The 72,089-nt window shown below is 28.5% G+C and overlaps 4 protein-coding genes and 1 long non-coding RNA gene across 7 annotated transcripts; 1 reads left to right on the plus strand and 4 right to left on the minus strand.

Annotated features, from left to right (window-relative positions):
* Window positions 1-2,465: 2,465 nt before the first annotated feature.
* LOC129292900 (S-adenosylmethionine decarboxylase proenzyme-like) lies at window positions 2,466-3,966 on the minus strand. The gene has a single exon (XM_054930592.1). It carries the CDS (start codon window positions 3,788-3,790, stop codon window positions 2,705-2,707), a length of 1,086 nt encoding a protein of 361 aa, XP_054786567.1. The 5' UTR covers window positions 3,791-3,966; the 3' UTR covers window positions 2,466-2,704.
* A 27,785-nt stretch (window positions 3,967-31,751) lies between these two features.
* LOC129307008 (uncharacterized) lies at window positions 31,752-32,900 on the minus strand. Of its 2 annotated transcripts, XR_008592288.1 has the most exons (3): window positions 32,764-32,900; window positions 32,360-32,522; window positions 31,752-32,087 (listed from the first exon to the last, which is right to left on the minus strand). It is a non-coding gene; the product is annotated as an uncharacterized LOC129307008 (long non-coding RNA). The 2 variants fall into 2 exon arrangements; XR_008592286.1 differs by having other exon boundaries at window positions 31,752-32,522.
* A 6,940-nt stretch (window positions 32,901-39,840) lies between these two features.
* Window positions 39,841-41,845, minus strand: LOC129305760 (uncharacterized). Of its 2 annotated transcripts, none has more exons than XM_054945817.1 (4): window positions 41,707-41,845; window positions 41,465-41,559; window positions 40,460-40,616; window positions 39,841-40,175 (listed from the first exon to the last, which is right to left on the minus strand). In XM_054945817.1, exons 1-4 carry the CDS (start codon window positions 41,791-41,793, stop codon window positions 40,059-40,061), a joined length of 456 nt encoding a protein of 151 aa, XP_054801792.1. In that variant the 5' UTR covers window positions 41,794-41,845; the 3' UTR covers window positions 39,841-40,058. The 2 variants fall into 2 exon arrangements, with proteins under 2 accessions (XP_054801792.1, XP_054801802.1); XM_054945827.1 differs by having other exon boundaries at window positions 39,841-40,189.
* A 4,357-nt stretch (window positions 41,846-46,202) lies between these two features.
* On the plus strand, window positions 46,203-52,331 carry LOC129287758 (probable inactive ATP-dependent zinc metalloprotease FTSHI 3, chloroplastic). The gene is given in 5 exon segments (XM_054923992.1): window positions 46,203-47,586; window positions 50,571-50,894; window positions 51,084-51,281; window positions 51,283-51,385; window positions 51,942-52,331. Coding segments are annotated over 5 exon segments (1,932 nt in total). The 5' UTR covers window positions 46,203-46,482; the 3' UTR covers window positions 52,145-52,331.
* A 7,374-nt stretch (window positions 52,332-59,705) lies between these two features.
* Window positions 59,706-61,632, minus strand: LOC129290354 (40S ribosomal protein S29). Its single transcript, XM_054927104.1, has 3 exons — window positions 61,473-61,632; window positions 60,572-60,671; window positions 59,706-59,940 (listed from the first exon to the last, which is right to left on the minus strand). Exons 1-3 carry the CDS (start codon window positions 61,532-61,534, stop codon window positions 59,932-59,934), a joined length of 171 nt encoding a protein of 56 aa, XP_054783079.1. The 5' UTR covers window positions 61,535-61,632; the 3' UTR covers window positions 59,706-59,931.
* Window positions 61,633-72,089: the final 10,457 nt, after the last annotated feature.

Here is a 72,089-nt window from a genome sequence, read left to right on the forward strand (position 1 = left end):
AAAATCATATATATATATATATATATATATAGATAAAATTTGAATCCAATTTTACTGTTAAAAATCTCTTATTTTACCGTGTATTTATACAATACATTTTATTCATTCTTTTTATTATGTCTATAATCTAAATTCATAAATAATATTTTTTAAGAAAAATACATGCCATGAACCTTTTAAATAAAACACACGAGTGTTAATATAAGGGCTATGAAAAAATAACATTGTTTATGAGTTATGAATGTGACGACTTAACTCAAACTTTACACCATTATAAGTCATGAATGTCACTAGATAGACTCAAGGAATTATGGAAAGAATATTTGACAGATGTGGTGCTACCTAACTATAAGTGCAGTTCTTCACACAAGAATGCCAAGATCGTCCAATAGTAGAAGCTATTTCAATTTTTGAAATGTCTCGATGATTCCTAGCAGCATGAAGGACTCGAATCTTGCTTATGAGACCCTACCATCTGTCAACCAAGTATATTCCATGGCGTCTTAAGAAGAAGCCCAACAACATCTCACTTCTTCATCTACTCGAGCATCTTCACAATACTCTGCCATGGCAACCAAAGGTCAAGGGAGGTATGAAAAGGCTTGAGGAAATCCCCATGGTGAATGCCAGCACTATCATTGTAACATCCTAATTTTTACACAAGAATTTAATTGTGGTAATTGTGGATAATTGAGGAATAAATTGTGATTGAGATTTATTGAGGTTGATTAATCATATACAATTAATTATTATTAAAATTAGGCCTAAAATCATGCAGTACATTCAATGGGGGGCCCAAAATAGGTATTAGACCGAATTGAGTCCGAAGTGAGTAATCTCAAAGTTGTGATGCACGGCCAAAAATTTCAAATATTTCATTCTATCTCTTGACAAAACAAAAGAGGGAAAAAATTGAAGAGTGGGAGGCCAAAATAAGAAGGTTTGCTATGGTTTCCAAATTGAGCATTGGGCACATTTTACAGCATTAAATCCTTAAGATAAGCTCATTAATTACTCTCCTACCCTCTCATCTCTATTTCTAAGCGTTTTTGTTGGTTTTTAAGGGTATAACTCCAACCATTGGATTCAAATTTTAGGACTTATTTGATGTTAAATATGCTTTGTTTAGGAAGTTTTGATGATTATGGCAATGAGGTGATTAAATTTGAAAACCCTAGATTATTGAATGATTATTAATGATGATTAGGGTGATTAAGGTTTAAATTCGTGATTAGAAAGTGTAATGAGAATGAGTATGACTAAATTTTTTATTAAAGTGTATAGAAGTGCATTTGGGTTATGAGATTAATTAACCTAACAATAGAATTAGGGTGTGATTAATACTTAATTACAATGTTAATGATGTTTTGCACTTTCTTATGTGTAGATTGAATTGGTGAAGGTGATTGTGGTGGTGCACTACTTGTCTGTAGAAGTGTTTTGCTTGGTAAGAGCAAATGTAACATTTATTAATGTATTATTGTGCGTGTTTTGTGATTGATTATATGTGTTTTATTAAAAAGAAATATTATTTACAAAGTATATTGTTTGAAAATGCATATTATTTGTTTGGAAATTTATATTGCCAAGTTGGTAAAAATTGTACATGAATATGTTAGTATGAATATATCTGCTTGGAAGCATGATTCAATTTGTTCAAATTCATCATTGTTTGGAAATTTATCCGCATAACTTGTCTGGTTTGAAAAATAATGTTTGGGATTTTATTGTTCAAACTTTGTTCAGGTGCCATATGATATGGCCTTATTGTCATTGGGCCTAATGGGTGGCTTGTAATTTGGATTAACTTTCCTTTAGCTAGTTAAGTTGTTAGTCCATTAATGACAAATTATTCTCACCCAGTAGTCCATTAAACACTAATTAATATGACCCAATAAGTCAACTCTCAACATACCCATGTTCGATGTGTTGTTTTTTTTCCAATTCATTGTCTCATGTAAGGCTCAAGTTGAATGTCGTATCTTCAAGCTCAAGTTATATTAGCTAAGTTTTACTTTTTTATGCAATTATTTTTAGCTATAACATTTGGTCTTCATATATAAGAAAACAAACTGACTTTTTCCTCATAAAATTGAAATATAATAATTTTAATATTAATATATCAGTCTGTATATATCAGAACATTTCCAACTGTATTATTTATGCAAAAAATTGTCTCCGTCTATGAATATATTCTAATTCTTCTCTCTTTCTTATTATATTCTATCAATCTGTTGTGCATATATAAAATTTTATAAATCAATTAATTAATGTTTATTATATATTTTATAATTATTTTCAAACATGAATATTTTTATTTGTGACTTGCTTAACATCGAAATTTCTATAAGTGACTTTATTTGATTTTTAAATCCATTGTATTTCACTATAAAATCTAAATATCAAACAAACACTCATCAGGTATTATATCATATAGCAAAAAATATAAATAACCAAAACAATCGTGGAAAAATAAACACACTTTATTATTATTCATATAATACTTAACAGCATATGGGTCAGCCCCACACAGGGGGTACAGGCCCAGAATCAGTTAAGAAAGCCACACACTAGAAACAAAAAAAAAACTTTCAGTAATCATGAAAAGCTAAATAGCATATGTTGCCCCACACCAAACCATAACCCCAAACTAAATAAATCATTAAACATAAACACGCATAAAAACATTATTAAAATCCCCAAACTACATCTCGTCCCCTTCTTCCTTCTCGTCCTCACTACACCAGCAGCTTTTCAGAATGGACCTCGGAGATGCACAGCCATCAGCTCTGACAAAATCATAGAACAAAACAGCCCCACCAGCCCCAAGCACTTCCTTGTTCTTCTCTCCAAAGTCGTATCCTTCACTGGCGAGGGTGAATTTGCTGATGAGAGCTTCATCATGCACATCAGTGTGCAAAGCAACAGAAAACTCAGCTGGCTGGAAGCATGCCAAGACCCTTTCAACAAGACCTGTCAGAGATTTGTCATCAAAATCATATCCCACTGCTTCGAAGCTTGCATAGCTGAACCCATCTTCTGGGGTGACATGGATGGTAGAGATTGCATTGTCTTCTATGGCATTCATGGAATACCCACATGGGTCAAATTCATAATCACATATCTCAGATTCAGGAAGGATCTTGCGAATTCCGGAGTCTTCAGTCATTGACGCTGCAGAACTTGTGTTTGCTTTGAAGAACACAGAAGCATGTTTCTTATCTAAACCAGTCATGCACATCTCCAGGGTGTAGGTTGGTTCTGATCCACATTGCAGGTGGGCACTGGCAGAGTAGACATGCCATAATTGTGACTTTTCAGGGTTACCCATCATATATGCTTTGCTGCCAGAACCAAGGTTGCCAAAATAGCTATCAAGAACAGCAACTTCCTCAAAGAAACTACGATGCGGGAATGGTTGTGCCCCGGGAAAAATAAAGCTTCCACGAGTGTATCTCACAGATTTCACAGCAAGCATAAGAGCATCAGCCAACTTAAGAATGACAGGGATCGACAGAAGCAGCTTTGTAGTGCCGCAAGTTTTGATGATAACTTTGTAAGGGTAGACAAATAGGCTAGATTCTGAGAGAACATAGGAATCAACAAAGTCATTGCACAGGGAATCAACAATGGTGCACTCTGCCGGTTTCAGAATCTCATCCAATTGGTCTTTGGACAATGATCGGAGGCCCACACCTACAGGATCAGCAAACAGACCAGGCTCAAAGAATGATATCTCAAGCCTCTTTTCATAGCCTTCAAAACCAATAGCAGAGCCTGTCAAGGCCATCTTGACGATAAGGAGGAAAGTGTCGTTGCACAGACAGAGCACAATTGAAGAAGGAGGACAAGAAGGAGAATGACAAGGAGACAGAGAATGTGGAGGGTATACTACTATCACTGTATGCAAAAGCTCGGGGTTATGTCGCAAACAAGGAGGGAATCTCAGGATGGCTTTCGAACGCACTGCACAAGAAAAACATGATGTTAGACATAAGGAAATCATTCTAGCAATAATTCTCTCCAAATCAGAAGAGTTGAATTGGTGACTTACGTTGGAGTAAGCAGCTGATCTGAACTTCTTGATTCCACCGTTTGGTCGAAGGTCTTCAATGGTGTAGCCAAGAGGAGCTTCGTAGAATAAGGATTTACTACTACTAGACTTCTTTTTCCCACCTTTAGTCTCCATCAGTTCATTCACAATATCCTGCAAAAAATAATAAACCACAAACTTAGGTTATTAGTTTTAAAAAAGTTGAATTTGAAGTGGAAAATTATACTTTCAATCTCTACAGTTGCATTCAATTTTTGATTTGGTCATGATAAGTTAAGAATCTAAAAACCTCTTGGTTAACAATATACACAAGGCTTGATTGAGCATGATGGCATCATGCAATCCATGTAACTTATCTCACCTAGTGAGATAAGGCTTAACATTGTATATTTCATGAAAATTTTGATTTAGTCCCTATTATTGATATTGATTATTGAATTTCTGGGAATATTTGTTAGCTTTGTTGATATAATAAATTATATATATGATTCATGACAACAAATACAAAAAAAGAAGATTAACTCGCGTTGAGTCAAATATTGATTAAAACATATCAACCACGGGTAAATTAAAAGTGATTTGAATTACAGGCTTGACTATAATTTTTGAACTATAAGGAATACATTTAAAATTAAGAAAAAATTTAGAGACTAGAAGTCTGATGAGCAATAGATAAAAGGAAGGGTTACGAAATAGGAAAACAAATCTAGTACTTACTCAGAACATAATTCCAGTAAATCATCAAGATTTATTTCGCTTCTACATCGATATTTCAATAGTAATAGCCAGATAAAAACAAACAACCAAAGTTCATTCCCATACATGTTGAGAATCAAATCCTAAACCCTCATCCCTCCAACAGAGGAATGAGACTAACATCATACTTGGATAGAAGTATAAAATGTAAAACAAGAAACCAAACTACTAGCAACATGATAAATCATAAACAAGAGCCTTCAAGATTCCCTGAAACCATCACATTAAACGAAACCTCATATTCTCGATTGCTAATTAGATGGTTATATGTTAAAGATGAACGTAGAGCACGAAGACATGCAGCCGATCAGTTTATAATTGTGGCATAACACGCAAAATCACATACTTACTGTTATAGACGATCTTTAGAATAAATCAACTTCAATGGTATCGCGTTTCAGAAATCAGACTTGACTTCGGAATCCGAATGAATTAACCTAAAACAAAACAGAGAGCAGTCAACGACAAAATCGTCGCAAGAATTGAAAAAAGAACAAACAGGCAAATAACAATGCACTTACAGTGAATCAAAATTGGAGAGGCCGAGAACGATAATCAAACCGCGATCAGAACCTCAATCGCCAGGGGTCACAACACGTCAGAGAGAATATAAGATAAACGCGTAACGCAACGGCAGAGTCAGAATGGCGTGGAAGATGGGGAGGCCGAAGGAACTGTTTATATAGTGCGGCGGGTCATAATGAAAGTACCAACATGCCCTTAATCAATTTAATAATTTCTGATTCCCTCCCCGGTTTTCTGAGCCACGCAAACTTTGTGATCTCCAAAAAGGCGAAGAATCTGAAATTGGGTCCGAAAAAGTAGCGGAGAAGATTGAAAGAATACGGTAACGTTGGCTATAAATAATAATAATAAATATAAATATAACTAATATTTAAGATGGAAAAAGATAAGGCTGTTATGTAATTTAAATCTTGGATTATAGTTTTAAGAATGATTTAAATTTTAAATTTTTAAAAATTATATTATAAATTTTAAATAATTAAAGTTAAGGTAATTTCACTCGACTATTAAATTTAAACAAACACCCATCATTTTTTTAAATTGAGATTTGTGTGCAATTTTCACAATTCATCTCTTTCTTATGCTCATTTGAGAAAAATTACATATTAGATTTTAATTTTTAAAAAATTGATTGACGTTGGTTCAAATTTAACGATAGGGGCGAAATTATCTCGACTTTAATTATTTAGGATTAAGAATGTATCTTTTAAAAATTTATAATTCGAATTACCTCTGAACTTATAATTTAAAATTTAAGTTGCCTGTTAACCAGAAAAGATAATGTGATGAAAAAATATTTTTTATTTTTATACATGAATTGATTTTTAAGTGATAATGATAAGAATAATAAAAATTATCTCGATGGCAAAAAATATGAAAACTATCTCCTGCATTATGAAACACATCCTATTAGAATAAAGTTACAAAGCCTAATCAGATAATATTACTGAATAAAAAGAATAGATTTAGGGAAATCCCTGTTAATTATAGATATTAAGTTATTAATTCAACTATCAAGTATGAATCAAGCATTAAAAATAAAACACCAAGTGGATGTGGCACAATTTGTTGCCCTTTTAAGTATTATTCCAATTCAAAAGTTCAATTCTCGAAAATATGTATGAATCCAGTGAATTGTATTGAGTCAGAATTTATAAGTTACAACTTAGAATTATAACTGAATTATTAATAATTAAAATTTAGAGACTAATTATAATCAAATCAAAATTATAAATATAAAATGAAATTTTTCCTCCAAAAAAGATATCGCTACCCTTGTCCTACTAATAAGGTGTTTTACAAAAACAAAAGGCTGTTTTAGCTATTATGTCATATTATACGGCAAATAAAAAGAAAACGTTACTGTCCTTTTTAACAAATAACAAAACGATTCATTATCCACCTTTAATCAATGAAGGTATAATTAAAAACGTTACTCTGCTTTTTAACAAATAAAGCAACAAACTCTCTTCATTTAAAAATATAAAATATTTTTAATTAAATTTTATTCTCAATAAAATAGTTACATACTTTTCAATTAACTCTATCTTTTCATATTTATTCCTATTAAATACCCTATAATAAATATAAAATTATTATCAATAGAGATACTTAAAAAAAGATAATGATTACGAAAGATTAAAAATATTTTATATTTTTTAACATTTAATTTTTTAAAAAATATTATATATTTTTAAACAGAGGAAGTAATAAATAATAAAATAGTAAATTTTTTTTAAACCACGTGAAAATTGTCTCAATCACTTTATAAATTAGTTCTGAAAGAGTAATTAGCATTCCCCGCCCCCCCTTCTGTGTGTGTGTGTGTGTGTGTGTGTGTGTGTGGTGTTTTAAACAAAAGAGACCCAGCCAGCTTAAATTTGTGTGAGATTACTACAATCAGTTAAAAGCAAGGAAACAACAATGGAAAGGGGAGCAGAGGTCCGATGAAATCCAGGCTGGCGTATATTTTTTAAAAAACTTATTTTATTCTTAAATATAAAAGATATCATGATAATTTTAAATGGAGATAGAATTAAAAATTTATTATATTTTTAAACAAAATTAATAAATATCTCTCATTGGTTCTAATAAGATAGTTCGAAATAAGGATAGAAAAAATATATAATTAATAACTACAAAATTAAAAATACATTAAATTTTTAAATAAAATTATTGAATTTTTTACATTGTCTTAGGTTCTATAAAATATGTACTCATTCTGTTAAAAAATATAGAATATTTTTATTTTTTTAAGATGTAATTATTATTTTTTTAAAAATTATTTTTATTTTTTAGCAAATTTTTTATTAAATAAGTCATTTTATATTTATTTTAAAATAAAACATATTTTTAAACAAAAATAAATGTAAAAAGGTCGAATTAATTTAAAAATAAATAATATTTTATTAAAATAAATTTTAATTAAAATATTTTATATTTTTAAATAAAAAAACTTACAAATAAGGTCAAGATTTGCTAGGTGGTTGGCGCATTAGACGCACGTATGATTGGCAAGGAATAATAATTATTTAGTAAAAGGATTAGGAAGAATAAATTACGTAATTGACAAGGAAAGAACTTTGGGTCGGCAAGAATGAAATGATGAAGAGACAGGACCGCGAACTCGAGAAGAAACAAGACGAGCAACGTGTGAGCTGGGTCCTCGCAGTCATATCTAATTCATCATTAATCACCCTCCTCTCCACACGTTTCTCTAGCTTCGTCTGTGGATCCCACCCAATGTCCTCTTTTTACTTTTTAGTGCTTTGTTTAAAAATATAAATTATTTTTAATCAAATTTAATTTTTTAATTAATTATTTATTTTTTAACTAATTTAATTTTTTTATTTTTATTTTTATTAAACACCTATAATAAATATAAAGTTATAATTAATAGGATATTTAAAAAATAATAATAATTATATTTAAAAAAATTAAAAATATTTTATATTTTTTAACATTTAACTCCTTAAAAAATACCTTATATTTTTAAATGAAATGAGTATGAATTATACCTTTTTCATTACAAATGAAGAAACAATTTTAAATAAAACCTTACATATTAATAATTTCATTAAATATATTTAATAATTTTATTTTTAAAAATTAAAAATGTAAATTTTTAAAAATACTCATAATTTAATTATTAAAAAGAAAAAGGATAAAAATCAGTTATAAAAAAAACGATAATGTTAGAATAAACTTATTTAATAAAATTTTAATATTACCAAAATATTTTATGTAGACGTTGAATATCTTTTAAAAATATTTAATAATTTAAAATAAAGGAAATATTAAATTAGATTTTAGATTCCATGTAGTGCACAAGAACACTAGTTTGTACCATTTCTTTAGAGGAAAAATGCAAAAGTTAAATTTTATTTATTTTTTAAAGGGAATGATAAAAATGTTGGTAAAAAGAAGGAATGATAAAAATAAATAGATTTTTAAAAATTTTTAGTGACTGCAATAAATTATATTTTAAATTTCTGGTACACTATAAGAAGTTTTTTAGTTATTAAAATATAGAAATAAAAATAGATGTTTAAAAAACTATAAAAAAATTTTTTATTTTAAAATTTGTTATTCAATTATACTCAACTATATACAATAAATTCTGGCCAAAGAAATATATACAATAATTTATTTTAGTCTATACATTAGACCTAGGCAAATTAAAATTTTAAGACATATATTTTGTTTTAGAGTTCCACTCTTTCCCACTATATAAACCATTTGTTTTATTTTATCCATCACAAATATTTTACTTCATGCAAGTTAAAATACAAATAATAATTTGTTAAATTGTCTATACACTCTGTGTATTATAAGTTGTTTAAATATTAAAATTTAATGTAGAAAGTACATGACTAAAAATGTTAAATTGATTTCATAAAATCAATTCAAAAAATATGATTTATTTTATTAATTTTTTACCAGTGCATATTAAAATTTTAAACAAAACATTTTATTATGAAATTAATTACTCCACGCATATATGTTAAAAAAATTATAAGCAATAGTGTGTTCCATTTTAAATCTTTCTGTGCAATTTAAATTAAGAATAAATTATTTTATTTTGGAATTTTTACTTAGATTAACACTGAAAATATAAATAAATTTTTATTTTTAAGATTTAAAAATTAAATAGTGGTAATATTTGCACAAATTAAAAAAATTATGAAAAGGGCGAGGAACCCAACAGCAAAAAATTAAATTAAAAAAAAAAATCAAACAACAGTGTGCGGATCCCGCACAACGGCGCAAACGCTGCCCCATCTCAAGTCCAGCCGCAACCGGGGCAAAAAAAAAAAATTCAGAAATACTACCAATGGGTCCCACAAACTCATTCATTCGACCACAATAATTCTACAGTAACTTCTGATTTACAATGGAGGAGGATGGAGTGGGAAAATATTTAAATTATTAATATCATTTAAAAAAGAAAAAAATAAGACTTACATACTTAATTTTGTATTTTTAGAGAAAGTGGGTTGCCTCCTCTTCTTTTCCCATTTTTCCCACTTTTTTTCTCTTCTAACCAAAATCAAATTACTAAAAATTTAATTGGACAAGTTTTAAAATGCATTAAAAACCAAATAAAAAGATATATTTTTATAAAAGATGAAATCTAAATTACATGGTTCAAAATGTTAATGTTAACTGTTAGAAAATGACAAGGAGAAGAGGATTGTAAAGGAGGAGAGAAGAGATATCCTCTTCCAACCATACTTTTATCTAATTAAATTAAAACTAGTGAATTTTAATGTATTTATGATATTAATAATAAGAATTTATTATATAATAAATAAATAATATATAAAAAATTCTACCAATCTTGATTTAATTAGAAATAAGTACTTAAGATTACATATATAATTTTTTCTCTTAAAAATAAAAAATTAATTTATTTTATTTTATGTATTATCTTTAAAAATATTTTTTTATAGATAAAATGTTATTTTACTTAGTGAAAATTTTTAAAAGATAAAATTGAATTGAATAATGAATGATTTATCTTTTTTGCATAAAGTGACTTACAAAAATATTCTTCTATAGTCTTGAAAGATACCAACGAGGACAAAGAAGATGATACCATATAAAATATGCATTAAAATTTTAAAAAAATATAATTATTGTTCCTTATATTTTTAAGGTGTTTTGTATTAGTTTTAATACTTTTTTTATTGTTTTGAATTCCTTAAATTTTGTATGTTTGCAACGTTAATCTTTATCGTTATTCACAGCGTTAAATATGCTAATTTACATAATTTTTTTAATCATGATACTAAGTTGATAAAATTGTAATGTTTTGGGCATGTTGTATGAGCAAAATTGCCACCTATGATTCACAGATACTATACATACATAAGATATTTTTATTTTTTAAAAAATATAAGATATAATACATTTCTAGTCCATGTGTGTGCATATATAGTCATAAAAAATATTGAAAATATAATTTCAATTAAAAAAGTATCCAAATTGGCATACATATGTAACCGTTTATCATAATAGCAAGCAAATATAACTATTAATTTTATTTTTATTTTATCTATATATAATTGCCTACTACGTAGTTCTTATTAATAGGTATAATGTCAATATTATCTCCTCCTCAACTGTCATCTAAAAAAAGGATAGTTTACATATCAAGTTTATCAAGAAATAAGTTTGCAGCTCCCAAAATTCCAACACTATCAAAGTTATCTCATTCATCTCCATTAATATCCCATATTTTAGACTTGTCTTGTTTCTTTTTTTCACTTTTTCTAGTCAAGACTCACAAATTAGTTTGAATAAGTTTATGCCTTTTTAGAGTTCAACTTGTTTCTTTTAATTGAATGTGAGTAAGTATTTCAATTCCTTTCACAACATGATGAAAAGAAATGCTGCATAAGAAAGTTATTTTTTTAAAGTATCGACTTATAATTTAAAAATATCAAATGTGCATCAAAAATTAAAAAATTTTAAATTAAAAAATAATATTTTAATACTTTACATATATGTATTGGCGAGTATCAACATCCAATGCGGATTTGTGAGGGAATCTGAAGTGTCATTGCTTCATAAATTGCCACTTATATTTTTGCCTGTCTTCTTATCCGGTTTGTCTTATTCTTTTTGAAGCTTTATCTATTGCATGTTTAAGAATTCTAATTTAATATCCTTCCTTTTTTTTCTTTTTTTTTTTACTTGTTTTTATATAACTCATCATAATTTTAATAAGTTAGCATAAGAAGTAGTATAATTTATCTACATGTTAATCACTATTAAGTCCTTTTACTATAATTATATTTCAAAATATAGAGACTAACGTTTAAATAGATAAAACTTAAAGAACCTAAAGTAATTAAAAAAGTATAAAGCCTAATAAAAGAACACGCTAAAAATATAGGACCAACAATTATATTTTTGTTAAAACTTTCATTACAATTTTTTTTTGGGGATGAAAAGTTGTGATTTAAAAATTTGAATTACAATCAGATGTCAAATTCCACGCATAAATTAAACTGTCTAATATCTATCACGCGTACACGAACGCAAGAAACACGGACATGACCCAGTGGAGGACACTCACGTCATAGCTAATTCGGACAAAAACTATAAATTCAAGCAAGGAGAACCAATCAATATCAGAGAAACTTGCTAATAATAATCAATTATTATTATTATTATTATTATTATTATTATTATTATTATTATTTATTGATGGGTTGTTTTGCATTTATTTTGAGTCAATTTTGGCATATAGTTTCACTATCAACTGAATTGTTTAAAACTTCTAGTACTATTTCAATCCAAGTAACAAAGAGAGAACAAGCCTAACAAGCCAAAGCTGCAACTAGAGGTGTTCATGGTTCTTAATCCTGATTGGCCCGTCAACAATATATATGCATAATAATTTTATTTTTATTATTTTGTTTTATAGATAATAAATTTATTTTATTTTCTTTCTAAAATTAAATTTTCTAACATTTTATTAATTGTGATTTGTGATGTTTATTTGTGTTATTTTGAGTTTAAAGAAATTATGTAATTTGATGAATATTGTATTGAACTTATGTTTTTTTTTATCTATGATGGTTGTAGTTATGTCAATTTTATTACTCCCTTATAAAATTCATGTTTGCTATTCGTTCTCTACCAATTGTATTTTAAATTTTAATTTAAGATAATATATTGATTTTTGACTTTACAAGATAATATACTTTACATTAAATTTACAAGAATTCTCATTTTTATATATTTTAAGAAAATTGTTGAATGATGATGCTTCAAAATAAATTAATTTTTATTGAGAAAAAGTGAAAAACTGTGCTTAAAAATTACAAGTAAATATTAATATAAAAATTAATTAATCAATTCTTACTTTTTCATCTCTTCTCTTTCAGACTGGACATGGGATAGCAAAATCCCAATCCAGTCGCGTCCATGCACGCCCCTTGCTGCAAGAAGAGGAAAGCCTTGTCTATCAAACCCACATGGCAATGGTGTACTTTTCTTTTCCCTTTTAATATATTAACGTGGACTTAATTAATTTATTTATAACTCTTTTTTATTTTTTTGTTACAAGGGAAAAAAGATAGGAAATGTTAATTGTTAATGTTAATGTGCTTAAAAGTAATTAATTGCCTTGAGTAAAATCTTAAAGTAATTCTCCCAAAAAATAACACAAAGGAAACTAATTCCCAAGTCAGCTTCTCTCCCATGAGAAATCTCTCCTCTATGTCTCAAATGTAGTAGAAGAAAGTCTGGATCGTCCAGATTTAATCTGGACAGTTCAGATTTATTTTTTATTTTATATTTATTAAATAAAAAATATGTAAAAATTATAAAAAAATTAATTAATTTTGCTTATTAATTTGGACAATCAAAATATAATATGTATAAGTTAAATTTAATGTTACAAATTTTTAATAAGTTGATTGTACTGTCCAAAGTATATGTTTATTATCCAAAGTATATTTGGATAATCAATTTAAACTTTTAATATTAAATTTAAATTATCAGATTGGTAAGAAGATTTATTGAATTTCTTTTTATAATTTTTATATATTTTTATTCCATTAAATATAAAATAAAAAATATTTAATTTGAACTATCCAAATTGATAATATGAAGTGGGAGGAGGAGGGGAGGAGTAGGGAAGAGTGGGAGGATGGAAGCAAACCCCTCTGATTCCCGGTCGAAGTTATAACTCTTTAAATGTCCTGTATACATGCATATAATTTATTTATATAAACGCTATTTTGAAACAAAAAATTATCGTGTTCATATTTTTTATACATGAAAATATACTGTCAATAATATGATAGTAAGGAGACTAATTTTTCAAAAAATCTGAATATCATTTAAGAAGTTATCCTCTTTTAAGTAATGTTTTTTTTATACACACCTCCAAAAATCAAGCTTTGAAATAATGCTTAAAGAGCCCAAACTGTTACTACCTATGTCACATCCACTTGGTTCAACTAAATCATTTAGTTATTGCTATGTCATTTTCCAAAAGTTCTCGTATAAAAGTTTATATTTAATCTTGTAATTTTATGTAAATTTTTTATGTTGGTTCATTATTTATATCAAGTAGATCTCCAACTCTAATATTATTACTTTCATTAAAAAAAATCATTGACATTGAGCTTTTAAAATGCTAGCAAAACATTATCAAAATGTGGATATATTAATATTAACATTTTAAATTTTATAAAAGAAATATTAATTTTTTAAATAAGACTAATAGTATTAAGGTTAGAAGACTCAAAAGATACTTTATAAAGTTAAAAGATTAAATTAAAACCTTATACAAAATTATAGAACTAAAAATATATTATTACTTTCATAAATATTCTTATTTATCCATAAAAGTAGAGTAAGAGTAGATAATAGGTGATTAGAGTTGAAATAAATCATGAAGTTATTGCTATATCAGTTTTTTTAAAATACACGTTTTCTGGTACGGAAAAATGCATTTTTAAACAAGAAGGGCTGTCATCTAAATTGGTTCTTTTTTTTTTTTGGTATCCCAACCCACTTCATCTAATGAAATAATTGTGTTCCACCAAAAAAATGAAACATTGGGCGAGCCCAACGAGTTGTAGCCAAATTACTAGCCCTAATTTTCGAGGCTTCTAAAATCTATTATTTATTTTATATATATATATATATATATATATTTGATATAGATATTTGATCAGGTCAGGTTCGAGCATTTGTTGAGCCTAATTGAGAATGGCTCTTTCAAAGACATTTTCTACATCCATGTAGGGGTAGCTCTTTCAAAGACATTATTTGCATTCACATGGGCACAAACATGAAATCTTGTACTTAAACAACAATAACCACTTCCACTAAAACCAATGCTTATTATTTATTTATTCATTTATATAATATATTTATATATATAGAGTTTGGCTTAGAATAATTCTCACAATTTTAGTGTCTTGGATTCTTTATAGTTTGAAGTCAAGTTTAGTAGTTGATTTTAAGCATAATGGAACTTTCAATTTCTCAAATTTATCTTAATTATTGATTTAATCATCAAATTTAATTTTTACCAATTTGATCTTTTACGGTTTCTTGAATTATTATGTTAATCATTTAAGTTTTAAAATATAAACAAACTCTCAAAATAATCTAATATATAAAGTATATTAATAACTTGACATTTATATGTAATTGAGTGAGAATAAATTAGCTTAATTTTAATCAATATAATCTCTTATGCTACATTTTGTTATTCATGTCATCATACTGATAGTGTTACGCCTATTAAAATTGTAATATCCCAATTTTATTTAGAATGAGATTTCATGATAATTGGGATTTATTATGTAATAAGATATTGGTTTGAGTCAAATTTGAGCATTGTCGTGCTTAATTGGAAATAGTTATTCTAAAAATATTTTCTACATTCATATAAGAATAGTTCTTCCAAAGACATCCTTTACATTCACATGGGCTCAAACTTGAGACCTTGTACTTAGAGGACAATAGCCATTTTCACTAGAACCAATGCTGTTTTATTATTATTATTGTTATACATATATACATATAATATGTTATAATATAGAGCTTGGCTTAGAATAATTCTCACAATCATGTGTCTTGGATTCTTTGCAGTTTGGAAGTCAAGTTTAGTAGTTGATTTTAAGGATAATAGAACTTTTAACTTCTCAAATTTGTCTCAATTATCGATTTAGTTCTTTACATTTAATTTTTATCAATTTGGTTTCTTATGTTTTCTTGAATTATCATATTAATCATTTAAGTTTTAAAACACAAATAAACTCTCAACATAATCTAATATATAAAATATATTGATAACTGTACACTTATATGTAACTAAATGTAACACATTAGCCCTCAAATTAGCTTAATTTTAATCAATATAATCTCTTATGTTACATTTTGTTATTTATGTCATCAAGTTCTATCAATGTTACCTCTTATTTAAATAATATAGACCAAATCAATAATTGAGATAAACTTAAGAGACTAAATTAATAAAAGTTAAACTTGATAGACTAAATTGATAATTGGGATACACTTTGAAGGATTAAAAGTTTTATTGTTTCTTGATTTTAAATTGGTTTAGACTAATGATAACTAATTATTTCTAGAATCCAATTATTTTTTGAATTTCAAAATCTATTTGTTAATTATTTTAAAAAATATGATTTTTAAAATAAAAATAATGAGTAATATGTTTATTTATTCAATTTGACTATTTAATAGTTAAAGTACAAATATTAAATGCAAGAAATCCAAAAATGGTAACTTCCCAAGATACTGGGTACATTAGTATTGATATATTCTTCCTTGTTGCTTGCTAACACCAATCTACTAGCTACTATATGTCTTTGAAGATTGAAGCAGAGGGGTGGCACCCCAAAACACCATTAAAGACCTTGAAGAAGGAGCCACTGGTAGTTCTAAGAGACAATGGTACAGGGTAACCCAAAAAAAAAAAAAAAAAGAATGACACACCAGGTGCAGCCATGGAGTAGTAGAGAAAATGGAGAGACTCTGTGAAGCTCAACAAAAAGAAAAAGCATTTCTTCTCTTGTCACCAACTTCAAGGACGACCCCACATGCAATTATGGTCACATTCTTGTGCATGTGACATTGGAGCCACTCCATTCATTTCAAATATAAGTTTTTTAAATTATTTATACACATGTTTTTTTTTTTGGTTGGTCATGGGTATTCTCCTATTATTTGACACATGTTTAAAATGCAATTAAATATTGATTATAATGTATAACTTACCTCTAAAACTTAATAAATGTGGCTTTGATGTTGCCGGAATCAATATGAATCATATCAAATAACTCATAAAAAGCTAAAATTTAATCCCTTTTAGTATTCCAATGACATGATTTCAATTTAAAAAAAAAAACACAAACCCTTGTGAGAGCCACTAGTATTGCCACCTTCTTGGTCACAATTAGATTTCATGAGTGATTTCTTCCTAACACATAGGGTGAATAAAAATGTTGTAATAATCTATTTGCAAGTTTGTGTTTGAACACACAAGCTAATCAGTTTTATAAAAATGAATGAATCTAAAGGTGAAGAAAACAATGAATTATCAAAACATTATGCTATTTAAGTTTTGTCAAATAAATGACTCAAATTCATTGCAATGAATGGCTAATATTCATCCAGTCATCAATTGCATAAATAGACAAAACAATCATTTTAAAAATCTTGAAAAAAGTGCCTCAAACCTCGAGATGATGTTGCATATAAATATTTTCTAGGTTTCATGATGAACGGTTGAGATTAAACATTCTTATCTTACTATATTACAAAACACTTCAAAGTATTGTTGATTTATAATGTTTTGAACAGTGCTTTACAATATTGAAATATGATTTTTTTATTGTTATAAAGTTTTTTAATGATAATGTGGGACTCACATTGAAAGAAATGGGCGTGGGATTCATAGTAAAAAATTAGAGCATGATTATACAAGCCACTTGCTTCCACCTCTCTCACTTACAACTGTACTAGCACCACAAGTTCACTTTCCTAACCTGTTTGAAAACAAGAGAAAGTTTTTGTTCTTTGCTTGACCTATTCAAGATCATCAGATGACACTATCAACAGTCTCATATGTATCTTATGGAAGCTTACACAATGTCATCTCATTTTGTCTCTTCTGTTCCAGCCTGATCAGCAGCATCTTGCTTGCTACCTCCACACACATCATTTGCACCAGAAGATGAAGTTGGCCATCTGAGGACGTATGGCTGGTGTACGTTTGTGGCTGCGCATCAGCAATTGCAGCCAAGTACATGAAATCCTTTTGAAGTTGAGCTTGGTGCTGGGCACATTCAGCAAGTTTTCCAAGATTTTGATTGTCTAATATTCCCAGGACGATCCAAGGTAAAAAATGATAATAGAGACGAGGCTCAATGAAAATGCTCAATATGAAATTTGCAATGACATTACAATAGACGTGTACCCAAAAAACACCATTAGAGGCCTTGAAGGAGCCACGGGTAGTTCTAAAAGAGTATGATACACAACGTGCAGTCATGGAGTAGCCAAATAGCAGAGAAAATGGATGGATTTTGGGAGGCTAAACAAAGGGGAACAAATTTCTTCTCTTGTCACTTATAACTTCAAGGACCACCCCATATGCAAATATCGTCACATTCTTTTGCAGGTGACGTTGGATCTACTTCATTCATTTCAAATATAAATTTTTTAAAATTATTTGCACACATGTTAAAAATGCAATTAATGCAAAAAATATTGATCATATTGCCAAATTTACCTCTAAAACTTGATAAATGTGGCTTCAGTAGATGTTGCTGGAATATGAATCATATCAAATAATTCATAAAAGCTTAAATTTAATACCTTTTGGTACCCCGTTGATATGATTTCTGTTAAAAAATGGAAACCCTTGCAGGAGCTGCTAGTATCATCACTATTAGACTTGATGGGTAATTTCTTCATGAAACCCAAGGCAAATAAAATTTTGTAATGATCTGTTTGCAAGTTTGTGCCTGAGCATAGCTTAATCGTGCTTTATAGAAATAAATGAGTCTAAAGATGAAGAAAACAATGGGTCATCAAAATAATGTGCGCCAAAAGTTTTATCATACGTTAGGTTTATAATAGAAAAGACAATGGTTTTCCAAAACCATGTGCTGTTTAAGTTATTTCATCAAATGACTCATTCATTTTAGTGAATGGCTAAGATTCAGAAAGTCATCAATTGTATTAATAGATAAAACGTATCATTTTAAAAATCTTGAAAAGTGTGCTTTGAACCTCGAGATGAGATAACAAATAACTATTTTTTAGGTCTCATGAACGGTTGAGATTAAACAACTAAAGTGATATTACTTTGACAATAATAATAGTGTGCTCCTCACGTTATATGTAAAGAAACTGAAATAAGCATAAATGTAATTTATTATATAATTATACATTTTCTTTTATGTGAAAAAATGAGGTCTCTCTCTATTTTTTTTAAATAACTTAATTAACCATTTGATTTGGTGGTTTGAGCTCCATGACATGGACTTTAATTGAAACATTTTGACAATGGAATCTGGATTGACAGGATTGGAGCCTTCATGAAGCACCCATTGTTGTTGTGGCAAATTGTATGACTTTTAAGGAAAAAAATTTGAAGTACCCCATTTTCTGCAAGGTTTCTTCTTGGGTGATCCTAGGAAATTATTTCTGAATTGTTGAATTTGGGCTCATAAAAGTTTTCAAATGGTTCAACTTTTTTTCTAACTTTTGATATTTTTATTGTTGTAATGTTTAAAGATTTTTTAGGCCTAAAACCTTTGTTTCAAAATATAAAGTGTTTCATAATTAATTAATCTCCCAATAAGTGAATTTTAATCATCTAGCCTTGTTCTTATTGGTTGGATCACAACTATTTTATTGCCTTTTATCATTTCAATTCAATATGGATCGAATTAGTTTAATCCATTATAACACTATATATCAATATCATATGAGATTAATACTAATAACGCTTTTTTCTGCTTAATACTCTGTTAGATCATGTTTTTCATTGTTAACATGTCTTCATTCTATCTTATCTTTTATATTTTATGAAAACCCAAATGTATATTCTGAAAAAATTATAAACAAAAAGCTTTTGTTTCTTTAATTTTTATGAAAATGTAAATGAATATTATAAAGAATTTTTTTAATCAAAATACCATTGGATAATTTGAAAAAAAAAACAGGGGAAAAAAAAAGAAATCATATTCTTTATTTTCATTGAAATGTTGAAATTCTATACGGAAAAAAGTTTCATCCCATATAAGATAAAACTTAGGGAAAAAAAATTCTTGACAATGAATTGTCATATCAGTCTTGAAAAATGCACAACCTGACAATGAGACTTAGAAAATTTGGAATATTTTAAGATAATTGGCACTAATTTTTGGTATTTATATAATTGTATTAAAGGTACACTGAAATAATTGAGTTTACATTAATGAAGGGTATATAGACAACCCATGCCAAGATGGCTCTAAAAACTCAGCTGTACAAAAAGATACATACATAAATACAAGAATCCCAATCTTTTTTGCCTTCTTGGCTACTTTTCCAAACAAGTTCAATCCAGAACCACTGCAAAATACAAGATGTACATGAACATTTACACTTCCAATACATTTTCAAGAAGATAGCATGAAGGAGATACTTATATGAGACTCACAATATTTGAACTCCTTCTCTCATTGAAGCTTTCTGACACAAATTGACTCATTGTTGTGGAGTTTGTAACCCTGTGAGGGTCCAATCCTGCTTGAAATTTTCTTCAGCAGCTTCTTCATATGATCATTCCAATAGTATCCCTGAAAGCATTATTCCCACAAGGCCACAACCCATTACTCTTGCTCTCTAGTCTAATTGAATTCACTTTCCTATAAGAGTCATTGATAAGAGCCATCCAGACATTGAGTTGCGCAGGTACTTGAAAAGGTATATATAATGTTTACTAATGAATCATACTACCATTAACATTCAAAATATCAAAATTCACTAGATAATTGAATCGGAAATACAGTGAACAAGAAAATGAATATCCACAAAGGCTGTTTCAAAATAATCTCACCACCCAAACAAGCCCTTGAATGATGGGAACATGCTCCAAAAAAAAAAAAAGACCATCTATGAGCCCTTTTTCCCGTTGAAAAGAGAAGAGTATGTTTACCTGCACAGGACTGGTAGCAAGAAGACCATAAGGGCTTGCTAAAGAGACCACTCATTCCACCTGACCGGTTTCTTGTTCCTTGGTTGTAGGTTGGCATGAATGATCCAAACAGTGAGTCATAGGATCTCAAATCGGCCCTAGAAGAAAATTTTATGCTTTCAGAAATTGCAGCTACCTTAGCAAAATAAATTTTCTGGTGAGAGATTTTTGGGTAATTTTTCCTAAATTTTATAATCTATTTAAGATATGTATGTATGTATTTGATATGACTATTTGATTGAGCCTATCCAAACATTGTTAGGTTTAATTGGGAATAACTTTTTTTAAAGATATTTTTTGTATTCATACAGGTTCAAACTTAAAACCTTGTGCTCAAGCGATCAATTTTATTTTACTAAGTTTGTGTCTCATATTCTCTATACTTTGGAAGTCAGGTTTATTTATTGATTTTAAATTGGTTTAGACTAATGATAACTTGGAGAATCTGATAATTTTTTAATTTCAAAATATATTTGTCCATTATCTAAAAAATATAATTTAAAAATAAAAATAATTAGCAATATATATGTTTTTAATCAGTTTACTTATTCAATTTGATTGTCGAATAGTTAAAGCAAAAATATTAAAGTTAAAAGAAAATCCAAAAAATCGTAACTTTCCAAAATAGAGGGTACGTTAATATTGTTATCTTCTTCCTTGTTACTTGCTAACATCAATCTACTATATGTCTTTCAAGACTGCAATAGAGAGGATCTAAAAATACCATTACACCACCGGTAGTTCTAAGAGAGTATGATACAGCAGGTGCATCCATGGAATAACAGAGAAAATGGAGAGACTCTGTGAGGCTGAACAAGGGAAAAAGGCATTCTTCGCTTATCACTGACCTCAAGGACGACCTCATATGCAATCATCGTCACATTCTTTTCCATGTGACGCAGGAGCATCTCCATTGATTTCAAATATAGATTTGTTAAAATTATCTGCACACATGTTGAAAATGCAATTAATACATAAAAATATTGATTATACTGTATCATTTACTTCTAAAGACTTAATAAATGCAGTTTTGAAGTTGCTTGAACATGAATCATATCAAACAATTCAAATAAAAAAGCTTTAATTTAATACCTTTTGGTATTTCGTTGATATGATTTCTGTAAATAAAAAAGCGTAATTACTTGCAAGAGCCTCTGTTATCTTCGCCGCCTTCTTCATCTCTATTAGATTTCATGAGCAATTTTTCCTGATAGGGCAATTGAAAATTTTGTAATGATTTGTTTGCAAGTTGTGTTTGAACACACAAGCTAATTGCGCTTTATAAAAACAGAGATGAGTCTAAAAGTGAAGAAAATAATGGGTTATTAAAACAACGTGCGTCGACAGTTTTATCAAACGTTAAATTTATAATAGAAAATGCAATGGTTTTCTAAAACCAAATGTTCTATTTAAGTTTCATCAAATGATTCAAATTTATTACGATAAATGGTTGAGATTCACAGAGTCGTCAATTGCTTGAGTAGAAAAAAAACACATCATTTTTAAATATTGAAAAGTGTACTTTGAACTTCAAGATAATGTGACATATAACTATTTTCTATGTGTCTCATGAATAGTTGAGATTAAACAATTAAAATAATATCATTTTAAAATTGATACTAGCGTGCTCCTTATGTAAAGAAACATAAATTGGCAAATAATATTATTGCTTGTGTAAAAAAAACACACCACTTTTAAAATATTGAAAAGTGTTCTTCGAACCTCAAAATGATGTGACATATAACTATTTTCTATGTGTCTCATGAATAGTTGAGATTAAACAATTAAAATAATATCATTTTAAAATTGATACTAGTGTGCTCCTTATGTAAAGAAACATAAATGAGCATAAATATTATTGATTTATTGTATAGTTATACATTTCCTGTCATATGAAAAAATATTTCATGTCTTTAGTCATGAAAATCAATTTTGTCTCATGAACCATTGCGATTGAAAGGAAAATGCAATTATCGATCCCTATAGATTCATCAAGTTTTGTTTTTAGTCCCTATAGTTGTTTTAATATTTTTTTTATCCCTATAGTTTCATCAAAATTAAGTGACGTTTGTTACTTAAATTTCTATAATTTCAGTATTTTTAGTCCTCATAGGACAGGGACTAAAAGTAAAATCCTATGAAACTATTAAGACCAATGATTATGTTTTCCCGACATTAAACAACTAAAGTAACATCACTTTAAAATTAATACTAACTTGTTCCTTACGCTAGATGCTAGATGTAAAGAAACATAAACAAGCATAAATATTATCAATTTATTGTACAATTATACAATAAAATAGAGATGAGTCTAAAGGTGAAGAAAATAATGGGTTATCAGAACAACATGCACTGATAGTTTTATCAAACGTTAAGTTTATAATATAAGATACAATGGTTTTCCAAAACCAAATGTGCTATTTAAGTTTCATTAAATGATTAAAATTTGTTATGATGAATGGTTGAGATGCACGGAATCATCAATTGCTTGAGTAGAAAAAACGCACCATTTTTAAGATATTGAAAAGTGTGCTTTGAACCTTGAGATAATGTGACATATAACTATTTTTTATGTCTCTCATGAACTGTTGAGATTAAACAACTAAAATAATATCATTTTAAAATTAGTACTAGCGCGCTCCTTACATAAAGAAGCATAAATGAGCATAAATATTATTGATTTATTGTATAATTATTCATTTCCTTTCATATGAAAAAATGTTTCATGTCTTTAGTCATGAAAAACAATTTTGTCTCATGAACCATTGTGATTGAAAGGAAAATGCAATTATCAGTCCCTATAGTTTTATTTGATTTTGCTTTTAATCTTTGTGATTATTTTAATATTTTTAATTTCTATAGTTTCAATAAAACTAAGTGATATTTGTTACTCAAATTCCTATAATTTTAATATTTTCAGTCCCTATAAGATAGGGATTAAAAGAAAAATCTTATAAAACTATTGAGGCCAACGATTATGTTTTCCCCACGTTAAACAACTAAAGTAAAATCACTTTAAAAGTAATACTAAGTTGCTCCCTACGTTAGATGTAAAGAAACTTAAATGAACATAAATATTATCAATTTATTGTATAATTATACATTTCCTTTCATATGAAAAAATGTTTCATGTCTTTAGTGACAAAAATCAATTTTGTTTCTCTATTTTTTTTAAAAAATAAATTAAACTATTTAATTTGGAGGTTTGGAAGTCAAGATATATATGAACTTTTAGAAATTTAAAAGATTTTGACAATAAAATCTTGCTTGAGAAGATTGGTTCCCTCATTAAGGACCAAATTATTAATTTTTCTTAAAGTACATAATATTTGTTGTGTGTGTGTATTGATTTTTAAAATCAATTTAATATTTACAACTCATGCACACCTATGTTAATACATGATTCAAACCTTAAACCTCATGCCTGTGTAGGAAGATGGTGTTGCCACTAAAATAACTTATCTTCGATGACATCATATATTTCTTACTATTGTTTATCATTTTCTATCCAAATTATATATATGTTATTTGGAGAATGACATATAAGTTTCAGAACATTAAATTAGTGACAATTAGGTCCTTAAGAAAATTTTATGAAAAATAAATTGGAAATATCAATTCAAATAATTGTAAATTCAAGAGTTTTAATTGTAAATATAAATTTAAAATATTAAATGTAACTCTTAACTTGTAAAAGAAATTTTTCTTTATAACTATTTGAATTAATATTCACAATTTATTTTTTCAGCAAATTTTATCGAGGACATAACTGTTCTTAATTTAAACTTTTTGGGATCTAGCTGTTTTTCTCCCAATATTATTTTATCAATAAAATGATTATTTTTTCAATTCTTAAAAAAAACTAAAAAGGAATCACTTTATTCTTTGTTTCATTGGATAAATTGGCTCATTGGCAAAAAAAAAAAAAAATCTTGTACCTAGAAAATATGGATCATAATTTTCAAAACTTAGGAGTATGGCCAATTTTCATTGATATATAATAAATTTATTATTAAAAATTTAAAAATTTATAAGAAGTTTATCATTGATATATAATGATATATCATTAACAAATATAATAAATCATCTATAATATAAAATATAATAACTAATGGGCTATTTTCTTGATTTAATTTTATAATATGGGCTATTTCTGTAAGAGTCTCTTATTTTTTAAATTTTTATGAAAGCACAAATAAATATTTTGAAAATATTCTCATTTTCATGAAATGTCAATGAACATTTTGAAAAATCATAAACAAAAACGAATCATACCCTTTGCTTTTTCAATTTTAATGAAATGTTGAAGTTCTATATGGAAAAAGTGATTCATCCATAGAAGATAAACATTGGAAAAAAAATTTTCTTGGCAATGAATTGTCATATTTGTCGTTAAAATGTAGAACTTGACAACAAGACTTAGAAAAAATTTGGAATATTTAAAGATAATTGGCACTGATTTTTGGTATTTATATAATGGTATTAATGGTACACTGAAATAATTGAGTTTACATTAATGAAGGGTATATAGACAACCCATGCCAAGATGGCTCTAAAAATTCAGCTGTACAAAAAGATATATACATAAATACGAGAATCCTAATCTTTTTTGCCTTCTTGGCTACTTTTCCAGACAAGTTCAAACCAAAACCACTGCAAAATACAAGATGTACATGAACATTTACATTTCCAAGAAGATGACATGGAAGTTAATATATATGAATTATAATATCTGAACTCCTTCTCTTTTTAAAGCTTTTTGACACAAACAGACTCATTGTTGTGGACTTTATTACCATGTGGGCGTCCAATCCTGCTTGAAATTTTTTTCTGCAGCATCTCCTTCAAATGGGCATTCCAATAGTCCCTGAAAGCGCTAACTTAAATAAAAAAATATCAAAATTCACATAGATAATTGAGAGATACAACACATGCATACACTATGCATAAAATTAAATCAAGAACCAAATAGGATAACAATTCAAGAAACTAAAGAATATCCATAGTTGATGCAGTACTGATATGGGCTACGTGTTTGCATGGCAAATGCAGTGAACTAGAGAATGAATCCATATGGCCGTTTTAAATAATCTCACCACCCAAACATTTTTCCAATTAAATGATACAAACATGCTTAAAATAACCTTACCTGCATAGGACAAGTAACGATAAGAAGACCAGCAATTCCACCACCTTCAACACGACCATCAAGGCTTGCTAAGGAGACACTCATATAGCCTGACCAACTTCTTTGTTCCTTGGTTGTCAATTGGCATGAATGGCCCAGACAATGATAGTATCTCAAAACGGCCCTAGAAAAAAATTTTATGCTTTTAGAAATTGCAAGTACCTTGGCAGAATAAATTTTCTGGTGTTTTCTTAAAATTTACAATTTATTTAACATGTGTGCGAGACTGTCTAATTGGGCCGATTCAAATATTGTCGGGCTAATTAGGAATGATTCTTTTAAAGTTGTTTTCTGCATCCATATGAGCTCAAATTTAAACCTTGTACTCCCTGAAGAATCCAAGGCAACTTATTGGGGACCAAGATGAAAAAGTTCTTGGAAGTGAGAGGTCAAAATTCAATTTTTTTTAATTTTTGTTCCAAGCTAAAAGTAAGAAAATTTAACAAAAAAAAGTTTCACACGTGTTTCCATATTATAAATAGAGTTTGGCTTAGAATAATTCTCGCAATTTTATGTCTCGGATTCTCTATACCTTGGAAATCAAGTTTATTTGATTTTAAATTGGTTTAGACTAATGATATAATTATTGGAGAATCTAATAATTTTTTAATTTTAAAATCTATTTTGTTAATTATTTTAAAAAATATAATTTTAAAAGAAAAAATAATTCGTAATATGTTTTTAATTAGTTTCTTTATTTAATTTGATTATTGAATAGTTAAAAAAATTAAATTTAAAGAAATCCAAAAAAGCGTAGCTTTCCAAAACGCAAGGTACATTAATATTGTTATCTTCTTCTTTGTTGCTTGCTAATATCAATCTACTATTTGCCATATGTTTTTGAAGATTGCAATAGAGGGGTACCCAAAAAAACCATTAGAGACCATTAGAATAGCAAAGAAAATGGAGAGATTTTGAGTGAGGCTGAACAAACGGAAAAGGCATTTTTTCTGTTGTCACTGACCTCAAGGACGACCCCAAATGCAATCATCGCCACACTCTTATACATGTGACGGGGGAGCATCTCCATACATTTCAAATATAGATTTTTTAAAATTATCTGCATACATGTGAAAAGATGCAATTAATACATACAAATAATGATTATATTGTATAATTTACCTCTAGCTAAGACTTAATAAATGCAATTTTGAAGTTGCTGGAATATGAATCACATCAAACGACTCATTACAAAAGCATAAACTTAATACCTTTTGGTATTCTGTTGATATGATTTATATAAAAGAAAGGCAAACCCTTTCAAGAGTCACTAGTATCATCGTCTTTTTCTTTATCACTATTTGATCTCATGAGTGATTTCTTTCTACCAGGAAAATATAAATTTTGTAATGCTCTAATTGCAAGTTTGTATATGAACACACAAGAAAATCATGCTTTATAGAAACAGATGAGTTTAAAGGTGAAAAAAACAATGGGCTATCAAAACAGTGTGCGCTAGCAGTTTTACCAAACGTTAGATTTATGATAGAAAATACCATGGTTTTTCAAAATAGTGTGCCGCTTAAGTTTCATCAAATAATTCAAATTCATTGCAATGAATGGTGGATATTCATGGAGTCATTAATTGCATGAGTAAGCAAAACACACCATTTTAAAAATCTTGAAAATTATGCTTTGAACTTCAAAATGATGTGACACATACCTATATATTTTTTATGTCTCATGAACATGAGATTAAATAACTGAAATAATATCATTTTAAAAGTAATACTAACTTGCTTCTTATGCTAAATGTAAAGAAAATGAAATGAGCTAAATATTATTGATTTATTGTATAATTATACATTTCCTTTCATATGAAGAAATGTTTCATGTCCTTAGTCATGAAAACCAATTTGATCTCTCTATTTTTTAAAAAAAAATTAAATTAAACTATTTGATTTAGAGGTTTGGAATTCATGATATGAACTCTAGAAATTGAAAAATTTTGATAGTAAAATCTAGCTTGAGAAGATTGGTGCCTTCATAAAGGACCAAATTATTAATTTTTCTTAAAGTACATAATATTTGTTATATATTTTTGTTTTTAAAAATCAATTTAATATTTACAACTCATGCACATACATGTTAATGCATGTTCAAACATTAAACTTCATGCCAGCAGAGGTGGTGTTACCACTAAGATAATTTACCATTGACATTATATACTTGTTGCTATTGTTTAACATTTTTTTATCCAAATTAAAAATATTATTGAGAGAATGATGGTTAAGTCTTAAAGCATTAAATTAATGATGGTCAGGTCCCTGCCAAGGTTTTTTGAAAAATAAGATAAAAATATCAGTTTAGATAATTCTTAGCTCATAATAGGAATATCTATTTGTAACTATTTGGATTGATATTTACAATTCATTTTTTAGAAAGTTTTGTCGAGGACATAAATGCCATTAATTCAAACTTTTGGGGACCTAATTGACATTCTCCTGATATTATTTTATTAATAAAATGATTATTTTTTCAATTTTGAAAAAATATAAACAAAAAGGAATCATAGCATTTTGTTTTCTTCAATTTTCTGAAAGTACAAATTGATATTTTGAAAATTTTTTATTTTCATGAAACAGCAATGGATATTTTTTAAAGGTATAAACAAAAAAGGAGTCATACCCTTTGTTCTTTTTTTTTTAAATTTTCTTGAATTGTTGTATATGAAAAAAAATGGTTCATCCATAGAAGATAAAAACTTGGAAAAAAATTTCTCAACAATGAATTGTCATATTTTTCCTGAAAATGCATAACGATTTAGAAAAATTTGGAATAACTTGAAATAAGTGGCTTTGAGTTTAAATTAATTAATGAAAGACATATAGACAAAAATGCAAGTGGTTATAAAACTCAACTGTACAAAAAGATATATACTTAAATACAAGAATCCTAATCTTTTTTGCCTTCTTGGCTACTTTCCCAGACAATTTTAAACCAGAACCACTGCAAAATACAAGGTGTACATGAACATTTATATTTCCAATACATTTCAAAGAAGATGGAGTGTGGATACTTATATGAGACTTATAACATCTGAACTCCTTCTCTCATTGAAGCTTTTTGACACAAACTGACTAACTGCTGTGGAGTTTGTTACCATGTGGAGGGTCCAATCCTGCTTGAAATTAATGTTCTTTAGCAGCTTTCTTTCTTCATATGGGCACTCCAACAGTCCCTGAAAGCATTATTCCTATAGCCCATCACTCTTGCCCGCTAGTCTAATTGAATTCACTTTCCTATAAGAGTCATTGATAAGAGCCTTCTAGAGATTGAGTTGTAGGTACTTAAAAAAGCTTAAATTTAATACCTTTTGGTATTCCGTTGATATCATTTTTGAAAATAAAAAAGCATAATTCCTTGCAAGAGCCTCTATTATTGTTGCCGCCTTCTTCATCACTATTAGATTTCAAGAGTGATTTTTCCCTGTAGGGAAAATGAAAATTTTGTTTGCAAGTTGTGTTTGAACACACAAGCTAAATGCACTTTACAGAAATAGAGATGAATCTAAAGGTGAAGAAAACAATGGGTTTTCAAAACAATGTGCGCTAATAGTTTTATCAAACGTTAAGTTTATAGCAAAAAATATAATGGTTTTCCAAAACAGAATGTGCTATTTAAGTTTCATCAAATGATTCAAATTCATCGTAATGAATGGTTGAGATTCACGAAGTCATCAATTACTTGAATAGACAAAATGCAGCATTTTTAAAATCTTGAAAAATATGCTTTGAACCTCGAGATGATGTGACATATAACTACTTATTCCGTCTCAAATTATAAGATACTTTTTTAGACAAAATTTTACATACCAATAAACCTCATTAAATACACTTAACAACCTTATCTTTCTAAAATAAAAATATAAACTTTCAAAAATACCTATCATTTAATATATTGAAAAGAGAAAGAATATAAATTAATTATAGAGAGAAAGGATAATATTGGAATTGATGCACTTAATGAAACCTTAATCTATCAATAGTGTCTTATACTTTAGGATAAAAAAACTTCTTCAAAAGTGCCCTATAATTTGAGATAGATGGAGTATTTTCTATTTTTTATATCTCTCATGAACGGTTGAGATTAAAGAACTAAAATAATATCATTTTAAAATTGATACCAGTATGCTCCTTAGAAATATAAATGAGCATAAATATTATTGATTTATTGTATGATTATACATTTCCTTTCATATGAAAAAATGTTTCATGTCTTTAGTCATGACAACCAATTTTGTCTCATGAACCATTGCGATTGAAAGGAAAACACAATCATCGATCCCTATAATTTCATCAGGTTTTACTTTTAGTTTCTATAGTTGTGTTAATATTTTTAGTCCCTATAGTTTCAACAAAACTAAGTGATATTTATTACTCAGATTTATATAATTTTTATATTTTTATTCCCTATAAGATAAGGATTAAAAGTAAAATTTTATAAAACTATTAAGACCAATGATTATGTTTTCCCAACATTAAACAACTAAAGTAACATCATTTGAAAAGTAATACTAACTTGCTCCTTACGCTAGATGTAAAGAAACTTAAATGAGCACAAATACTATCAATTTATTGTATAATTATACATTTCCTTTCATATGGAAAAATGTTTCATGTCTTTAGTGATAAAAACCAATTTTGTTTCTCTATTTTTTTAAAAAAAATAAATTAAACTATTTGATTTGGAGGTTTGGAAGTCAAGATATGAACTTTAAAAATTTAAAAGATTTTGATAATAAAATCTGGCTTGAGAAGATTGGTTCCCTCGTAAAGGACCAAATAATTAATTTTTCTTAAAGTACGTAATATTTGTTTATATATATATTGATTTTTAAAAATTAATTTAATGCTTATAACTCATGCACACACATGTTAATACATGATTCAAACCTTAAATCTCATGCCTGTGCAGAGAGATGATGTTGCCTCTAAGATAACTTATCTTAAATGACATTATATATTTGTTATTATTGTTTAACATTTTCTATCCAAATTATATATATGTTATTTTGAGAATAACAGTTAGGTCTCAGAATATTAAATTAGTGACAATTAGGTTGTCAACAAAATTTTATGAAAATAAGTTGGAAATATCAATTTAAATAATTGTAAATTCAAGAGTTTTAATTGTAAATACGCATTTAAGTATTGAATGTAAAAAAATTTCTATTTGTAACCATTTGAATTGATATTCATAATTCATTTTTTAGAAAATTTTATAGGAGATATAATTGTTATTAATTTAAACTTTTAGGATGTAGTCATTATTCTCCCAATCTTATTTTATTAATAAAATGATAATTTTTTTCAATTCTTAAAAAAATAACTCAAAAGGAATCATATTCTTTGTTTTGTTGGATAAATTGGCTCACTGGCGAAAAAAAAAAATTGTACCTAGAAAGTATGGATCAAAATTTTTCAAATTTAGGTGTATGGCAAGTTCTCATTGATATACAATGGATTTATTATTAAAAATTTATAAGAAGTTTATTATTAATATATAACAGTATATCATTAATAAATATAATAAATCAACTATAATTTAAAATATAATAAATGTTGGGCTATTTGCTTGATTTGGTTTTATAATATGGGCTATATCTACAAGAGTCCTTTGTTTTTTTTTTAATTTTCATGAAAGAGAAAATAGATATTTTGAAAATATTCTTATTTTCATGAAACATCAATGAACATTTTGAAAAATCATAAACAAAAGGAATCTTACCCTTTGTTTTTTCAATGTTTATGAAATGCTGAAATTCTATATGGAAAAAGTGATTCATCCATAGAAGATAAAAATTGGAAAAAAAAAATTCTTGACAATGAATTGTCATATTTGTTGTTAAAATGTAGAACTTGACAGCAAGACTTAGAAAAATTTGGAATAATTTGAGATAATTGGCATTGAATTTTGGTATTATATAATGGTATAAAGGAACACTGAAATTGAGTTTAAATCAATGAAGGGCATATAAATAAAACATGTCAAGTTGGCTATAAAAATTCATCTGTACAAAAAGATAGATACATAAATATAAGAATCCTAATTTTTTTTCCTTCTTGGCTTCTTTCCTAGATGAAATTAAACCAGAACCACTGCAAAATACAAGAGGTACATGAACATTTTCATTTCCAAGAAGGTGACATGGAAGTGGATGCTTATATGAGTTATAATATCTGAACTCCTTCTCTCGTTAAAGCTTTTTGATACAAAAAGACTCGTTGTTGTGGACTTTGTTACCATGTGGGGGTCTAATCCTGCTTGAAATTTTCTTTTATAGCATCTCCTTCATATGGGCATTCCCATAGTCCCTGAAAGCATTAACTTAAATCAAAAATATCAAAATTCACATCGATAATTGAGAGATACAACACATGCATAAACTTAAATCAAGAACCAAATAGGATAACAATTCAAGAAACTGAAGAATATCCATAGTTGACACAGTACTGATATGGGCTAGGCTTTCGCATGGTAAATGCAATGAACCAAGGAATGAATCCACAAAGGCTGTTTCAAATAATCTCACCATGCAACCATGAAGCCCATTTGAATGATAAAAACATGCTTAAAATAACCTTACCTGCATAGGATAGGTAGCGATAAGAAGACCAGCAATTCCACTGCCTCCAACATGACCATCAGGGCTTGTTAAGGAGACACTCCTGCATCCTGACTAGCTTCTTTGTTTCTTGGTTGTCAGTTGGCATGAATGGTCCAAACAATGATAGAGTCTCGAAGCGGCCCTGGAAGAAAATTCTATGCTTTCAGAAATTGCCATGTACCTCGGAAAAATAAATTTTCTGATGTTTTCTTAAAATTTATATTTATAATCTATTTAAGATGTGTGTGAGTTATTACTGTTTAATTAGGTAGATTCAAGCATTGTCAGGCTTAACTAGAAATAAGACTGAATAAATGCAATTTTAAAGTTATTGGAATATGAATCACATCAAACAACTCATTAAAAAAGCATAAACTTAATACCTTTTGGTATTCCGTTGATATGATTTCTTAAAAAAAGTGCAAACCCTTCCAAGAGCTGCTAGTATCATCGCCTTCTTCTTCATCACCATTCGATCTCATGAGTGATTTCTTCCTACCAGGAAAATAGAAATTTTGTATTGATTTTTTTGCAAGTTTGTGTCTGAACGCACAAGCTAATCATGCTTTATAGAAACAGATAAGTCTAAAGGTGAAGAAAACAATGGGTTATCAAAACCATGTGCGCCAATAGTTTCATCAAACATTAGGATTATGATAGAAAAGATAATAGTTTTTCAAAACAGTGTGCTGCTTAAATTTCATCAAATGACTCAAATTAATTGCAATGAATGTGGTTGAGATTCACGAAGTCATCAATTGCACGAGTAAAGCAAAACGTACTATTTTAAAAATCTTGAAAAGTGTGCTTGGAACCTCGAGATGATGTGACACATATCCATATATTTTCTATGTCTAAATGACAGTTGAGATTAAACAAATAAAATAATATCATTTTAAAAATACTATATACTAGCTTGCTCCTTACGCTAAATGTAAAGAAAATGAAATGAGCATAAACGTTATTCATTTATTGTATAATTATACATTTCCTTTCATATGAAGAAATGTTTCATGTCCTTAGTCATGAAAACCAATTTTGTCTCTAACTTTTTTAAAAAAAAATTAAATTAACCTATTTGATTTGGAGGTTTGGAATTCATGATATGAACTCTAGAAATTGAAAGATTTTAACACTAAAATCTAGCTTGAGAAGATTGGTTCCTTCATAAAGGACCAATTATTAATTTTTCTTAAAGTACATAATATTTGTTATATATTTTTGTTTTTTATTTTTAAGAATCAATTTAATATTTACAACTCATGCACACACATGTTAATGCATGTTCAAACCTTAAACTTCATGCCCACAGAGGTGGTGTTGCTATTAAGATAATTTACCATTGACATTATGTACTTGTTATTGTTTAACATTTTTTATGCAAATTATAAATATTATTGAGAGAATGATGGTTAAATCTTAGAACATTAAATTAATGATAGTAGAGCTTGTAAAAAGGGCCGGCCCTTGAAGGGCTTGGGCTTAAAAGAGCCAGCCCTTTTAAGCCCGAGTTTCCTTTAGGACCTTGATATTTGAAGCCAGCCCTTGACATAGTGGGCTCAGGGCCGGCCCTGCGGGCTTTAGGCCCTTTTAATTATTTTTATTTTTTTTAAATTTTTTAATCAAATAAAAAATTACTTCATTTTAATATAATACTCAATCAAGAAAGGTACAAAAAAAACTAACTAAATAACATCTAAATGAACTAAAAACACTAATAAAATAATAGCAATGTAATAAGCAATGGATCGGCTAAGCCGACAAACACCCAATCAAAATTAGAAGAGTAAATGTTAAATTGAATGAATCATTATCATGGATCTAGATGAATTAGGAGATTTAAGGTTGTATTTTTTTTTAGAAAATAGTAGCCAAGGATTTCTATATGAAATTTATATCAATTAAGAATCAATTGTTGTCAAAACCTGAATAAAAAACAAGCTACAATGAACTATTGTTAATTTAAAATGAGTTATTATTAAAATCTAAATGAATACTTATTGATAAAGGCTAACTCGAATTCACAAGTATCTACTCAAATTTTGACAACAAGTGATCCTTAATTGATATAATTTTTTATCAGTGATTCTTCATTGCTATTTTTCCTTCTTTTTTTTGCCTTCCATCCTCAGTAAATATGGGCTAATATGTGATATGGAGTAAGATTTAGTTTAATTTTTTTTAAATCTAAAAAGAGTGAAAATTATGAGAATTAATTAAAAAAATGCATATGCGGGCTTAAATGGGCTGGCCCTCGGCCCTGCAGGGCCGGCCCTTTTAAGCTATAGATTAAACGAGCTTAAACGGGCCGGCCCGTTTAAGCCTGATTTACCATTTTATAGTTCTATTTACAAGCCTGGCCCTACTCTTATACGGGCTTAAACGGGCTAGCCCGACGCGCTCGGCCCGTTTTCCTGACTCTAAATGATAGTTAGGTCCCTGCCAAATTTTTTTGAAAAATAAGTTTAAATTATCAATCAAGATAATTCTTAGATTGTAACAGGAATATCTATTTGTAACTATTTGGATTGACATTTACAATTCATTTTTTAGAAAAGTTTTGTTGAAGATATAATTGTTATTAATTCAAACTTTTGAGACTTAATTGACATTCTCCCAATATTATTTTATTAATAAAATGAATGTTTTTTTCAATTCTAAAAAAACATAAACAAAAAGGAATCATAACATCTTGTTTCTTCAATTTTCATAAAAATGCAAATTGATATTCTAAAATTTTTCTTATTTTCATGAAACAGCAATGGATATTTTTTAAAACATAAGCAAAAAATGAGTCATACTCTTTTTTTTAATTTTCTTAAATTGTTGAAATTCTATATGAAAAAAATGGTTCATCCATAGAAGATAAAACTTGGAAAAAAATTCTTGACAATGAATTGTCATATTTGTCCTAAAAATGCATAACCTGACCGATTTAGAAAAATTTGGAATGACTTGAAATAATTGGCACTGATTTTAGTATTATATAATGGTATAAAGGAACAGTTTAATTTTTTTTATCAAGAAATAGAGTTTAAGTTAATGAAAGACATAGAGACAAAACATGTCAAGTGGTTACAAAAACTCAGCTGTCTGAAAAGATATATACATGAATACAAGAATCCTAATCTTTTTTGCCTTCTTGGCTACTTTCCCGGACAAGTTTAAACCAGAACCACTGCAAAATACAAGGTGTACATGAACATTTATATTTCCAATACATTTCAAAGAAGATGGAATGTGGATGCTTATATGAGACTCATAACATCTGAACTCCTCTCATTGAAGCTTTTTGACACAAACTGACTCGCTACTGTGGAGTTTGTTATCATGTGAAGGGTCCAATCCTGCTTGAAATTAATTTTCTTCAGCAACTTGTTTTCTTCATATGGGCATTCTCCAATAGTCCCTGAAAGCATTATTCCCATAGCCTATCACTCTTGCTCTCTAGTCTAATTAAATTCACTTTCCTATAAGAGTCATTGATAAGAGCCTTCTAAAGATTGAGTTGCAGGTACTTAGAAAGAGAAGAGTTTGTTTACCTGTGTGAGAAGAGCAGCAACTCCACCACCTGCAGCACGACCATCAGGGCTTGCTAGAGAGACACTCATTCCACCATCTGACCTGCTTCTTGTTCCTTGCTTGTCGATAGGCATGAATAGTCTAGATAGTAATTGGATCTCAAAGTGGCCCTATAAAAAAATTTTACGCTTTCAGAAATTGCAGCTACCTTGGCAAAATAAATTTTCTAGGGAGGGATTTTTGGTAATTTTTCCTAAAATTTATAACCTGTTTAATGTAATATATATGCATGTAAGAAAATGGAGCGACTTTGTGAGGTTGAACAAAAGGAAAAATCTTTTTTTTTCCTTGTCATTAACCTCAGGGACGAACCCATATGCAAATATCATCACATTCTTATACATGTGCTGTTGGAGCCCTCCGTTCATTTTAAATACAGATTTTTCAAAGTTATCTATAGTTGTACAACATGTTAAAAATTCAATTAATACATAAAAATATTGATTATTAATTATATCATTTACCTCTAAGACTTAATAAATGTGCTTTCAAAGTTGCAAGAATATGAATCATAGCAAACAACTCAAATTAAAAAGCTTAAATATAATACCTTTTGGTATTTCATTGATATGATTTCTATAAATAAAAAAGCATAATTTCTTGGAAGAGCCTCTATTATTGTTGTCGCCTTCTTCATCACTATTAGATTTCCTGAGTGATTTTTCCCTGTATGGCAAATGAAAATTTTGTTTGCAAGTTGTGTTTGAACACACAAGCTAATTGCGCTTTATAGAACAATGTGTGCAACAGTTTTATCAAACGTTAATTTATAACATAAAATACAATGGTTTTCCAAAACAAAATGTGTAATTTTAGTTTCATCAAATGATTCAAATTCACTACGATGAATGGCTAAGATTCACGGAGTCATCAATTGCTTGAGTAGACAAAATGCACCATTTTTAAAATCTTGAATAGTGTGCTTTGAATCTCAAGATGATGTGACATATAACTATTTTTTATTTTCTATGTCTCTCATGAATGGTTGAGATTAAAGAACTAAAATAATATCATTTTAAAATTGATACTAGCATGCTCCTTATGTAAAGAAACATAAATGAGCATAAATATTATTTATTTGTTATATAATTATACATTTTCTTTCATATGAAAAAATGTTCTATGTCTTCAGTCATGAAAACCAATTTTGTCTCATGAACCATTGCGATTGAAAGGAAAACACAATCATTGATCCCTATAATTTTATCAAGTTTTGCTTTTAGTTCTTGTAGCTATTTTAATATTTTTAGCCCGTATAGTTCAACAAAACTAAGTGACATTTGTTACTCAGATTCATATAATTTTTGTATTTTCAATCCCTATAAGATAGGGACTAAAAGTAAAATCTTATAAAATTACTAAGACCAATGATTATGTTTTCCCGACATCAAACAACTAAAGTAACATCACTTTAAAAGTAATACTAACTTGCTCTTTATGCTAGATGTAAAGAGACTTAAATGAGCATAAATATTATCAATTTATTGTATAATTATACACTAAAATAGAGATGAGTCTAAAGGTGAAAAAAAAATGGGTTATTAGAACAATGTGCACCGACAGTTTTATCAAATGTTAAGTTCATAACAGAAAATACAATGGTTTTAAAAAACAAAATGTACTATTTAAGTTTCATCAAATGATTCAAATTTATTATGATGAATGGTTGAGATTCACGGAGTCATCAATGGCTTGAGTAAGCAAAATGCACCATTTTTAAAATCTTGAAAAATGTGCTTTGAATCTCGAGATGATGTGACATATAACTATTTTCTATTTTCTACATCTCTCATGAACGGTTGAGATTAAATAACTAAAATAATATCATTTTAAAATTGATACTAGCATGCTCTTTATGTAAAGAAATATAAATGAGCATAAATATTATTGATTTATTGTATAATTATACATTTCCTTTCATTTGAAAAAATGTTTCATGTCTTTAGTCATGACAACCAATTTTGTCTCATGAAACATTGTGATTGAAACAAAAAATGCAATCGTCAGTCCTTATAATTTCATTAAGTTTTACTTTTAATCCCTATAGTTGTTTACTCATATTAATATAATTTCAATATTTTTGGTCCCTATCAGGCAGGGATTAAAAGCAAAATCCTAAAATTATTAAGACCAATGATTATGTTTTCCCGACATTAAACAACTAAAGTAACATCACTTGAAAAGTAATACTAACTTGCTCCTTATGCTAGATGTAAAGAAACTTAAATGAGCATTAAATATTATCAATTTATTGTATAATTATACATTTCCTTTCATATGAAAAAATGTTTCATGTCTTTAGGGATAAAAACCAATTTTGTTTCTCTATTTTTTTCAAAAAAATTAAACTATTTGATTTGGAGGTTTGGAAGTCATGAACTTTAGAAATTTAAAAGATTTTGATAATAAAACCTGGCTTGAGAAGATTGGTGCCCTCATAAAGGACCAAATTATTAATTTGTCTTAAAGTACATAATATTTGTTATATATATATATATATATATATTGATTTTTAAAAATCAATTTAATATTTATAACTCATGCACACACATGTTAATGCATGATTGAAACCTTAAACCTCATGCCTATGCAAAGAGATGATATTGCCACTAAGATAACTTATCTTCAGTGACATTATATATTTGTTATTATTGTTTATTATTTTCTATTCAAATTATATACTCCCTTCGTTAAAAAAATATAAGGTATTTTTAATTAAATTTTACCTCCAAGAAAATAGTTACCTACTTTAAAACTAACCCTATTTTTTTATATTTATTACTACTAAACACCCTACAATAAATATAAAATTATTCATTAATAGGGGCACTTTTAAAAAAAGATAATAATTACACCTCAAAAAATTAAAAATACTTTACATTTTTAAACATTTAAATTTTTAAAAAATATCTTATATTTTTTAACGAAAAGAGTATATGTTATTTGGAGAATGATAACAAAGTTTTATGAAAATAAGTTGAAAATATTAATTCAAATAATTACAAATTTAAGAGTTTCAATTGTAAATACGTATTTATGTATTAATGTAAAGAAAATTTTATTTGTAACTATTTAAATTGATATTCACAATTCAATTTTAAGAAAACTTTTTTGGGGACATAACTTTTATTAATTCAAACTTTTGGGATCTAGATGTTACTCTCCCAATATTATTTTATTAATAAAATGATAATTATTTTCAATTCTTAAAAAAATAAATAAAAATGAATTATATTCTTTGTTTTGTTGGATAAATTGGCTCACTGGCAAAAAAAAAAAAACTCTTGTATCCAGAAAGTATGAAAATTTTTAAAATTTAGGTGTATCGCCAGTTCTCATTGATATACAATGGGTTTATTATTAAAAATTTAAAAATTTACAAAGAGTTTATTATTAATATACAACAGTATATCATTTATGAATATAATAAATCAACTATAATGTAAAATATAATAAATGTTAAACTATTTACTTGATTTGGTTTTATAATATAATCTATATCTGCAAGAGTCCCTTGTTCTTTTAATTTTCATGAAAATGAAAATAGATATTTTGAAAATATTCTCATTATCATGAAACATCAATGAACATTTTCAAAAATCATAAACAAAAAGGAATCATACCCTTTGTTTTTTCAATTTTCATGAAATGTTGAAATTCTATATGGAAAAAGTGATTCATCCACGGAAGATAAAAATTGGGAAACAAATTTTCTTGACAATGAATTGTCATATTTATCATTAAAATGTAGACCTTGACAACAAGACTTAGAAAAATTTGGAATAATTGGCACTGAATTTTGGTATTATATAATAGTACGAAGAAAATCTGAAATTGAGTTTAAATTAAAGAAGGGCATATAAATCAAACATGTCAAGTTGGCTATAAAAATTCAACTGTACAAAAAGATAGATACATAAATATAAGAATCTAATCTTTTTTGCCTTCTTGGCTACTTTCCTAGATGAATTTAAACCAGAACCACTACAAAATACAAGACATACACATGAACATTTACATTTACATTTACATTTCCAAGAAGATGACATGAAAGTGGATGCTTATATGAGTTATAATATTTGACCTCCTTCTCTCATTAAAGCTTTTTGACACAAATGGACTTGTTGTTGTGGACTTTGTTACCATGTAGGGGTCCAAGCTTACTTGAAATTTTCTTCAGCAGCTTCTTCTTCATATGGGCATTCCAATAGTCCTTGAAAGCATTAACTTAAATCAAAAATATCAAAATTCACATAGATAATTGAGAGATACAACACATGCATACACTATGCATAAACTTAAATCAAGAACCAAATAGGATGACAACTCAAGAAGCCAAAGAATATCCATAGTTGACACAGTACTGATATGGGCTAGGCGTTTGCATGGCAAATGCAGTGAACCAGAGAATGAATCCACAGAGGCTATTTCAAATAGTCTTACCACGCAAACATGAAGCCCATTTGAATGATAAAAACATGCTTAAAAAAACCTTACCTGCATAGGACAGGTAGCAATAAGAAGACCAGCAATTCCACCGCCTCTAACACGACCATTAGGGCTTGCTAAGGAGACACTCAAGCAGCCTGACCAGCTTCTTTGTTCCTTGTTGTTAGTCGGCATGAATGGCCCAGACAATGACAGTATCTCAAAGCTACCCTAGAAGAAAATTTTATGCTTTCAAAACTTGCAAGTACCTTGGTAAAATAAATTTTTTGGTGTTTTCTTAAAATTTACAATCTAGTTAAGATGTGTGTGAGAGGTGACTATTTAATTGGGCCGACTCAAATATTGTCAGGCTAATTAGGAATAACTCTTTTAAAGATGTTTTCTACATCCATATGGGCTCAAATTTAAGACCTTGTACTCCCTGAAAAATCCAGGGCAACTTATGGGGGGCCAAGATGAAAAAGATCTTGGAAGTGGGGGTCAAAATTTGATTTTTTTATCTTTTTTCCAAGCTAAAAGTAAGAAAATTTAACAAAATAAAGTTTCACACGTGTTTCCGTATTATAAATAGAGTTTGGCTTAGAATAATTCTTGCAATTTTATGTCTCAGATTCTCTATACCTTGGAAATCAAGTTTATTTGATTTTAAATTGGTTTAGACTAATGATATCATTATTGAAGAATCCAATAATTTTTTAAATTTCAAATCTATTTTTTAATTATTTTAAAAAATATAATTTTAAAATAAAAATAATTAGTAATATGCTTTTAATCAATTTATTTATTTAATTTGATTATCAAATAGTTAAAAAAATATTAAATTTAAAAGAAAATCCAAAAAGGCGTAACTTTCCAAAATGCAGGGTACATTAATATTGTTATCTTCTTCCTTGTTGCTTGCTAGTATCAATCTACTATTTGCCATATGTCTTTGAAGATTGCAATAGAGAGTTACCCAAAAATACCATTAGAGACCATTGGAATAGTAGAGAAAATGGAGGGACTTTGTGAGGCTGAACAAGGGGAAAAGGCATTTTTTCTGTTGTCACTCACCTCAAGGAAACCCCATATGCAATCATCGCCACACTCTTATACATGTGACTGAGGAGCATCTCCATACATTTCAAATATAGATTTTTTAAAACTATCTGCATACATGTAAAAAGATGCAATAAATACATAAAAACATTGATTATATTGTATAATTTACCTCTAAGACTTAATAAATGCAATTTTGAAATTGCTAGAATATGAATCACATCAAACGACTCATTAGAAAAGCATAAACTTAATACCTTTTGGTATTCCGTTGATATGATTTCAATAAAAAAAGTGCAAACCCTCCCAAGAGCTGCTAGTATCATTGTCTTCTTCATCACCATTCAATCTCACAAGTGATTTCTTCCTATCAAAAAAAAATAGAAATTTTGTAATGATCTATTTGCAAGTTTGTGTCTAAACACACAAGCTAATCATGCTTTATAGAAACAGATGAGTCTAAAGGTGAAGAAAACAATGGGCTATCAAAACAATGTGCGCCAATAGTTTTATCAAACATTAGGATTATGATAGAAAAGACAATAGTTTTTCAAAATAGTGTGCCAAATGACTGAAATTCATTGCAATGAATGTGGTTGAAATTCATGAAGTCATCAATTGCATGAGTAAAGCAAAATGCACTATTTTAAAAATCTTGAAAAGTGTGCTTCCAACCTCGAGATAATGTGACACATACCTATATATTTTCTATGTCTCGATGACGGTTGAGATTAAACAATTAAAATAATATCATTTTAAAAATAATATATACTAGCTTGCTCCTTACGCTAAATGTAAAGAAAATGAAATGAGCATAAATGTTATTAATTTATTGTATAATTATACATTTCCTTTCATATGAAAAAATGTTTCATGTCCTTAGTCATGAAAACCAATTTTGTCTCTCTATTTTTTATTAAAAAAATTAAATTAACCTATTTGATTTGGAGGTTTGGAATTCATGATATGAACTCTAGAAATTGAAAGATTTTAACAGTAAAATTAGCTTGAGAAGATTGGTGCCTTCATAAAGGACCAATTATTAATTTTTCTTAAAGTACATAATATTTGTTATATATTTTTTTTATTTTTAAGAATCAATTTAATATTTACAACTCATGCACACACATGTTAATGCATGTTCAGACCTGGTGGTGTTGTCATTAAGATAATTTACCATTGACATTATATACTTGTTATTGTTTAACATTTTTTTTTCAAATTATAAATATTATTGAGAGAATGATGGTTAAGTCTTAAAGCATTAAATTAATGATAGTTAGGTCCCTACCGAAGCTTTTTGAAAAATAAGTTTAAAATATCAATCTAGATAATTCTTAGATTGTAGGAGGAATATCTATTTGCAACTATTTTGATTGATATTTACAATTCATTTTTTAAAAATTTTTTTTTAGAACATAACTATCATTAATTCAAACTTTTGAGACCTAATTGACATTCTCCCAATATTATTTTATTAATAAAATGATTATGTTTTTCAATTCTAAAAAAACATAAACAAAAAGGAATCATAGCATCTTGTTTCTTTAATTTTCATGGAAACGCAAATTGATATTCTAAAAATTTTCTTATTTTCATGAAACAGCAATAGATATTTTTTAAAAACATAAGCAAAAAAGGAGTCATACCCTTTGTTTTTTTTTAAATTTTTTTGAATTTTTGAAATTCTATATGAAAAAAAATGGTTCATCCATAGAAGATAAAACTTGGAAAAAAGAATTCTTGAAAATGAATTTTCATATTTGTCCTGAAAATGCATAACCTGACCGATTTAGAAAAATTTGGAATAACTAGAAATAATTGGCACTAATTTTAGTATTATATAATGGTATAAAGGAACACTGAAACATGGTTTAATTTTTTTTTTATCAAGAAATAGAGTTTAAATTAATGAAAGACATATAGACAAAATATGTCAAGTGGTTACAAAAACTCAACTGTATAAAAAGATATATACATGAATACAAGAATCTTAATCTTTTTTGCCTTCTTGGCTACTTTCCCAGACAAGTTCAAACTGGAACCACTGCAAAATACAAGGTGTACATGAACATTTATATTTCCAATACATTTCAAAGAAGATGGAATGTGGATACTTATATGAGACTCATAACATCTGAACTCCTTTTCTCATTGAAGCTTTTTGACACAAACTGACTGGCTGCTATGGAGTTTGTTACCATGTGGAGGCTCTAATCTTGCTTGAAATTAATTTTCTTCAGCAGCTTGTTTTCTTCATATGGGCATTCCAACAATACCTAAAAGCACTATTCCCATAGCCCATCACTCTTGCTCTCTAGTGTAATTGAATTCACTTTCCTATAAGAGTCATTGGTAAGAGCCTTCTAGAGATTGAGTTGCAGGTACTTAGAAAGACAATAGTTTGTTTACCTGCATGCATGAGAAGAACAACAACTCCACCACCTACAACACGACCAACAGGGCTTACTAGAGAGACATTCATTTCACCACCTGACCTGCTTCTTGTTCCTTGCTTGTCGGTAGGCATGAATGGTCCAAATAGTGATTGGATCTCAAAGCGACCCTAAAAGAAAATTTTATGCTTTCAAAAATTGAAGCTACCTTAGCAAAATAAATTTTTCGGTGAGGGATTTTTGGTAATTTTCTCTAAAATTTATAATCTATTTAATGTGTGTGTGTGTGTGTAAGAAAATGGAGAGACTTTGTGAGGTTCAACAACAGGAACAATCTTTTCTTTTTCTTTTCACTAACCTCAAGGATGACCCCATATGCAAATATCATCACATTCTCATACATGTGCTGTTGGAGCCCTCCATTCATTTCAAATATAGATTTTTCAAAGTTATCTACAGTTGTACAGCATGTTAAAAAATTCAATTAATACATAAAAATATTGAATATATTGTATAATCTACCTCTAAAACTTAACAAATGTGCCTTTGAGGTTGCTGGAATATGAATCGTATCAAACAAATCATAAATAAAAGCTTAGATTGAATACCTTTTGGTATTCTGTTGATATGATTTTTGTTAAAAAAAGCACAAACCCTTGCAAGAGTCGCTAGTAAATATCGTTGCCTTTTTCTTCATCACTATTAGATTTCATGAGTGGTTTCTTTCTACAGGGCAAATAAAAAATTTGTAATGATCTATTTACAGGCTTGTGTCTAAACACACAAGCTAATAGAGCTTTATAGACATAGATGAGTCGAAGAATGAAGAAAGCTATGGAATATCAAAACAATGTGCATCGAAAGTTTCATCAGATGTTAAGTTTATGATAGAAAAGACAATGGTTTTTTAAAACCATGTGTTGTTTAAATTATTTCGTCAAATGACTCAAATTCATTGCAATAAATGGTTGAGATTCACAAAATCATCAATTGCATGAATAAACAAAATGAATCATTTTAAAAATCTTGAAAAATGTTCTTTGAACCTTGAGATGAGGTGAATTATAACTATTTTCTAGGTCTCACAAACGATTAAGATTAAACAACTAAAATAATATTATTTTAAAAGTAATACTAGTTTGCTTGTTACTCTAGATGTGAAGAAACTTAAATGAACATAAATATTATTGAGTTATTGAATAATTATACATTTCCTTTCACATGAAAAATGTGTCATGCCTTTAGTCGTGAAAACCAATTTTGTCTCATGAACAATTAAAATTAAACAACTAAAGTAATATCATTTTAAAAGTAATACTGGGATGCTCCTTACGCCTAGATGTAAAGAAATTGAAATGAGAATAAATATTATTGATTTATTGTACAATTATACATTTTCTTTTATATGAAAAAAAATGTTTCATGCCCTTAGTCATGAAAACCCATTTTGTCTCTCTATTTTTTTTTATAAAAAAAAAACTAACTCAAACTATTTCATTTGGAGGCTTGGAATTCATGATATGGACTTTAGAAATTGAAAGATTTTGACAATAAGATCTGGGTTGAGAAGATTGGCGTCTTCATAAAGGACTAAAGTATCATTTTACCAAAAAAAAAAGGGACCAAATTATTAATTATTAATTTTTTCCAAAAGTATACAATATTTTTTAATTTTTTTAAAATAAATTTAATATTTACAACTAACGCAAAGATTCATATAATCATCGATTATATGAGTAGGCAAAATAAAATATTTTAAAAATCTTAAAAAATGTGTTTTGAATCTCAAGATGAGATGATTTATTATTATTTTTTAAGTCTCATGAATGGTTGAGATTAAATAACTAAAGTAATTATCATTTTAAAGGTAATAGCAGTGCGCTCATTACTCTAGATGTCAAGAAACTGAAATGATGATAAATATCATTGATTTGGAGGCTTGGAATTCAGGATATGGACTTTAGATATTAAAATCAATTTAATGTTTACAACTACCGCAAAAACATGCTAATAAACAATTCGAATCATACTCGCGCAAGTGGTTTTGCCACTAGGATAACTTATCATTGACCTTACATAGTTGTTGTTATTTTTTACCAAATTATAAATATTAAATCATTAATAAAATGATTGTTTTTTCCATTTTTTTCTCTTTTTATTCAATGAATTTTTTACATAATCAATCTAAATGGGCTGTTCCTGTTTAAAAGGTCTCTAATTAATTGGGCCAACAAATCTGGCCCAAGAAATGAGTCCAATATTAACAATACTTTGAACATTCCCATTGCGCACCATTAAACAGGAAGATTTTACCAAAAAAAAAAAAAAAAGCGGATGATGTGCCTTACAAATTGAGTCACAGGAAAACGTCCACTTTGCTTCTCTTCTTCCACGTTTAGCACAATTACACCATAATCCCACATTTTTCTTTCAGGCTCGGCAATCCCCTATCTTCTTGCTGAAATATCAGAGATAATAGTAGCACTCTTCTTGTCTTCATGGGAGACGATGGCTTCGAGAAAATCTTTAGCTACTTCATCTTCCGTATATTCTCATTCTTGAAAATTTGGATAAGATAAAATGCAGTTTAGTGGGAACTAGCTAGCAGGTTTTCTGGATATATGTATTCTTTGAGGTATGGCTTGTTTTTCTGTTACTTGTAGTGCTGGCTTATCTGTTAGCCACGACAATTTTGGAGTTAGTATGGCGGGATCAAGATATTTTGGGTCTCGTGGTGTTTTCTGCACTCGCTCGTTTCATTTTCCTTCTGTGAGGTTTAATCATTGCTTCGAATTTCAACATGGGTTGTTCTGCAATCATAAACTTGACTATTCTGACCAAAACTTGTCGAGGTTTCCATATGGTTCTAATTCTCGTTCTCAACATGATCTTGTCCGTAACAATGGAATTGAACCTCTGATGAATGGAAGTAGAGAAGATAGAAAGACTCACTATGGTAAAGGGGAAGGCAATAGCTTTAGAAAGAGATTTTCTTTGAGATTACGGCCAAGGTTACGGTTACTAGCGACAAGAATTAAAAGGTTTCCGATTAAATCCTTTTTGAATGAGGTGGGAATCTTTATACGGAAGAATATTAGAGCAGTGGCATTTTCTACCTCAGTTTCCATTGTATTGGGCCTTTGTTACCTGTTTCTGAAATTGACGGCATTGCCCTCTCCAACAATAGTTCCATATTCAGATTTAATTACGAACCTTCAAAATGGATCTGTTACTAGAGTTTTACTTGAAGAGGGATCTCGACGGATATATTATAATATGGACTCTCAGAATGTTAAAGACAAGCAAATTACTGATAAAGATTCGCAAGAAATGAATGTTTCAGTTGATCAAGATGTGAATAAGATTGCAAGTGATGACACTTCAAAAACTGGCCCAACGAAGCTAGTGAATGTACTAGGTAAGTTTTCAAGGACCCGAACTTCTGTTGCTGAGTGGCAGTATTCCACAAGAAAGATTGATCATGACGGAAAATTTCTTGTTAGTTTAATGAGAGAAAGGGGGGTTACATATAGCTCAGCCCCTCAGTCAATGTTAATGTCAATGAGGACTACTTTGGTAACAGTGTTAACTTTGTGGATACCTCTGATTCCATTGATGTGGCTTCTATATCGTCAACTTTCTGCTGCTAATAGCCCTGCAAAGAAGCAAAAAGCTCATACCCAAAATGTTGGATTTGATGATGTGGAAGGTGTTGATGCCGCGAAAGTAGAGCTCATGGAGGTAATGATCTCTTTTTTGTCACGATTGAGTATTTATGTAATATAGAATTGAATTTTTTTTTTTTTGTTTGTTTGATCATTTAAGTTTCTATCATTAAGTCTCTTCCACCATTAAACAGAAGTCCATTTTGCAATTGAGCCATCAGAGTGACTTGTGTTAAAGATAATTAGATTTAAGATGACATTTTTTTTATAAAATGGACTATAATTGTTTCTTTGGAATCTCTTATGTAGTGATTCCTAAAATGTGATCCAAATATGTTGCTAGTATATAGCATGCAAGAAGAAATACGGTATAACAACTTATAGCAGAATATAAAAGAAGTTAAACTACTTAATTTAGGCTTTGTTACTGTTAATAGTTCGGAGAAGAAATATAGCAGAAGCAAACGTCAATTAGTTTCCTCTAAAATCTTTAGTAATTTTTCTTTTCGATTGAAAGAACATAGCAGCTAAATGGGATGGTACAAAAGCATTAGAACTATTAGTACCAGGAGCTAAGGCAGTGACACAAACTTGATAGTCTAGAATTTCAGTTTACACAGTAATTATATATGATATTTTAGCTTCTTTACAACCACAGTTGAGATTACTTCTGATATGTAAATATCTAAATATTCTTTTGACCATTGATTTTATTAACATGTTTAGCTTTTGTTATAGACCCTTGTGTATTCATGTTTTGGCTCCTTCAACAACTTCATTTGAGCTCTGTCCTTTAGATGAATAAACTTTCATCATAAATCATATGTACTTCAGGTACAATTGAGTTAGCCTTTTCCAATCATTAACTATATGGACTTGGGGAATTCTCCACGTACAATTGCTTCCTGTAGCCTCTTCCTTCAATTTTTCTAGTATTAGCTATAACCACTTGCTGTTGTAGCCCAAGCATGGTGTGGCAAGTTTAGCCCAGTAAGGCAATATAAGTCAAGAGTGATTTGCTGTTTAGATTCCCAGAAAGGCTGTTTTACAAAATTACTTTTGGCTATAGTTTAAGAGGTTTGTCAAGACTACAAGGATTTTCTTTTTGGTTATTGGGAGTGGATAATAATAGGGGACATCAATTAGTTGAGTGGTTTTTTTAAGCCTATGAAGGAGAGTAGTGTAGGCTTAGAGAGTTCTACTCTAGAATCGTATTCTTTTAGCATTGGGTGATCTAGAGTAATACAGTCTTCACCAAAATTTGTGATGATGATATTTGGGTCTATTTTACTCATTCGAGTCTCTGAATGTTCATATCTAAAGTTTGTTGTTCTTTTGGTAAGCCAGATGAGGAGTTCAAAATTCATCTCTCTTCTTCCCCTTAGCACATTTCTACCTTGCTTCTATTGTTTCCTTTTTTCCTCTCTTTAATGTCCTCATTTCTAGGAATATCCCTTACTTTTGGAACCTGGATGACTGAGATTTCTGATTTGGTCCTTCTACATTCTTATTTCCTATCATCAGTCCAATTGGATATTTTTTTCCCTGTGCGATTTACAGGATATAAAATAACTTAAAAGTTTTTGGAAGATTGTATTATTTTTCTAGCATTTAAATCTTGTTAAAATGTGTTGAAAAAGATTGAAGGGGAAAAAAGTTGCAGAGTCAAGTGAAGTGTATCGACAAAGAATGAAAGGGAAAAAAAATTACCAAGAGAGTTGCATTATTCATGAATTACTAATGGTGTGGCTCCCTATAGATTTTATATTTTATGTTGATGTTTTTGACGCCTTTATGTGGACCAGACCCATCTGGATCTTTTACTTGAAAATTCTTTTTTAATTTATTATTTGAAACCCTTTCCTCAAAATTCTGCTGTGAGTAATGAGTGCTTGACAACTTCTGTTTTTTCGCATCTTGATGTTGTTGTTTGTAATGTTTGTAAGGCTATATCTGCATCAAAAATTGCATAATTGATTCTTACCAGGGATCATTGTCAGGCATTCTAGTGTCTCTATAATTTCTGCAGGTGATTTATAATGAATTATATGTCATTTTTGAAAAGGATTACCATTGTATTTATTGCAGATGGTCCAAGTCCAACGCATAGAGTTTGACACTGACCAGTTTATCTGTAGGTTCAACTGTTCAAGGAACCTAAATGGCAATTTTGTTTTGATACATCTAAGCAAAAGCCCATTAGTAAAGCAAACGTCATATGTTGCAATCCGAGTCTTTTGTGTATTTTTTCCCCCTCTCCTTTGGTTGTGCTAATTTGTAGGCTTGGCATGGCACCGATTGCGTCTTTACTCACCTTGAGTGAGGCAATTGATTAAAAGGAGATTGAATGTTGTCTTAATATGTTATGATGACCCATGAGTTTTGAAATGGGGAGGTCTTGAATTTCGTTATGCTACCTAATACATGAAATGACAACTTTGCAATTCTTCGATAAAGGCCATGTAGATAGCACCTCACATTTCATGATAAATTCCTCGAGGACAAGGTATAGAACATGCAAGTTCAGGAAGAAAGTAAGACAAGGAAAATTTTGCTGGTCAAGTTTTCTAGATGAGTACATTTTTAGTCCTTTTACTTTTGATCATTATAATTTAGTTCTCCAAGTTTAAAGAAGTCAACCATATTGTTTGGCCGATAACACTTACATAGATGCTCTTGATATACAGCTAGATCAGGTCGGCTTGCACAATGATGTGTGGATTGTTCTTGATATGTGTGATTTAAATATTTTCTGATATATTTGTTGGAAAGAAAGTGCAGCATCCTTATGGACTCTTGCATTATTTTATCATTATGTCATAGAAAAGTAAAGAACGGTGCAAAGAGGGATAGAATTGATTTCACTTGTGAAACTGAGCGGACTAGATTGTAATGACTATAAAAGTAAATTCAGAAACTAATTTTTTACTGAGATTAGGAAGATTAAAGAGAATATATTCTAACCTGGTGTTATTCATCATTCATTGTAGCTTGAAGAAATTTTCTTGTAAATGGCCAAGCAACTTTGATTGTTTTCCTGAATTAGTCCCTTTCTTGTAGATAGTTTCATGTATGCAAGGAGATATTCAGTACCAAAAGCTAGGAGCCAAGTTGCCAAGAGGTGTATTACTGGTAGGTCCTCCTGGAACTGGGAAAACATTACTTGCACGTGCAGTTGCTGGAGAAGCTGGTGTACCGTTTTTCACTGTATCAGCCAGTGAATTTGTCGAATTGTTTGTGGGAAGAGGAGCAGCAAGAATTAGAGACCTTTTCAAAGCAGCAAGGAAATTTGCACCATCAATTATATTTATTGATGAATTAGATGCTGTTGGAGGCAGACGTGGGAGAAGTTTCAATGATGAGCGTGACCAAACATTAAATCAGGCAAGTTTTTGACTATCTTGCATTTTCCTCTCATCACTGTTGCTTCCGCTAGTAACCATGCAACTCATTTTATAATTAGTCCTCTTAACATCTTGAGTAACTTAACAAAAGAATTGATATACAACTTGTTCATAATTTTCAAGGGCTGACTTCACAATCTGACCTTCTCTATATATTCTGTCTATGTAGTTGCTGACAGAAATGGATGGATTTGAGTCAGAGATGAGAGTAGTTGTTATTGCAGCAACAAATAGGCCAGAAGCATTGGATCCGGCTCTATGCCGTCCTGGTCGTTTCTCAAGGAAAGTGTTCGTAGGAGAACCCAATGAAGAAGGAAGGAGAAGGATACTGGCTGTACATCTAAGAGGAGTTCCTCTGGAGGAAGAAAACCAGCATTATATGTCATTTAGTTGCTTCTCTCACCCCTGGTTTTGTAGGTGCTGACTTGGCAAACATTGTCAATGAAGCTGCTTTGCTTGCTGCTCGTAGAGGTGAGACTCACTTATGAGTTACCATTTATACTCAAGTTCCTCTTTTGCTGTAACTTTCAAAATCATCCATCAGATGACACCTTATGTTAAAACAGATTACAATTTAGGGCCTATTTGGCTGTTAGAAATGATGAAAATGGAATGGATTAAAAAAATAAAAACAAAAAAATGAATTAAATTATATTTTTCTGTTATGATAAGCATGATAAAACTCGATACCACATAACTACAAATATAATAATGACTATGCACTCTGCAAACCTCATGAATCATGACTTTTAATATCATGAGCTAAATTGCCTTTCCTTCTCGTGAACATTGTTGACTGTCTTTCCTCCACATTTAGATCATTTTATTTGTGCCTTTATATTTTTAAATCTATTTCATTCTCATTCTTTTGGGCAACAAATCATGCCCTTAGAATAATGTTTAGGTTGAAGAGAATGTAGGAAAAAGGACTTGAAGGATTTCATCATTTTTGATATTTTTCAAGTCTGCGATGAAGATGATGGGTGATGACTTGTAATGCAAAACATATGGGGTTTGAACTTTGCAGGCGGTGAAACTGTGACTAGAGAAGATATAATGGAAGCTGTTGAAAGAGCAAAGTTTGGAATCAATGAAAAGAAGTTGAGTCCTAATGCAATAAGCAAGGAGCTAGGGAAGATGTTCCCTTGGATGCCATCATTGATGGGTAGAAGTGATAGAACACAGAATGATTCACAAGGACCCTTTGGCTATCAAGCATTGAGCTCATGAATGCGTTTGCACGGATGTTTACATCCATTTTACTTCTCGAGGATTTGTTTCCTTGCTTGTTAGTAATAACAAATTTTGATCACTTGTTAGATATCTTAATCCCATTGGTGGTTAGGCAACCACTGTATTCTTTTGCAGAACTGTCAAATTTGTTTTAATATGAGAAGGGGCTTAATCCTCAGTAAAATTTTTAGCTATCATTTCAGCAAGGTTTACTAATCAGTGCATCAATATCTTATATCTTCTTCCTCCAATTTTTTTTTTTTTTTGGAGGGGGCAGACATTGATGAGATCTTTCTTTTTGGCCAGAGATGAGACTTGGATGGCAGTGTAAAATTTGCCTCTCTCTCTCTTGATTTAATTCTTTTGGGTAACATATAGATTGGTGGATTTAAACTTAAATTTTAAATTTCAAATCTTACATTTAAAATTTATCTATTTAAATTTTTTTATTTGAATAGTTTGAAAAATTTCAAATAAAGACGAGATGAGATGAGATTCAAAACGAAAATAAAAAATTGAAAGTGATGAGTTTATTTTCAATCAATAAGAGACAAGAATGAGAAATAAAAAAATATATGAAGTCATAGAGATATTAATAGTAAAAATACAAAGAAAATGATAAGTTTGAAATAAAATGAATTTTAAATGATTAGTGTAAAAAGAGAATGTTAAATTACAAAAGAAATATAATAAAAAATGGATTTCAAATCTAAATATATAAAATTTTGTGTATTTAAATGAGGAATTCAATTCAAATTCAAATCCTTATTAATCCAAACAAGTTATTATTTTATTGACAACTTTTATTTTTGAATATCAAAGCAATGGTCAAAACTGCATATCAAGAATTCTTATATCAAATGAAAAAACAAAAAATCCCTACACCTTCAGGTGGATTATTAAAAATTCTTATATCAAAGTTATTTAAGCATATGCTTGATGAGCAAGACTGTCCATATATTGATATAAAAATATAATATAATTTATTGAACTCGAACCGAAGATGAGGGCTATTCATATTGAATCCATGGATGGTTCAAATTAAAACTTTTAATTTGTAATTTTTTAAAAAGAATTATTTTTAAAATTGTCCCAGTTAAAAATATTTTTAATGTTGATATATTTATCAAAATAAAATTTATTATAATTTTGAAAGTTTTTAATATTCAATCTGGTTAATCAATTTATAAAAAAATTCTAACATTAAATTTGTAACATTCATATTAAATCTAAATTGTCGAAACTAATGATTATCAGTCTTATAAAAAAAATTTATAAATTTTTATTTTGATAAATGCAATTTCAATAAAGATAATTTTCCAATTGGCACTTTCCAAAACAAATTGATTTTCTTTTAAAAATTACAAGTTTTTTTTTTAATTTAAAGGCAAATAATAGCAAACATAAAAAAACGAGGAAAAAGAAAAAAAATAAATCAGGCTGAAATAAACAAACATCAAACTGATATTAAAAATATAAGTTGAAATGTGGCAAGCATGTATCAACCTGCAAAGGGTTGATTCAAAGAAGAATTCTGTGGACTCTCTTGAATTTGCCAAGGGAGTGAATATCAGTGGTAACCATCGAAGATAAGCCTTTTGCTATAGCCTTCTTGAAAAAGAATTTCAGTCAGCAAACTAAATTCAATCTTGGTTCCATGGACCTTCATCTACGAGAGTTATAGCCGAGATCCAGAGTAGAGTCGAATGGAGACAAAAAGTATCAAAAGTAACTAGATTCATAAATCTATGCTTACATACCAGGTGAACAAAGCAAGTTGTTATTCATTGCGCAGAATTAAAATTTCCAACATTGTTTCTTTCTTGTGCAAATTAAACACCATCCACTTTCTCATGATTGGATGGGATTCCAAGAGGAGATAATAATCGAGACTCCACTTTTTTGCCCAGATTGGAGTTCAAAACTACTGTATTCTAATGCATGTGGGTCTATTTCATTCCTAGTACATATATTTTTGAGGAAGTAGGATGCGTGTTGTAAATCCTTAATAGCTTTGTTCAAGTTAAGTTTAAGCCCATCATGAATGTATGAGTTCCTTAACTTCCAGATGCTACGAATCAAGATAATAAGTTTTCCAACAAGTCAAATTCCAGGCTTAGAATAAGCTGTTTTAAGAAATCCTTGACAACCACTGTTAGAAAAAGTAAATTAAAGAGAAAATTTAGCAAGGGATCGTCTATTCCTTTCTAAACTACTAAATTAGCGAGGAAATTAATGAGAAATGTTGATTTCATAGCTTGACTTAAAATTAGTAAGGAACATGGTAAGGAACTGTCAATCTCTATCTAAAATAAGACAATTAGTGAGGAAAATAACAAAGAATTACCAATCTCTCTTTACAATAGAGAATTGGCGAGAAATAAGATAATTAGCAAGGAATTTAGTAAGGAATTCTGTTCCTAGCTAATTACTACAAAAAAAAAAAAAAAAACTTAACTTTTGACAGTGACTTTTAAGTACATTTAAATTATTTTATTTAAAAATTACCTAAAACATCCATTATAAAATTATTTAATATTTTCTTTATTTTAATTTTATTTTCATTAATAAAATAATATTTTATTAAAAATACAACATAAACAATAATTTAATAAAATATAAATATCTCTTTAACATATTAATAATTGAAAATAAAATTTATATGTTATATATGTGTATATTTTTATAATATATTATTTGATATATTTATGTAGTTAAATTAAATATATTTAATTTCTCATATATGACTGCAGGTGTCTCTCAGTTCAACCGACAAACAAGGAGAGTATAAGGATTAGAAAGAATGAGGTTTTAAGGGTTCAAGTCTTGACTTTGGCATAGACATAATGAATATATACATGGTAAGAAGCAAGTGATATAGTGCAAGGTGGATAATAATATGTCATGAGTTGTCGTACATGTGGCGGGTGATAGGGCGCAAGATGGTAGGTGACATGATAGTTGACAAGGCACGAGATTGTTGGTGACATATCACAAGTTGATATACATATGACGGGTGATGTGGTATCATTATTTTTAAATACAAGCATATTTAGTGAGGGATTAATCTTCCAAGCAACTATTATTGTCCAAAAAACTAGATCTAAAGAACAAAGATTCAAACCAAAGAGCCCTTGAGAAAAGGCAACCAAAGAAAAGATGAGGGATAGTTTCCTCATATTGGCATCTAAAGGTGCACGTACAATTGATAGATGAATGATGCTTCTTTAGAATATTCTCAGTAGGAATTGCTCAAGGAGAAGCTTTTAAAGAAAGACAATTTGCTTTGAAGGAAGCTTAAGCTTCTATATAGAAGACTAAGAGAAGTCATCAAGGTGTTAATTGCCAATTGCATACAACATAAGTAAATTTAATCCTTTCCTTGTACTATAATGAACCAAAGCACATCCTTTCTAAAAAAGTTTATTAGGCTATCATGAGAAGGAGATAAAAATGGAGGAAATTGTTATAGCATCCTGCAGGGGGTAGAGTTACTATAATGCATTAATATCCTACCATAATGAAAACCAACGAGAGTTTGCTGGGGTAATCGAATCTGAAATAGTTAGGTTTCCAGAGTTAAGAATGTTTGGGAGAGATCCTTCCTAAAATATATTAAAGACTTTGATCACTCCCCTGAGCCAATATTCCACTTTAGTTTATCAATGATAATTCTAAAGTAACTAAAGATGCTTATCCATAGCTATGAAGTGTTATAGGATTGTTTGATCAATGCAAGCAAATTGATATCCACATACTTCCTTTTAAGAGTAAAACATATCAATGAAACATCTTGAGACTGAGTAAGCCGGCATATCTATTTAACTAGTAAACTCTTATTGACCAAATGGATAGACCTTAATCCCATGCCTCCAAAATGTTGGGTAGGAAGAGTAGTTCCTTTTAGCCAAGTGCATCTATGTCTTTCCATCTTAGATTTTGAAAAAAAAAAAAGTCAACACATTTAGCATCAATTCTATTACTGATTGACATTGGCAACTAACACATGAGAGCTTATAGATGTTTGCTGCAAATAGAACAAATTTGATGAGAATTAACCTTGATGCTTGAAAGAAAGTTAAAATTTTCCACTAGGCTAGTCATTTATCAATTGCTTCTATCATTTGGGATACAAAGCAGACTTGTCCCTTCCTAAATCAATCCACATTCCAAGATATTTCCCAAGTTTGTCAATTAAAAGAATGTCTAGGAAGTTTGCTTAATCTTCTTTAAGAACGCGGCTAGTATTAGGACTCAAAATGAGTGAGGACTTGGCATGATTAATCTCTTGACCAGATAGCAAGTAGGAAGAGTGATCTTTACAGCTTCTAAGATCCTTCTTGTGCATTCAAAAAATAATAGAAAATCATCTTCATAAAGAAGATGTGAAATTGGCATAGCAGATTGACATACTTTGGTTTTAGTATGTAATTCAAAAGCTTATACAAAACTTCAACATCATGAATAATATAGTTAAGAAATAACTTAGTAGTCTAGTTCTCAACTTTGTATGTATTGACTTGTGAAAATCACATTATGTATATCTTGAGGTGATCATAGATAGAAAGGCACAAATGATATGATAGATAAGACTTATACAAGATTATCAATATTACATATGTAAGAAGTTATGATTTATTTGTATAATTGAGAAACATATGTATAATGCATTGTGTATGTAATTAAGAACATTACACTAAAAATGAGTATTAAAACAATCATACATGAGCCTGCAGTTGAATCTATCAATTCCACTTTTTGTTCTCTTAATTCGTCAACTTATTACCTATCATCCATTGGTTTTCTCTTATTTGATGTTTTACTTATAATTCACAATTTTGTCTCCACATTTCTTACATGTGATATCATAACCTGACTTCATCCAAAACTTTTTTGTAAATGTACTTTATAAACCATAATTCATGGCATTTGATAGTCATCAAATGATATAGTAATATAGGTTTAGTAGTTCTTACAAGTGGTATGAGAGGAAAATTTCATATTTTTATTTAACTATTAGACTTTATATGGTTAAATTTGGTATCGATGTATATTTATATGCATAAAGTCCAAAAATACACAACTCAAGTCTTAAGGTTGAGTTAAATTTTATTTTATCTCACTTTTAATCACCAATTTGGTCTCTCTCCCTGTCTTCTTATTTTCTTTTATATGGTATCAAAGTCTTAAAATCTATAGTTAAGAATTAGTGTCTTTATACACAAATAATTCACCTTGTCATTACTTATATTGTGTTTGTATTATTTGTAATCAAGGTTGTCTTTAAATTTTTTTTATAAGTGCTATCAAAGCCAACATTTTTTTCTAGAGCTTTTATGAAGATGTTGAAGACTTAATTTCTAAACATTCAAAGCAAAAAAAAAAAATGGAACTTTCCTTTGTTATAACATTAGAGACTTGCATATATCACACCATTTTTAAAGCTTGAAAATGGGATTGGATCAAGCTTAATAGAGATTTGGTTTTTGTGACATTTTCAATATGTGGAAACTAATGAAATGATACTTGATGGGGATAATAAATTTTAAGCATAAAATATCATTACTAGTACTAATAGCACAACACAAAGTACAAATCCATCCTTGCCATTGAAGCATGTAATTTAGAAGCTTCTACAAATTGCCAACATCATGAGTAATATAACTAAGAAAAAAATTTAATAGTCTAGTCCTCAAATATTTAGGTATTGACTTGTGAAATCACATTATGTATATATTGTGTTAAATGAATATGAGATATAAGACTTACACAAGAGTATCAATATTACAAATATAAGAACTTAAGATTTACTTGCATAATAGTAAAAACATATGTATATAGTATCATTGTGTTAAATGAATGTAATTGAGAATATTACAGTGGAAATGAGTGTTGCAAGAATCATACAAGACCTTGTGATTAAATCTATCAATTCCATTGTTTCTTTCTTAATGTAAAAGCAATAGCATATCATGATATTGAATAATACGTAATTTCAAGGTGCTTGAATTCACATGATTGGGAAGAATATGAGAAAATCTAAATTTAATAACCAAAAGCACTTGATAAGGAGAAATTACCTCAAATAGCATACAAGCTTTCATTTTATTTCAAAGGCTACACTAGTCACCAATTTAAATATATTATATGAAATTATTTTTTTATCTAAATGCAATATATTATTTTCATCTTTTGTTTTTGTAAATGTCAATATAACACTTTTAGTTGAATTGATTTTATAAATGATATTTAAGACTTAGCATGTCCAAAACTATTACATGAATTATGGTTCTATATCTACATTTAATCACAAATCAAATATGGATAAAAGGTCAAAAAGCACAATTAAAAGGTAAAAAACATTTCACCTCATCACTCATCTATTTTGTCCATAGTATATCTGTCCATGCAAGTGCTATCAAAGACTCTCAAGGTTTTGGGTTCATAATTTTTTCTTGTCAATTCAAGTAATTGATCAACCCATTATCCATTATATATTAGCTCTTTCTTATTTGATATTTTACTTCTGATTCAAAATTCTATCCCCACATTTCTTACAAGTATTATCAAAGCTAAATTTCTTTCGTAACTTATGTGAAAATGTTGTTGGCAGCCTATAATTACATAGCGTTAGATGTAGTTATCTTATGATATAGTAATATATCCTTAGCATTTCTTACAAGAAGTATCAGATAAAGGTTTTTATTTCAATTTTATTAAACTTTGTATAGTTAAATTTAGTGTTGATTTATATTTATATGTAAAAATCAAAAATCCATAAACTCTAGCCTTAACACTATGTTTGAAAGATAATTTTAGAGGGGCCGAAATAAAGTGAAATAGCTAAAAGATCTAAACCATTATTTATGAGTTTTTTTTACAAAAAAAAGATGGAATGGCAAGTAAGGGCCTCTAAAGCCCTCACTTGCCATTCATGGCTCAATTTTTGTCCTCCCAAATTAATGAAATGACATAATATAATTATTTTATTTATAAAATTATCCCAACCTCCTATTCTAATAAAAGAAAAATCTCATTTGAACTTTTCCTCCCAACATGTATCAAAGATTAAATTCTTAAGAAACAGCCAAAAGGTCAACTACTATTGAATTGGCATTCAAAATATAAATCATTTTATCAATTGCCTCGTGCATCTCTGATAAGATCCATCTAGTGTGTATTATCTTTTCGAGCATAGTATCTTGTCCAATGGTGCAAATTTTGACCCTGCATGCTAGTTAAAAAAATTTATGACCCTAGTTACGACCCATGACCCCAGATCCAAGGCCATTTCATTTCCCTATTTTTAGCCTGGCATGATCAACAGCTTCTGCTTTAATTGAAGATGCTAAAATGTAGACCTCTCATTAAACACTAATTCAAAATTAATAATTAAAAATGTAATTAAATTGTGATCAAATCATTCATAAACAAATATTTTAATACTATTAATACGTTATCAAGAAAATTTTATTTACCAGAAATAGAATCCTGTGTCTTCATCATCGACAGACCCACCTCTATCTACGAAATAAACATTCAAAATCCGATCTTAAAATTTCAGTAAATTAAAATCTTTTCATTTATAGAATACCGAAGACTCAACAAACATTCTATGCAGAAATTAGATAGCTCTTCACAAAAGAAGATTCTGAGTTCAGGACAAGACCGCAAAGCAACAGTTCTTAATCAAACTATCAAACTACATTGCTAAATGTCAAAAAGCCAAAAATCACAACGCCTTAAAATTCCTCCAAATGCGATGAGATATGTCCCCACAGCCTTCAGCGGTACTGCCATCAAGAAGTGTTTAAATTTCGTTAATATTGTCAGCATCAAGTTTAAAATAAATATCTGTACTATTATTAAAATATTCACAAATCCTGTACAGTAACAGATTTTATTTTTGTAGAGATGAGAACCTAGGAATTTTTTATTAAAAAAATAATCATTTGATCCTTATAACTTCAATCCAGTTGAAACTCAACCTTTGAGCTTTAATTCTTACAACTCATTTTCTATGATTTTATTGATTTAAAATTGTTACTTGCGCTTCAGAAAATGAAATTACTAAAAATAAAGTTATTCTTAAAATGAGGGACTAAATTTTAAATGAAAAACTCTATAAAAACGAAGTTTCACAGAGTTGAAATTCAATGACTGAGTTGCTTTGAGTTAAAATTATGGGAATGAATTGCATCAAGTTGAAATCTAGAGACCGAGTTACAATCAAATCACAAGCCTAAAGACCAAATGATGAATTTTTCCTTTCTATTTTTACCATAAACCTAGTTGAAATTCAAAAACAAGATATGGCAAGTAATATAAGAATATAAGACTAAACTATTCTTCCAATTACTAGATGTGGGAATTCTATAATCTTTAACATGTAGAAGATTGCGTAATCCATAAATTCCTATATACCTTAATGAAGCCAATTTCCTTGGCGTTGCTTCGGAAGCACTGACGGCAACACATAAGCCCATACTTCCTAATCAACCCATGAGGGTTACCACACACCCGGCTGGAAAAACACAAGCAAAATTACAGTCATAATGTTCATCACCGCCATTCACTGTTGGATCAAGATAAAAGCCAAATGCACCCAATAACATACTAGTGACAAGTTCAGGCATATCAGTAAGATAATACAACTTCACATGCAAATGATGCACAACTTCAGTTCTAAACAAAATGACTTGCCTCCAATGCAACATCTTCGATGTTTTACAATGTAAAAGGCCATAAACACCACAAAACGTAGAACCCGGGGATAGTAAAACAAAGAATTTAACCAATTAATAATTGATAAAAAGAATACACTATCAATTTTATCACTGCATCATTGGGTCAAATATAGTCTCTAAAAACGGCGAATGCACAAGCTAACCCTAGAAATTCACAAACTCGCTGAAAGTTACCATCTATGAAGTTATTGAATCACTTGATAGAAGTCATCGAGAAGCAGTTTCTTATTTTCATGGTCCAAATACAAATGAATCTCATTAGTAGGAGATCAAAATTTAGTTTAGTCTTTAAAAATAGACAAAATCAGCGAGCACATTATGCAATTTAATCATATGATTGATGATTGATTGCGAAGATTATTATTTCACCGGCTCAAAAGACAAAGGGCTTTAACAATATTATTCCTGAAAAAAAAAAATCCAATCACTAAGATACTGGTAATCACAAACACGAAAAAACGATTCAGCCATCATATTGTGGCTCAGAGAAAACGACACAAATCTATCATGCGGATCAAACCAGTTTACCACAGAAACATGTATTCGCCGGAAAATTAAAAGCGAAGCAGCAAGATTACCAGGTGCGAGAACCAGGACCGTAGTTCTTAGGGTGGGAATTCCACACGTTAGAGTGACCCATCTTCAGCTGCACAAAGAATTACGCCTTCTGCTACCAACGCTCGCGGCTGCTGATAAATGGACGTGGAGGGAATTCGGAGGACGATGTCAGTCTTATATATATCACGTGAAAACCCTAATCACAATCTTTCATTTCAACGGCGTCGTATCAGGAGGTTATGTATGACCCGATCCGACCCAGAATGAAATGGGCAGGGTTAAACGTACAGTATTTTACTATCAAAAGTACTCCATCCGTTTTTGTATATAAGAAGTATCCTAAAATTTTTTTTTATCTTTAAATATAAAGAGTTGTTAGTATATCTTTTAATAAATAAATTCTTATATCTTTATTAAATTAAAAAAAATAAGTAATCTCATTAATTTGCTTTGAAAAAAATATTTATTTTTATTTATAATAATTAAGGATAAAATTAAAATGTTATTATGCTTTTAATTAAATAATTAAATTTATTAATTTATGTAATTTGATTAAAAATATTTTATATATAGGGACTGAAGGAGTAAGTCCAATTAATAAAAAGGGTTGAGAGGCAAAAATGTCCTAAAATTTTTTTGAAAGACACATTAGGTATCTTTACCTTTTAATTGGAATAATACTATCCTGAAACTTTAAAAAAAAATTACAATGTCATTCCAATGTTAATTTTAACTATTAAATAATTTAATTTGACAAACAAATGCCACATGGCATTTAAAAAAAATAAAGAAAAGTATCATCTCTTTCTCTCATCTCGTCCTCTGTCACCCTACTCTTGATTGTACAAGGTTTATTCATTCATTAGTGATCCATCATAACCAAATTACATACCCAAAAGCCCAAGTCTTTTTTTTACCCTTGTGGTGCAGCTCATATGCCCTTGCAAGATCATTTCCTCGAAGACCAAGCAAGCACGCTCAAGTTTTTCACTTGTACACATACCAATTATTATTAAAAAGATTACATTCATCTTTAAGCCTGCCAGCTTTGCCAAAAATGAATATCAATGAGGAATAAAAGTATAGATTGTCTGATGATTTGTGCTTTAAATTTGATTTGACACTATAGTTTTTTTTGAGAAATTTTCAAGCTTTTACTGACTTTCAACCTTATGAATATTAGATCAAAAATATATCAACCATTTAAAGCATTTGCTCATGTATTTTAAAAAAAAATGAAAGCTGCAATAAACATAGAAAATAAAGTTGCCAAAGATTGACGTGGATCTTACAAACAGGTTGCCAAAGAAGCCTCAAACACTTCCAATATTTGAGCCATCATTGGAGGAGATGATCAAGAGAGAGCAAGATCTAGATCATCACCCTCTTCCTTTATCCTCCTCCCCATTCTTGACTCTTCACTAGCTATTGAGAGAGAGAATCCTAGTTCCAAGCTCTCATCATCTTGTAGATCCAAAGCCCCAATCTCAATTTCGCATTCCGACTACCTATTTTGCTGAAGCTCATCTGTGACGTTTTTCTTTTTTTGGCTAATGTGTTCGAACTCATACCATTAAACTGGCCACTTGTGGATTTTTCAATCAAAATGAGTTATTTAACAGTTAGAATGGATGAAAGTTAATATCAGGACAACATTGTATCCTTTTTTAAAATTTTATAGCAACATTGCTCCAACTAAAAGGTTAGGATACCTAGTGTTTCTTTCAAAAAACTTCTAAAGCATTTTTGCCCTTAACCTTAATAAAAATTTGATCTATAGCTCACAAAGTTGTGAAATCAAATTTTTCTATCAATGTAAAAATTTTGTCGGTGGGTCACTAAACCAATCTCTATGGACAATATTTTTTGTAGTCTGTTATAAGATGTTTTAGAAATTTTTTACAATCATTGAGAAAATTTGTCATATGTATTTATTTGTTCAAAACTCAAAAGTATCCAAAAACCTTTATATGTCGTTTTTTTTTTTGCCAGACCTTTATATGTCATTTAGATGTCCAAAAAAATCATTTTATATTTTAGCACAATACTTTATAAATTGAACGAACATTATATTCGAAAGACAATTAATTCATGTGTGACTGAAGGGAGTATAATTTTTACTACCTTCATTTTAAATGTAAAGTTATTTTTAGAAGTTCTATATTTCAATATGCAAGGTATTTTATGAAATTTTGATTATAATGAATTTCTTCTTTAAATTTATCAAATTTATTTGTCTCCTATTAAAATTTAATTGAATGATTAGTATTAAAAGATAACAGAATCAAAAAGAACTTTTGGTTTTTAGTATCTATGCATTAAATAAAAAGGGGGAATGATCCATTAAAGTCCTAAAGAGAAAATTAACGATAATTAGGTTTTCAATTTTTTTAAAAAAAATACTTTTAAATATTTATTCAAACAGTTACAAATTTAAAAGTTTAATATTTAAATTTTAAATATAACAATTAGGTTTGCAATCTTGAGAAAATCATTAATTCATCATGTGGATTTTTATTTATAATTGTTTGAATTTTTATGTATAATTTATTTTATAAAAAGTGCTTAAAAGTTTCAAAAAAAAAAGATGAAACAAAATGGAAGAATTGCTTGGCAAGAGTAAACATGATATTTATACTGATACAAAAGAAAGTACATAAAATAAAAGATCGATAAATTAAAATATATATATATATATATATATATATATATATATATTAGAGTGGTGATGTTACTATTCTTCCTAGTACCATGGCTCTAGTGGATGTTTTCTCATATAGGTTTTCTGATTTAAAGAGAACTACATCTAACTTGCTAAATATATATATATATATATATATATATCAAGTTTAATCAGACCAAATATTGAATTGATCGGAGGGTTGGAGAGAGTCTCATATGTGTCTTGCTTCCCTTTTATGACCAAGAGATGGTAGTTTTCTTATAGCTCCACATTTTTTAAGGCCATTAATAGCAATTATTCCTAAATCTCTTTTACTTCGACCTTTTCAGCGATGCATTGGGTGGCCAACTCTCTTCATCAACCACTTCTTTTATAGAAGCATTGGTTGGGCTTGAGCCAAAAATAATATTTTAACCTGAATTATTATTATTTTTTTCAATATATCCTCATTCAAAAAATTTAAATATCATTTAAAAAGTTTTTCTTTCCTTAACGATAACCTCCACATACACCTCTAAGAATATTACATTTAACTTCCTTCATCCTAGATACTTGAGGGTCGGGACAAAATTATATTTTAGCTCAAACACATTCATACATGCATGCATTCCAAAGCTTAGAGACATACACAAGCTTCCAGCTTCCGAGCTTTCTTTGTAATACCCTCAATTACATATAGTTAATTAGCATCAAATAATTTGACTTTGTAAAAAATTTTCACGCCATTTATCAGTGGCGTAAAAGTTTGGCAGGAAAATAAATCTTTTTTTAACTCATAAACAACCAACTTGTTGGTGAAAATTTTCCAAATATTGGTAGGCCCATGTAGGTTTGAGGCTCTACAACTAGTATAATCAATAAATGATAACCCAACAAACGGACAACCCAACCCATAAAGCCCAAAACTTTTATCATAACTCTCCCAGTCATGCAAACAAATCACACATACATAATCACATATTTATATTGGCCCAAAAAATCACATATTTATAAAATCATATTTTATGGAATTTCAGTGAAATATTCTTTAACTTAAGCTTGACTAAAAACCCAATTTACCATATAGGCCCAAAACACATTTTTACTTATATATATATATATATATATATTATATATATATATATATATATATATATAATATATCTCTCTCTCTCTCTCTCTTTGTAATTATGCATATAATATGCGTGTGCGTGTATAAATCCAAAGAATATCATTCCAATGACTTCTCTACTGAACATACACACAATTGTTCGGAAGCTCCCTTTTCGTTGTCAAAATTTATATGTTGTTGTAAATCAAAACCAAGAAAACTGGTAAATTGGATTCAACACATCTTAGAATCCTACACCTTTAATCATCCACTACTTCAATTTAATCAAACCCAAACTTAAAATCCTCATAGTGTTTTACTACAATTTTTTTAACATTTAAACAGTAAATTTCGCTAATGACTTTATTGATGGCGATTTATAAATATCTATGTAAGTTTTGAACCTAGAAGCATGCTTTAACTCTAATAAATCCAAAACCCAACTCATCTAAACTTTATTTTTATTAAGAAAAAGCAAAAAACAGTAATACTTACAGAAATATCAGTTATTATGTGGCAATTTCTTCTGCAAAATAAAAGTCATGACTGTTGTGTTCTTGCAGAAAATAAATCAATCATACAAATTTTTCATAAATTTCATTAAAATTCTATAAATTATCAACTTTATTATATTCATAGATAGATGTTGAAAATAGATAAACAAGTCGTATAATTCAAATAAAAAAAGAATCTTTGTACAACACGATTAAAAAAGATCTTTAAAAAGATATATTCAAATTTAACCCAAATTAAAAGAGTGTATTTTTTTTATTGTTTATAAGTATCTTCTTATTACTAGCAATCCTAATTGAGATATAGTTGAATATTAAATATAAGCATCTTTTTTAATAAAATAAGGAAGATTTGAATATTAGCTGGTCACCAACTGAAAGTTTATATCTTGTTTAATAGAGCATGTGGCTGCAATTAGTTAAATCAAACATTATCTTGTGCTCCTTTTATCAAATGTAAGCAAAAAGTGAATTTTTGAGCACATATTGCCAGACTTGATGACGCTAGCTTGTGTTTTAAATAAGGGCATGTTTAAAACATTTCTATGTTGGTTAGTAGGTTAGGTGTTGAACTAAAATTTAAATTTATATCTCGTGTGAGGCACGAAAATATTTTAATTTTTAAAAATAAAAATAAATATTAATATTAAAAATTATTTTAGCATCTTTAAAATAAAATATATTGCTTTTCCCTTTATTATATCTTAATTATAAATATTTTTTATTCTAAAAATATATACAAATACATCTTAAAATTAATAGTTAAAAGTTACAAAATATAAATATATATTCTACTTTTAAATTTTTATTTTCATTCATCTAATTATTAGGTGACAGTTAAGTCACGTATATAAAGTATTTTTAATTAACTCTTACTAACAAAAAAAGCAGTTATGTATTTTCAAACTAACATTATTTTTTCATATTTACTATTTAATTGAATATTTTACTATAAAATAAATATAAATTAATTTATTTATTAGAGGTACTTCTTGAAAAATGATAATAATTGCAACTTTAAACACTAAAAATATCTTATATTTTTTAACATCCAACTCTTAAAATATAACCCCTAAAAAATATTTTATATTTTTTAATGAAGGGGGTAAGTTTACTAACATAATATTTCAAATATGTATGTGTGAAAAAAATTAATGAAATAAGAGATAAATTAACCAATGTAATTTATGCTTATGTTTATTTAAATTTTATAATTTGATAAAATATTTTTAAATTATTGTCATACTTAATTGTTAAATTTTTTTTGGCTAAAAATTATTTGAAGTTCCTTAAATTAGGAAGCAAGAAGATAGACAAATAAATTATATAGGTAAATTAATAATTTATTTTTTCAACATAAATACAATCAATAAATTAAATATTTTAGAATGTTTAAAATAATATTTCTAACCATATTAAAAATGAGACTAAAATGTAAGTTTTAAAAATAAATAAGAAGTCTTTATAATTCTAACAAAGCAAAAAGATGCTAATGTATTTTACTCTATAATTTATTAAGTTGTGCAAATTAAAATCTAAAGAATGTTTCGATTTGCTATGTTTTGCATATTAAAAATATAAATAATAACTTATGTTATTTTAGAATGCATTATCCCATATAATTTAAAATTTAAGTAACAACTTCTTATTTTTTTTGTTTTGTTTTGTTTTGTTTTCCAAAGAATTCCCATAGTCGATAAGTATGAGATTAAAATTTTAATAAGATGATACTTATAAGGAACGACTTCTATTTTATAATATGTTACTCTTATACATATTTAAAAAATACAAATATTTTTTTAAAATTCTCACCTCCTACAATTTGAAATATAATCTAATTTGTTCTTTTTCAAAACATGTACTATAATGAATTGTACTATAATTTATGCCATAATATTATTTATAAGTCATAATTATAATGGTTGTGGATCAAGTAAATAATATAATCCATATTATAATATTATTTATCAATCATATATACAAGCATTACAAGTAATACAATGATTATTAAGAAAAGATCAGGTGCCAGCCAAGTGAAAGGTAAATTCATTTATATTATATAATTAGCTTGAATCCCATAATTTTTTTTTTTTGGCTCAAACGTAAAGCATACAAACTACATCAATATTTTTCATAAGTCTTCAAACCATAATCATCCATTAACTAATTTGCTCCCACACCCATATTTTTTAATGGTATATCACACATCCATTTTTTTTCCAAGTCCCGCAAACTATATTTATTTTTTTAACAATATCATCCATTAACTAATATTTTTTCAAAAAGTGAGGCTTGTATTTTATAAATATTTTACTCATTTTTAATTACAAGTTTCATGTTAACAATTTTTTGTATGTCCAATGTGTCCCTAGCCCACATTACTCTTTATCTTTTTTATTGTATTATATAAAAAAATTAACATATAAAATTTTAAAAAAAATGAAAAAGCCATAGTAATACATCATATCATTTTAAAAAAATTAACAAATGAAAATTACAAAAAAAGAAGAGTCATATGGGTACTGTAGATTTACAATATATAAAAATTTTAAAAAAAAAAAAAAAGTCAGGTGGGTACTGTATATCTACAATATTAGTATCATAGATCTCCAGTACCACCCCGATTATAATATATTGAAAAAATTAATAAATAAAAATAAAAATAAAACCAAAATTCATTTGGGTACTGTAGATTTATCACTCGGCAATAATTACAGTATATTATATGTATAGAAATCAAAAAAGAAGTTATGCGCACATATTTATCTTTCCTATTTTACGCTTAATAAACATATAAAACTATATTAAACATTTATGAAAATATTTTTTGTTAAAATTTATAAAACATTTTAACTAATTTTTTTTCTAATAAAATTGTTACCATTAAAAGCTATCTTTAATTTTTATGTTTATCTTTATTTAATAAGGTGATTCAAATATCAAATAAATATGAAAGTTTCATTAATTTTCAAATATGAGAAAATTAATTCAGTTATCTTTATATTTTCATTGAGTTTTTAACTCAGTCCCCCTAGTTATAAAATTTTTGACCTAGCCTCTAACCCATTCAATTCAGATATAACTTGGAACCACATCAATGCCAAATAAATTAAAAAGCCACATGATCATTTGCCAAGTCATCCTACCTAACCCACATATAGAACTAGTAATTCGAGTGAGACAAACTTATTTTGATCGGGCTCAATTAGGACAAGACTAATTTAGAATTTGGCTTAAAGTATCTTAACTTGAAAAAAAAAAAAAAGCTCATGAAGTTAAGCCCACCCTTCACTTTTTTCAAACATATTTGAGTTGGCCGGTTAGATTTAGCCTAAATTATCGATTCTACATACATATAGAGCCAATAATTTCTGTGGTCGGGCTTAATTCGAACAAGGCTTGTTCGAATCGAATTTAAAGTATTTTATCTTTTATGAAAAAGCTGATATATTCAAGCATAACTCTAATTTTTTTAAGGGCTCAGGCTCACCTTTTAGGTTTGGCCCAAATTAACGATTATATACCCACATATGAATCCACATATTTAACTTGGGACAAAGCTTTTGGTCTTTAAAGTATAAGGACTGAATCAAAAACTTAGTTAGCTTCATTATATGGTTATAAACATATGGCAAATATATCACAATTAATTTTCCCAACCTTACTCCCCCTTACCTTTAACTGTAAGTTGCACCACGTTGTTAGCATACTGTTAATTTATACATATCACTTTATTATATTCATTAATTTTACTGAATATTGATATTGAGAAACCATATACTCCCTCCAGGTGATAATACAGGGCATACTCTAAAAGTCTTGCCTGATCCAAAATACCGCATTGAATAACTTTTATAATTATTTTTTTAACTATATTCTTACTTTATTTGTTATTATTTTTAAATAAATAATGCATTAAAATTTTAATTATCATTATCAAAGCACTTGTATTTAATGAGGATAAAATTAGATAGATATAAATTTTTAAAAAAATTAAGATTTCAATTAATATTTTTTAAAAATTGTGAATTAGTTATTGATGCCTTATATTTTGGTTTGAAGGGAGTAATTTTTTTTTACATGTCTAAAATATCAATTATCACTCCTTAAGAACTGTGAAATTAATTAAATTAATGCTACATTCTCTCAGTATTTAAATGTGAGCAAATTTTAACTCACTCACGTAGTTTAAAATATTTAGTCAAATATAATAGTTATGGAGTATTTGAAATTAAAAATAATGAAACACGTCACAGCCAAAAAGGGGAGAGCGTAATTAGGAGTGGGGGGAGTATTTGACAAGGATGGAAATAATTAATAGACCAATAACAAGCTCAGTTTCCAGATTCAAAGCATCATTAGGCTTGTCTAACAACCTATCTTCTAGAAACAGTTTCCTGTTTTCTAAAACAAAAAACCAAAAAAAAAATAGCTTGATAACATGTTTTATAAAGTATTTTAAAGAATAAAAAAAACTAACTATTTTTTTAAAGAATAAAAGATGAAAATTTATTTTAAATATTTTGATATGATTATTTTAAAAATAAAAAATGTCAAAAGTAAAAAGAGTATTTTTATATTTTTATTATTAAAACATATTTTATAAAAATTCAATTCTCAAAATAATTTAAAAAAAAACAATTTTAAACAACTACATTTCCTCATCATTCTTCAACTTACCATCTCTCTTGATCAGTCAGGATCGTCCCGACATCTTAATTTCATATTAATTTCTTTTGTGGAGTCTGCCTCCTCACGTGACTGGAAACTTGCAGATTCAAAGGATCTTAGATTCCCAGATTATTTATCACCACATGATTCCGATCCAGAACTTTGAATTGTCGGCGTCAAACGTTGGAATCTGTAAGGAATCTATTCGCACAAACATGGTGGGCGGCGGGATCAAAATCTTGCACTTACAATTTTTGCCCTTTTGAAATATAATTACATGTGAAAATATAATTTTCTTAAGAAGTCATTTTCCAAATTGCATGTCAATTTCAATTTTGCTTGTGCACCCCATGTGCCTGCGGTGCAAATGAATGAAACCCACCTACTCTTTGCTTTCTAAAAGTATAAAGTATTTTTAAATAAATTATGCTCTTAATAAATTAATTAATTTTAAATTAAATTTATTTATTTATATTTATCATTATTTAATAAAATGTGTCATTTAAAGGTGAAAAGCTGCACCAAATTCTAATTCTTATATACATTTTATTGCTATCATTAATTTTATTAAAGGGTAAAATTGTTAATTAAATTTTTTTACAAGTTTGAGAATATTAATTACTACTTCCTTCGTCTCAAATTATAAGATATTTTTATACAAAATCTCATATACCAATAAATCTTATTAAATATAATTAACAATTTTATTTTTTTAAAATAAAAATATGAACTTCTAAAAATATCTATCATTTAATATATTAAAAAGAAAAGGGATGAAAATTAATTACAGAAAGAAAAAAAATATTAAAATTGATACATTTAATGAAATTTTAATCTAAGCAAAATGTTTTATATTTTGAGATGAAAAAACTCCTTTAAAAATACCTTATAATTTGAGATGAATGGAGTATTTCTTAAAAGCTACAAAGTTGATTAACTTTACTATATAATTAGAACCAGAGAGAGTATTAAAAAGTTCACTGTCAATATACTAATAAAAAAGTTCATTCTCATTTATTTTTGGCCCCCAATAATAACTAATCAATGAACTAAACAATGTCTTCGAAAGCTTTGAAATTCTTGAGGAGAGAAGCTTAATGTGAACCCCGTAAGTTACTTTCATATGCTTTGACATTGAACTTAGGCATTGTATGCAAGTAAATTTTGTCTTCTGCACAAGCATTTTTTAAAAATAAAATAAAGAAAGCATTTTATTTTTTTTCCCCAAAATATCACCAAGTGGTAGTTATGGAATTAATTCCACGAAAAATTTGAACACCATTTAAAAAATTATCTTTGCCCACAAGATGCTTTTTTATACATACTTTTAAAAATGAAATATTGAAATGATGATTAAAGGATCCATATTATTTGTGCCACACCTACAGGGTGAAAAAGCCTTTCGTTGATGATCTAGAAGTTTCACATGCTTTGGTGGGCTCTCTCTAATATGCAGTGCCTGAGCAAGTGAAAAAGAAATGTAAAGCCTGCCTCACATGTCTTATTCACTTGAAGCAAATTAAAGCATTATGTCTTTATGACTCAACATTGATTCAGACTGCCTAACAAGTATATTGTTTGGATTTGTTTAGCTTTGAGCCTACGATGATATTTTATTTTATATATTTGGTTTATGTAATAATGCAAAATAAACCCATTAAAAAGGAAATACAATGATATA

This window comes from Prosopis cineraria, unplaced genomic scaffold (assembly GCF_029017545.1).
Source record: "Prosopis cineraria cultivar Desert tree isolate PC_DT_omini unplaced genomic scaffold, ASM2901754v1 PC1, whole genome shotgun sequence".
NCBI lineage: Eukaryota > Viridiplantae > Streptophyta > Magnoliopsida > Fabales > Fabaceae > Prosopis > Prosopis cineraria.

What these genes read in the sequence shown, in the direction of transcription:
- LOC129305760 (XM_054945817.1), bottom strand. Translation starts at nt 41,793, where the DNA reads ATGGTGATGAAGAAGACAATGATACTAGCAGCTCTTGGGAGGGTTTGC. An exon ending in TATCAACGGAATACCAAAAG is followed by an intron (nt 41,560 to 41,706) that starts GTATTAAGTTTA and finishes ACATGTATGCAG; the next exon opens with ATAGTTTTAAAAAATCTATA. An exon ending in TTGCTACCTGTCCTATGCAG is followed by an intron (nt 40,176 to 40,459) that starts GTAAGGTTTTTT and finishes AATGCTTTCAAG; the next exon opens with GACTATTGGAATGCCCATAT.
- LOC129290354 (XM_054927104.1), bottom strand. Translation starts at nt 61,534, where the DNA reads ATGGGTCACTCTAACGTGTGGAATTCCCACCCTAAGAACTACGGTCCT. An exon ending in GGTCCTGGTTCTCGCACCTG is followed by an intron (nt 60,672 to 61,472) that starts GTAATCTTGCTG and finishes GTGTTTTTCCAG; the next exon opens with CCGGGTGTGTGGTAACCCTC.
- LOC129292900 (XM_054930592.1), bottom strand. Translation starts at nt 3,790, where the DNA reads ATGGCCTTGACAGGCTCTGCTATTGGTTTTGAAGGCTATGAAAAGAGG.